General features: G+C 31.0%; 2 protein-coding genes and 2 long non-coding RNA genes across 6 annotated transcripts; 2 read left to right on the top strand and 2 right to left on the bottom strand.

Moving 5' to 3' along the window:
- Positions 1-10,428: 10,428 nt before the first annotated feature.
- On the top strand, positions 10,429-13,344 carry LOC139502693 (uncharacterized). The gene is made up of 3 exons (XR_011658912.1): positions 10,429-10,619; positions 11,209-11,322; positions 13,261-13,344. It is a non-coding gene; the product is annotated as an uncharacterized lncRNA (long non-coding RNA).
- A 1,023-nt stretch (positions 13,345-14,367) lies between these two features.
- LOC139502694 (caspase-7-like) lies at positions 14,368-22,693 on the top strand. 3 transcript variants are annotated; one of them, XM_071292235.1, is made up of 6 exons: positions 14,368-15,404; positions 16,495-16,529; positions 17,809-18,064; positions 19,038-19,279; positions 20,515-20,866; positions 22,177-22,693. In XM_071292235.1, exons 1-6 carry the CDS (start codon positions 15,383-15,385, stop codon positions 22,428-22,430), a joined length of 1,161 nt encoding a protein of 386 aa, XP_071148336.1. In that variant the 5' UTR covers positions 14,368-15,382; the 3' UTR covers positions 22,431-22,693. The 3 variants fall into 3 exon arrangements, with proteins under 3 accessions (XP_071148336.1, XP_071148335.1, XP_071148337.1); XM_071292234.1 differs by lacking the exon at positions 14,368-15,404 and adding an exon at positions 15,558-15,743; XM_071292236.1 differs by lacking the exon at positions 14,368-15,404 and adding an exon at positions 15,561-15,743 and having other exon boundaries at positions 19,053-19,279; positions 22,177-22,686.
- Positions 22,694-38,628: 15,935 nt separating this feature from the next.
- LOC139503730 (uncharacterized) lies at positions 38,629-42,024 on the bottom strand. Its single transcript, XR_011659179.1, has 2 exons — positions 41,886-42,024; positions 38,629-38,829 (listed from the first exon to the last, which is right to left on the bottom strand). It is a non-coding gene; the product is annotated as an uncharacterized lncRNA (long non-coding RNA).
- A 370-nt stretch (positions 42,025-42,394) lies between these two features.
- On the bottom strand, positions 42,395-53,422 carry LOC139504323 (26S proteasome non-ATPase regulatory subunit 10-like). The gene is made up of 6 exons (XM_071294392.1): positions 53,304-53,422; positions 51,483-51,573; positions 49,705-49,790; positions 48,520-48,654; positions 45,893-46,046; positions 42,395-42,493 (listed from the first exon to the last, which is right to left on the bottom strand). The coding sequence occupies exons 1-6, from the start codon at positions 53,420-53,422 to the stop codon at positions 42,395-42,397; spliced, it is 684 nt and encodes a 227-aa protein (XP_071150493.1).
- Positions 53,423-72,089: the final 18,667 nt, after the last annotated feature.

Consider the following 72,089-nt stretch of genomic DNA (forward strand, 5'->3'; position numbering starts at 1 on the left):
TAGATAGGGGACATTTCGACCATCCGAAAAGAGGATAGGGAAATCTTTTTAAAAAGTGCTGCCTCATTTACTAATTGCCGGTATTTGAGCAATATTGTAATGAGGGTTTTGGCAGATAATGTCTTGTCCTTTTTCTCAAAAAGCTCATAAGAAAGTATCAAGACATAGAAGATAGTTATTAACTTTCCACTATACAAATTACAAGTTGGTTTTATGTTTTTTTTTTAATATTTATTAGTTATTTACAATTTTCCTCTTTATTCATGTTATTTGTCTCTGTTCTATTTTCTTTTTGGTGTGATGCGGTATTTGTTCATTCTGCTATCGGATTTTTGCTTTGGTCATTCCTAGTGCAGGTGGGAGCCGAGGTGCGATTACGATGCATAAGGTTTTTATGGTATTTTATTTTTTTTCTTTATTTTTTTTTTTCAATTTGTACTTTATCAGAAAAATTTGTTGTAATTCATTCCTATTTTATCAATTACATCAAATACCAAGGCTTTTCATGTTGACGTCTTTTGTTTTGGATGTACTATCCACTAAAAAATCATATCTATTTGCATCTTTGTAATTTTATTTGTAGGTTTGTTTGAATATTCAAGTCTGTTTTGTTGTATTTCTGTGGTAACTGTCTTCAGGTTTTGGCTCCCAATTATTGTCACAATAATCAATAATGTCGATTTATGTAGCTCATCCAATTTTATAACAAAACTATAAACAATTCACACATAAGGAGGACGTTTAACTAGCTATAAAATCAGGTTACACCAACCATTTTTTCCAAAATGCTTAATCCCAGTGAGGAACATGACAGTTAATTTCTATTTTTTGCCGTTTGTTGATTTAGTGGAACGTTTAATTTTGTTAATGTTTATGGCCTTTAGAATTAACCTTCAAGATACGAGTTATGTTAATAAATGACAGTCGCCATTACAATTAGAGGATGCAATGTAAGAACAGTATTTCATTTTTCAACAAACACGCACTAGGCTTAAACTGCAGCAGATCGATGAAATTTCATCTAGCATGCTTTGATATTTATGCAAAATTTAATTACTATTTTGTTTAGGTAAGTAATACAACTTAAGCTATTGTTTTGTACAAGATCTAAGAAATGATAATTGGTACACAATTTGAGATAATACATATAAAGTGTATGTAATTTTATAATGAATACGAGCATACAAAGAACAACATGTTATGTTTTATCTTTTCAGGTTTCAATATCCGAATAATCAAACTGTTACATATATGTTTGAAAGTGTTGTACAAACAAATAGACCACTAGCTATAACATTTGATTCCACAAATAGGCATCTATACTGGACAGAAGATAGTCCTCATAAAACGATATTTAGATGTAATTCAGATGGATCTAACAAAACTCTTATTCGTAGTGCAAGTCCAAACTATCCTTCTTCTCTGACACTAGACATATATAATAGGTTGGTTCCAATACTTATATTTTATTTTACTATTTAAATATCATGTTGGTATTGTACATGAATAATTCATTACATATGGTATGCTTATCTAACATTATATTTAAAACAAATATGCGATGTAATAACAGGAGACCTAAACACGTTCTTGACCGAGAGATGAATTTTTTTTTCAGTAAAGGACCTAAATATCGTCCCTCTTCAATTATCAATTCAAACAAGTGTCGTAACATCATCCACGATTCACTTCGTCCTTACTGCTCAAAATTGATAAAACGAGAAAAAAATGACAAAAATCATTAGATCCTTATATTAAATCAATAATGAACATACATTTGTACTTGATATACGTATTCAACATATTAAAGATCCTTTTCCTCCTAACAACAACCATAATAGCCCAATTTCTCGAATTTAACTTAAGCTAAAGGAACTCGCCCAGGAATGTGTTCTTGTCCCAGCTGATAAGGCTTCTAAAAATAGCATCATTGTTTTACTTAAGTTTTACATCAAGGTTCTACAAAAGGAAATCACGAATTCACCAACATTCAAACTGACTTCATTTTCGGAAAATGACATCTGTGACAAAAATAAACTTTCAGCTACATCCTTACAAGAAGAACCGATTACAATGAAAGTCCCATCTATATACTGGCTTCCGAAGTTACAAAAAACTCCTTACAAATACACACTTATTTCGACTTCAAGCCATGGACCAATACTAAGCTATCTATTTTACTTTCTAGCACACTTGGTTCAATCAAAAACCTGGTAATAAATTGTTCAAAAAAGGCCTGTGAAAATAGTGGAACTAATTACTTTTGGAGTGTTAAAATTCATTGGAGGTTCTTGATAAATTGCATGCTTATAGTGGTGATTTTGAATCTGTTCAAAGTTTTAATTTCTCTACCCTATATACCACTTAACCTCATAATCTTTAAAAAAAAAAAAACCTGATTAAATGAGCATGTAAAAAGTCGGAAAGGGAATATATATGTTCAAACTCCTCTAGGTCATTTATTAGTAACAATAAACAAAAGAACTATTTCAATTGAAACTTCTTTGATACTATAATTGCTTGATATTTTTTGCTAGATAACATTTGTCTTCGCTATGGAGATTCCGAATATCGTCAGATTATTGCGGACATGTTTCTGTATTGTTATGCATTACAATTTATGCAATTTAAAATCAGCAAAGACCTATAAAGAAACATCTGATTAAAAAAATAATTTCACTTTTAGATACCTAGATTCAATATTTGCTATCAATTATGACGACCCAAAGAGATTTATCTTGCATAACTGTCGTTAGATAAAGCTAATTCTATCAATGTCATTCCCTGGACCTTGGTATCTATATCTTCAACGGGAAAATTAATACCAAAATGTATAACAGAGCTTATTTTCTTATTTCCTATTGTTAATTATCCATTTTTAGATGGTGACGTTCCTTGTCACCATCTTATGCATGTTATGGTGACTATATATCTCAATTGTTCGATTCGCGCGTGTAAGTAACCACTTATTTGATTTCAATGATAGAAATCTCTGTATTACCCGGGTTTTCGATATCAAAACTAGCGAAAACATTAACTAAATTTTATCATCGGTACAAGAACACTATTCGTAAATATAAATCAACATGCATACATGTTATACGTTCAGGTATATCACATCCAATATTTTATGGTAATATTCTTTCCTAAGCTAAAAAATAGAAAGAATATATTTCCGATACTGGTGTCAGGTCATTAAGGACTGCATTTTTGAGTATAAATATTTATTCACTCACAGGCTCCTTGTATCGGAAATAAACGCATTTATTCCTCAACCAGTTGTTGGCATGATACGGGTTATGCATGTTATGTTCTTCTCATATATAGTATGATGGTACGATACTAAACCCTTAACGGGAGGGATTGTACTTGATGTTGGTTGAGGTATGGAGATGGTATGTCCCCTGTATGCTAACATTACCTATGTAAATTTTAAAATTGTTTGTATGCACATTGAACGATAAATCTATGTGACGTATAAAATGTTCTGACGTCAGACACACAAATCAATGAAGGTGTTTGTAGATAGATGTTTTTGTGTTCTGTTAAATTGTTCCTTTTAAAATTGTTATACGATGATGACTGATGTACCCATATTCTGACTATTGTATTTATTGTGTCTGTTTAGTTAACGCATCAAAGTAAATATAACGGAAATTGACGAGACTGTCATCATAGTGAGAGGGTTAGCGCTATAAAACCAGGTTTAATCCACCATTTTCTACATTTCAAAATGCCTGTACCAAGTCAGGAATATGACAGTTCTTGTCCATTCGTTTTTGATGCGTATTGTTATTTGATTTTGCCATGTGATCATGGACTTTCCGAATTATTTTTCCTCTAAGTTCAGTATTTTTGTGATTTTACTTTTCAGTCACTGCTTGCATTCCTTTGTTCATTTATGTAATACTGTCATTTTGCTTAATTTCTTTTGTTACCTATTTTGATATCGGACTCGGACTTCCTTTTAACTGAGTTTCATTGTGCGTATTACATTTTGTATTATGTGTTTCTTTATTCTGCATTGACTAGAGGTATAGGGGGAGGGTTGAGATCGAACAAAACATGTTTAACCCCACTGCATCGTTTTGTGTCTGTCCTTAGTCAGGATCATCTGGTCTTTGTTAGCCTTGTATGTGTTTGAATTTCAATTCATTTTCATGTTTTGGAGTTTAGTGTGACGTTCATTCTAACTGAACTAGTACATAATGTTATTTAGGCCAGCTGATGTCAATCTCCGGGTGCGGGATTTTCTTGCTGCGTTATATATCCATTAGTCGTCTTCGGCTGTTATCTGCTCTTTGGCTAGGTTGTTGTCTCTTTGACGTATTCCCGATTTCCATTCTCAATCTTATTGTATACAACATGTATAAATTCAAGGACAATGAACAATGGCTACAAAACCATGATCTAATGTCCAAAGTGGAATCACAAACAATTGTGAAATATTCACCCTCACAAATTGAAAGCATGTTTAAATAGTGAGATGACATATGACAAAACTAGTCGAAACGGTTAATATGACATGGTTCATACCGGATCAATTTTTGTTCGCCACCTCTTTCCCCAAAACAATATAATTTTTTTTATTTGTTTCGCCAAGTAACATATATATATATATATTTATATCGTTTAAAATTTTCCTTCTTTCTGTCCTTTTCCCAAAAAAAACAAGAAAAAGAAATAAAGATGAGTTTTTCTCAAAAAAAAAATATTCATGATTATTCTATCAAACTTCCGTAGCACAGTGGTTAGTTAATAAATCCTTTAATTTATGTGAAATGTGGCGGACCCTATTTTACCATATTATTTTGTCAACAATCAACACCTTTATTTATTAGTCCTTTGTTGTCTACAGGTATAAAATGCAATCAGCTCATTATTGATTTTTTGTTTAAAAAAATCTTAACGAGTTCAAGGTGAATTCCGAGTATTGTCTGATCAGGTAAAGTCCAAGAAACACGACAAAAAATTAAAAAGATGAATGAAACTAAATCGTTAAATATATTTCTTTCGCCAAATTTATTCGCAAATGATTAATTTTAATCGCAACAATTATTTCTTTTTTTCGCAAAATGCGAAAATGGCGCTTGCGGAAACCCTGATTTTGTCTATCATAATCCTATAAGAACATTTAAAGTGTGTTTGTTATCTTCATTTTCATTCGGATGTATAGTATATTGAAGAACAGATTAAAATTATTGATATAATAAAATTTATTTGAAGCAGACGTATTGCATGCTGTCTATCATGTACATAGACAAACCTCAAATCTATTATTGAGGTCTTTATTGGTTGTTGTTCGAGGAAGCAGCAGTAATATGACACGTTCAAGAAAATTCTATTAACTTTTTGCATACACATTTAGATGGATTTACTTTGGTGAAGAATTATATAACGGAAAGATATACAGACTGACATTTGACGGAACAGAATTAACAGTTATAATTAAGGACCCGACAACATATGTGTACGGTATAGAGCTAGGTATGTTATCTTTGAAAAGCAAAACATCCTAAATAGAATTATTAAAATTATGAGCATGACATTGTTTCATGTATGACATAAATATTATGAAACACTTGCACCAAGCATATTTTCTCAGACATGTTTAAAAGTAACACCAATATGTGAAATAAGTTAAATGTTGTTTATAACAATAATATGAGTATAGCATTTTGAGAAGTTATCACTTCGTAATCTTGACATTAAATATTATCAATCGATTTACACGTGTTTCAATATTTGCACATCGATAAGCTTTTGTTGTCTCTTACTTCTCTGATTATAGGGAAATTTACTTTTACTTGCGATATTGCTTTCATTGCTACAATGATAATGTGAACACACTGTGGTATTATGTTAAAACTTCGATGTAAAGCTGCATGTATCACTGTATTTGAATGTACTAAACGTTGCAAAGTTTCAAAGTGGCTGAAGATACAATTTGATGTACATAAACTGAGTTCATTTCTGTTTTTCATGCTTTCTGCCCTGTATTTCTGCATCATGTGATATGTATCGCCATACATGTTCTTGTCATTTGGTGAAGAAAATCCGATTTTCATCATATAGATAACAAAAAACAAAGATGAATCTATTCACATACATTGTGTTCTTATGGCATTATTGCAGACGTAGATGGAGATCGAATTTATTGGATGGATTGTATCAGGGGTCACATGAAATCTGCATTGTATAATGGATCTGACATCAAAACAGTATACAAAACCAATTCAAGTTTTAATTGGGACATTGCTCTCAATGATGATTTCATCTTCAGCGCAAGCTATAATCAAATTCTTAAAATAAACAAATCTCCAGGACAAAATGCTACAGTTGTACATACAGATGCAAATAGGATAAATGGTATTTTGTTTTTTGAAGGTAAGACTGTACGAAATAAATTTACTAGTTGCATATTTAAATAAAAGAGGTAATAAAATTATGTGTCTATGGACATTACCCATTATTACCAACATAACATGACTTTTCACAATAAAACATTTTAATATGAGACAAATTTAATTAAATTTTTGTATAACTGTTGCAGACATGATGATTTATGTTTTGTATTTCGTTAAAAAGATTTTAATGTTGAATAGATATTTCGAACAGATACAGTAGTAGCAATAGTAGTTATAGTAAATTGCTTGAGTTTTTGGGTGTTTATTATATTGAATTCTATTGATTGTTAATTGTTTAGAATAATTGTAGGACATAACTTTTTGTTTGTTTTATTATTCTATACAATAAAATACTTCATTTACTTACTGATAGCTTAAGTATATCCATATATCTAAAAGTGACGATTGTGTTTAAATTACATGTAGTATTTCAGTAACATCTTTTCGTAATAACAGCTTCTAAGCGTATATCATATTTATCAAATCGCTAGTTGCATCAAGGAATGCTTTTCTAGAATTCTCTGTCATGTGATTGGTTAATTCATTTATCACGATCACATTTATTCATCAATTGAATTTCAATTTATTTATGATATACACATTATAATCTGCGTTCTCTTTAAAAGTCTTTATTGATATATGTTAATTTCAATTTTAATAGCATAATTGGGCGCATATGCTATATTGTGCAACTATATATTTGTTCGAATATATGATATTCGATTATTACTTAGAAAAGTTTATCATGTTGTATAAAGGAATATATCCGTAAGAACATTTAATCTTTATTCTATTTATTCAATTTAAACTTCATCACATGGAGGATAAATGATAACTAAATAAGCTATAGAATGCTTTAATCATATATGGCTCAATAATGAATATTTTGTATATTTACAGAGAGATAAAGTGACTATCATGTGATTCGCCTTTTCAAACAGAAGGCAATTGGATTAAAATGAATAAGATAGCAACACACAACAATGTGTTTAAATGTATAAAAAATAAGTTTTGGATATAACAAACTAAATAATTAATATGAATCTTATGTTCTGTTATCTTTTATTATATGAACATGTCACAAAACAAGGCTAGAAATATTATAAGAAGACAAAAAGTTTACACCATTGCAAAAAAGCAAGAAAACAAGTTAATACTAAGCTAAGACGGACAACTAAAGGGTGTGCAACACGATCCCTTAACAAAAGGGCGAACTTGGTTACATTGGAAGGGTAAAAATCATTTGGTTCAAATATTGGAACCTTAGTGTTGCTAATATTAGTATCCGAGTAGTTAGTAGTTTCTGAGCATTGAATTAGGATGTACACAATTAATGTTTCAACCTGCATATTGAATAGCCATTTATTTTGGAGTCTTCAACTTTCATATATCAATTGAGAGCATGTACTATCCTTTCTCTTGAGAAATCTCTCAAATATGAGTGAACGAATATAGAAATATTTAAAAACACGTAGGAAAGAAGTCATTATGATATATCTTCATTTATCATGTATCTCATGAAGATGCGTCCTTTTTTATGAATAAGGTTATAGAATTTCGTTGGTGATGCCCAGAAATATGGAGTAAAGAAGTCAAATCTACTAAATCAAAACGAAAACAAAGTAAGTATATATTGTACCGGTGTGATAACATGTCGTTATAATAGAACGTTGCGGGCCTATGAAATTTCACCTTCCAATCTGATACAAGTGGGATGTTTAGCTAGCTACAAAACAAGGTGTAATCCCAAGTTTTCTTGTTTTGCTAGTACCAAGTCAGAAATATGGCATTTGATTTTCACTTTTTATGTTTGAGTGATAGCGTTTGATTTTGTCAGCTTTTATGGACTCCCTCTTTTTGAATTAGCCTAGGAGTTAGGTATTTGTGTTATAATTTTGTAGTTAATATCTATTAAGCTCTGTCAGAAAAAGAGAGATCTGTATGCAGTAAAATAACTGTCTGCATTAAACTTGTAAGAAATACTAAGCATGTTTTGCATTTGGAACAAGAAACATACTAGTTTGCCAATGACGATGACAGTTTGTTTTGCTCTTTTTCAGTTCAACCATACTTTTCAAGTTCTTTATCCGACACGACACGATTTTTATATCTTACGTAACGGACCTTCATGGACTTAGTCTCGATAAGTTGCACATATTAAAAGCTGTCGTATGCATTGAAGTTGATAATTGCATTGGTGTTTTAACATTTCACGGCATAAGAACATTGCGGGTCTGTGATGACATTTTTCTGCAAATCTTACATTATTACTTTTTGGCAACTATATTGAGATTTATAAATTATACTGATGAATTATAGCAGTATTGAACTTTGTATCAAATTATCACCCCTATTAAATAGACTGCATATTGATTAATTGACATATTTTGTTATATTTGTCATCGTGTTGATGTCATTTTGATATACAAACTTGTTTTTAAACTTCATCGTTTGATAACATTAACTAGATCTTTGAGATCTATGGCAAACACTTATATACGCTTTAATAGCGCTTACGTTCTTGAAAAAAATAATCTGTTTTAATGGTTACTCGGTTTAGGTCATATGTTCAAATACACTTATGGCAGATTTCTATATCTCAAATGTATTTTTAGTATACGTGTTACTCATTACATATACCCGAAGACAAGATACAGTTTTATCAATCAAAACTAGTGTTATTTGTTTTGAGCAACAAAAACAATGTAAGGGATAGGATTTTTTTCCCTCAATATTTTTTTATTCAAAGTTACGTTTTTTCACGGCTTATGAGACCAAACAGATAGAAGTTTATTGATGATTTGAAATATCAACGAAAGCATATTTATTGAAACAAAGGAAACAAGTTATTGTACATCTTAAAGAGAATGAAAACTCCATAAACACTGAAATAGGAATAGTCAAGACAAGTAACTAAACATAATACAAGTGTACACCACATTGTTTGTTAAGCAAAACGATTCACATTATTCGATGCAAGAAAAACGATCGTAACAAAATTTTGGTGAATTGATGTATTACAACAATCACTCATTTGTTTTTGCCTGTAATACATTGTAATGTCACTGGTAGTAACTCACAAAAAGGTTTTACCTTTTATATATTTATAGAAAATTAATAGAAATTGTAACATCTTTAAAGATAAATTATTCCATGAGAAGTAACATAAAAAACATGTAATCTAAGAATAATATACAATTACTTGTATTTGTTTGTTTTCTTCATAGTACATTTCACACAATGTTTTGTTATGCTCGGTAATTGTAAAATATCCGGAAAAATACCTTCCAATAGTCATGGATGCTGCCTTTTTAGAAAAGTTGTTTCAGATATAGTTAGTATCATTTTAGTCATTACAGTAAAATCTGTAAAAACTTAAAGCAATGCTGTTTTTAAGTTGTAATGTTATCGTATGTCAATTTATTAATCCCTTTAAATGCACTGTTTAATTGTTTTGCATCAACCTTCCAACGGTTTTTATTCGACTGTACCAAAGAGTCTTTTATGACGTGAGGCACATCATCTGACGTTAATAAAAACCGTGTGGCTATGCTTCTTGGCAACAGTTTTGTGGTGTTCGAGTTGCTTAATCTTAAGTGTTAGTGATAATACTGTTTCATTGTTCCTAGGTATTTAAAAAAAATCAAACCTTGCTTAAATAATTTCGACATACAAAAACAGATCACGACATATATCTGTTGGAAACTGATATAGAGTTATAATTCGGAAAAGGCTGTAGAATGTGATTTCGTTCTTAAAATATAACACCTACTGCCGAATTCCGGGAAAGATAATTACTCATGGGTTCCAAAAAAATAAACATTTATTACTGAGTCCCGATAAGGGTAAATAAAGAAATAAAGGTACATAATTTAACAAGTTTTTAATTGTTTCACGGCTTAAAAAGTGTTGAAAAAAATAAATAAACCTTAGCCTTGAAGCTCAATTTTCCAAATACTAGTAACGAAACACAAAACGGTATTATTCATAGGTTTTTGAATAATTATTTTGTATAGATCATTTGGGATTGCATTTCATACAAAAAATTATTAACATGGGATTTGTGTTTATCTTTTAGACCAGAAGGTGTGTATACCAATTGAAACAACTTTTTGAATCGGCGGATTAAATAGTCATCTGTAAGAATCACTAAGCGACATAAATGCGTAAAAACTATTTCTACGACATTGGGTACGCAGTGTTACTATAAGGGTATGTAAAAAGTCTTACAAATGTCATATTCCTGGCTTGGTACAGGCATTTTCTTATTTAAAAAATGATGAATTGAACCTGGTTTTATAGCTGATAAACCTCTTACTAGTATGACAGTCGTATCAAAGTCCATTGTTTTGACAAGGATGTGTGAATAAAACAAAACGAACAAAGATAACAGGAAAAAATGTCAAAAATAGGGATACAAAGTCAACATTGTGTCATAATCTTAATCACTATACAAAACAATTGTGACAAAGAAGCAAAAAGAAGCATATGTCAAATTTCACAACCTCTTTCTATGCTTTTTATTATACGATTTTATTTATCGACGACGAATTCACCCATTAGGGGTTGAATGATTTTAAGTACTGGGGTCGAAACCTTACCATGGCAGGCACATGGCTAGGTAATAATCATCACTTTTATTTTTTTCCTTTGAAGAGAAATGTTATAGTTTTATTTAGATAATCGTATATGGTTATAAATCTCCATCACATTCAATAACAAATTACCAATGTTAAAATTCTCAAAAATGTAACAAGTCCCTTTTTATAACTGTGAAAAAAAAGTTATTTTATACTTTCAGTCACAGTTTCGAAGAATACTCAAACTACTAAGTGAAATACTAAATCACGGAAACAGAATTAGCTGGAGAAATAGATACCATAAATCGGCCTGCTACTAAAATGAACCACCTGCGGTAAGATTTCTTTCTTCAAAATAACCTTTATATTATGGAAAGTTCAAGTGAGAATATTAAATATTTTGGTAGGACTATAACCACTTGTCTTAAATTTTACGATTAATAGTATTAACAAGGAGATAAGAAAAAATATATTAGATTTCTTTTACTTACTTTTGTAGGCATTTTTACTTTTTTTATTTGAGCGTTACCAACGTACATGACGTAACTGATACGTTTTTGTTGTCAATGGTCTGGTGCACAAAATGTGAACCCTGATGTACAAGTAGATGACGTGGTTGATATATTTCTTGAGTTCTCAAACTTAATAAAGTTAAGTGTAAATTAATTCTGTCCTCGACAGGTTGACCAAGTTATCAAGTACCATCTATTACAACTGAGTCATGATACTATTACTGTAACAATACTTTTTCATAAAACACACCAGGGTTTCCGCGAAAAAATAAGAATTGTGGCGATAAAAAATTGTCATTTGCGAAAGAATTTGGCGAAAGAAATATTTATAACGATTTATTTCCTGCATCTTGTTTATTTACTTTTTTTTCCCGAGTTTCTCGGACTTTACCCGATCAGACAATACTCGGAATTCACCTTGACCTCATTAAGATTTGGACAGAAAATCAATAATCAGCTGATTGCATTTTTTAGCTATCGACAACAAAGGACTAATTAATAAAGGTGTTGATTGAATTGTTTGAAAAAATGATATGGTTAAATGGCTTCCGCTAAATGTCACATACATAATTTATTCACACTTTGCGACGCACGTGTTTGAAGCTAACTTTTTGACGTCTCCTCTCCTTTTAACGATAGTTTAGAAAAGAAAGCTGTTGTTGTGACGAAAAATGTTCAAAAGCAAGACAAATCTCTGATTTAAAACTTTAATTATCCTTTGACTTTAATATAGGTAATTACTTAGGGAGTCTACTGTAAAGTCGTTTGAGTGACACACGTGTTTCAAGCATAAAATTACGTCTCGACTTTTTCATTTACGATGGTCAAGAAAAGAAAACTGTCCAAAAGGTTGGAAACCATCCCTCGAATAAGAGTAACCCTTCAATGTAATGACTACACATGAAATGAGAAATCAATTTCATGTGATGAAAGCTTTTGTTTTGTTGTAAAATCCACTTCTTAGCTAGTACAAAAGGGCACATCAGTATTTTTCTTTTAAAGAAACTTTCCCAACGAACTATACCGGTATTATATGATCAAAAGATGTCCATGAATTTTGTTATATTCCAGGACTTATATCTTCTTAATCATTAAAAGTATAGTGGCCCCCCTCATTTAGAATAGCTGTTTAAAATACTATGAATATTTTCCCCTTTTAAGTTAAAAAAATCTGTTGTTTTAAAGTAAATGTTTAGTGTTTATTCATTAAAATGTAGACTCTAAAATAAGTTTGAGAGAATAATCATAGATACAATGGCGCGAAATCATCTTATTTAAGGGAAGTAGGGGGGGGGGGGTAAAAAAAAGGTAAATTTTAAACGAAAAATATATTTATGTCACTTGGCGAAAAAAATAATCAAGTGGCGAAAAATATATTGTTTTGGCGAAAGAGGTGGCGAAAAAAATAATTGACCCAGGGGAAACCCTGAAACACACATTGCATTGAACTTAAATTGCTTTACAAAAAGAGTAGCTAGCTTTACAGCACAATTAAATGTCAATTTTAAAACGAACATGCACTTGCTTTACTATCAGATTTTCCATATTATGAGAGTATGAAGATGTGACATGGTAGCAAAGGCAATAACTCTCCATTAAAAAAAAAAAAAAATGAGGTAAAATATTAGCCTTCAAAAACTCTGACATCATTTTATAATAAAAGCTATATTGCATGAATATTTAATTTGATTGGTATGGAACTACATACTCTAATGATAGTCAGTTTCTGTCATAAATAAAATGTTTTGTATTTCGTTTCAGAACTAGGGAGCAGAGTCATCCAGAGGATAATAGAACAAACTATTTATAAAAATAATCAAATATAAATAAAATAACTCAAACACTTCTGCTTTGTTATATCAATGATTATATAATGTATATAATATTGATATGCCTTGTCCTGTTGACCTGTATATATTTGACGACCGTGTTAGATCATCGTTGGTAGTCAAGGTCGTGGAACACCCCCTTAATAGTAAACTTACATATGACATTATTTTCTGAAGTCTTTTTGATATACTACTTTTATGAATGAGATGTCATGAACGTTGGTGATATATTGAAGGGTTGAATCTACGTGACGACACATCAAATTGTTGAGGTAATATTTATGAATATATAACAGTATTAATGATGTAAAGATAGCATAAATGAGTAAAGAGGCTACAAACACCAATTCCTAAGTTAAAAACACACTAGAAATGCCGTAGCTCGAGAAAAAAAAATTAAAAAAAATAAAATTAAAAGACAAATACTAATATACAAAAAACGAATCAAAATATTAAGACTGAGAAACAGCAACTGTACCTATACCAATGATGATGTCAGGTGTTCGAGTTGCGTACGAACATAGTTATCAAATGTACCAGGCTAATAACTAAATACGCGAGACGTGTGTTTCGTCTACATAAGACGCATCAGTGACGCTCAGATCAAAAGAGTTATAATGTAAAACAAGTACAAAGTTGAAGAGCATTGAGGATCCAAAATTTCAAAACGTTGTGCCAAATACGGCTCAAAATTTCCGAAAGGGTTGATGAATTTAGTTTCTATGGGTCATAGCATTAGCATTTGTTTTATGATAAAGAAGGATCTCACTTATAAGCTTCAAGAAGCGTAAAAAACGAAAACAGCAGTATATAAATTGCATTCGTCCGATGCGCTTTTCTAGGATAACCTTCATTAGGATAGATATAAGCCGAATATTTAAAAACCAAAGAAGTATAAGAAGCGAGACAGTTGAAGAGCTATTGGACACAATAGACATAACAAATAGTCAAACCATATTAGGTTTTGAGTGAGTTTAGTTTCTTTATTATGTAAAAAGTTATAAACTCACAGTGTAGCTATAAAATCAGCCAATAAGCGAAACATGCGAAAACAATACCGATTTAATTTGCAACAAGAAAACTAGTTAAGAGACATGAAAACTGAAAACTAATTACTTCGAATAATTATTTGCCTAAGACATATTTTGGAATATTATGCGGCTGTCATACAAGTGAGATTGTTGAGCCAGCTATAAAACAAGGTTTTATCCACCATTTTATGCATACTAAATCAGGAATATGACATTTGTAATCCATTCGTATGATGGGTTTGACCTTTAAATTTGCGATTAGATTAGTGACTTTCCGTTTTGAAATTTCCTCAGAGCTCGGTATTTTTGTTATTTTACTTTTTGGGAAGTCTTGCTTATTTTTAAATATAAGGAGTTAGTTTACTTATGATCAGGAAGGGAATCATTTAAAGAAAATGCAAGCCTTGAACTAGGACCAACCAATCCATATACAGATGATGATGGTATGTTATTACTTTGAACAAAGAAATAGAAAGTTTCCAATTGAGAATCTGCAATCATCTCCTTTTTCGTAAAGTTTGTTCTAAGCCGACTCAACTGTGAATTTAAAGATATAATTCATATATGAGGCAGAAATATCTGTATCTCGTGAAGCCTTTCATTCAAATTTGATGGTATAGATATCCTCCTCATAGTCACCAATTTTGAATTATTTTATATAGAGTGGAAAGTGAAGTCAACACATAATCCAAGGTTGTTCATTTTCCTAGGAAGTCCTTTTGTAAAGCCAGCCTCTATTGAATAAAGGAACAAGTAGGCAATTTACTAAGTCCCTAACAATAAAATTTGAAAAAAACGCAGAAAAAAATCTATCTTTTGATCTTGACACTGCTATGTCATTTTTTAAAAGAAATCATGAAAACTGTTCATCAATGATTTTTTTTTACCAGGAATAAACCCTATTGTTGGCGCCGACGGGTACGGCTTTTAATAGTGATTACAAATTCCCTCAATTAAAACATGGTTTGATAATGACAAACAATCTTTACAAACATAAATCCACATAGAAGCCAAAAGTAGTGGATGACATCTGGGACACATTTATGTAAATATTTGTAGAAAGCACATGAGGATGTTGCTACTATAGCTTATCTCAACATTATGAACATTGGTCTCAAATAGAAATATGAACGCATGTCACTGTTTGTTTGCATGTACTACATCGGCAACAGATAAAAAGCTGGTACGTTATTTCACCTGATATAAATATTTTATCTTATCACCAATGCAACGTTCGAAGTAAATTTTTCCGCGAATATCAATCATCCTGTTTACCTGGAAAACATTATATGGAGATTATAACACTATAAATATTATCCCGTGAAGAAATATTAGGGTATTGCTTTCTTCACAATGGCGTCTATGGTTCACATAGGAAAGGAAGGTATGTAACAGCTCTTGGACATTTTTTAATCAATAACACATTTTTAAATACAGATTGAAGTTACCGACACTTGATAATAAAAAAAAACACGGCAAAAGTGGGACGATGCAGAAACCAACATGTCCACAAAACAAAATATAAACCTGAGGACTCAGTACTGCAGACCCAGCAAAAACAGAAAGTCATTGTACTTGATATTACTGACTAAAGATCTACCCCCAAAGCGTTAACAACTAATTAAATATACAATAGTACTATACGCAAAAGAGCGGCGTAATATACTCAAACTCAAAAGTAAAAAAATCAAACTGACAATGCCATAATGAATGTAAGTAGAAAATAAAAATGAATAGAAAAGTTAAAACACGTGTGTTACTTTACAAATATTTTGGCCTCAAGCATCATTGAAACGTTATTGATTGTCGAAATGCGCATCTAGTGCAGAATATCTTTTATCGCTTATGTTTTTAAAATGACCCCAACTTATAATTAAAGAAAAAAGCTAGTTCAAAGACAAGGATATCAAGTATCCATATACTTTGTTTATAATAACTTAATTGTTCGGCTGAAATAGTGGTCGTCATAATTAGTTAATTCTTTTTTTGTCTTTTTTTTTTGTCGGGGGCAAACAAATCACTGCAAAAGGTTGGCAAAGATACCATATGATTATGACAACATGATAATGAAATTGAGCAAGAGAAACTATGTAAAATATTTGAACGTTACGAGCCAATTATTATTCCTATTTTAGTTCTCAGTGAGAAAGATGTTGAAGACATATTTGACAGATAAATATTTGAGGAGTAAAATGGCTAACTCTCATATTATTCGTCTTCGATTAAATACAAGTTCAGTTGAGGATGCATCATCGTCATCATGATATTTCAACAGTTGTGTCATGGAGTATAATTGGAATAACAATTTCGTCATTCTGACTTTAACATGTAAATAACATAAAATAATGATTTCCAATATAATTGTGTTGATTAAATAACAAAATGTTTATAGCTTGAAAAAAAAAAAAAGAATTGTGATTAAAATTAAGAACCAAGAGAGAAAAATATATTGTGCGCAGATTATGTAAAATAAGTAACTTGTTATCAAGGAAAAGTCCATGATAAATTCTAACATGACGTTCTTTAAACGCTTTGAGTACACACCCGTGGTAAAATATGAATATCATGTTTGGGTCGTTTAAATCATTCTCCCACGTCATATGCTCCTTTTATCTAAGAATGAGATATCTGACGTCAATGAACGATGACGTATGAATATTAACATTTTACGGAAAAATATACGTCAGTGAAACTGAAAATCATCACGACAAGGAAACGTACAAACAAACTATGCTTAGATGTGTTAAGCTATTTGTTTTTACATATAAGTAAAATTATCATTTAAATTTATTCAAATATATCTTATTACTTTAAGTAAAGAGTTTAAATATATCAGTGATTCAGTTTGCTCCGTTTTTCACGTCGATGAAATAGTGCGTTTTTCACGGGAATGACAGATATGTGTCTTCATCTAAAGCGATTCCATCCAAAAGAATTGCTGTGTTTGTCCTTTTAGAATAGAAAATATTTATCGGGGCTTTCACTCGTGGTAAAATCTGTAAAAGTACAAATCCCAATAAATTTTTTCGCAATTAAACAATTTTATGTTTTGCTTTCTTTTAACCAAGATGACTGTTTTTGGTTTTGTTAACACAAGATGTACAGGTTGTTATTGTGCTGGTTTTGTTACATCATTGATTTATTGTTACTATGGGTAAAACTAGGATTAGTATCGATTTATATTTTCGATACCAGTAAACCATAATTTTATGTTTTATTTCCATACTCTCAGATTACTTTCTTTATTTCAAAAGGTCGTGTTTTACTACAGTTTATAACACACGAAAATGCGGAGCAGATATAAGAGAAGAGAAAATAATCCTATTGATTTTTTAAGGCTGTTTCACGCTTTCTTCTATATCAATTGTAGATGCGATTTTGTCTTCTATACAATATTATGAGGACGGATGCAATTTATCTATTTAATCAATTGTATAACTTTATAATTAAGCGTCCTGAGTTCAGCTTCTTCAAAATTGAAACCTACAACACCATCAAATGAAGACGAGTATGATTGCAGGAATAGATACAGAGGCTTAGCCTTAATAATTTGTAATGAAAACTTCAAAACAGAAAAGCATAGAAGAGATTACTGTGACGACGAAATAAAGCTAATGAAGGAAACATTTGGAAAACATTTAAACTTCACAGTTTTGATTTTCAAGGATTTGACGGCAGAGCAAATAAATTGGGTCATACATAGAGGTCAGTGGTACAGTTTAACCTTACTATGTTATATTCCTGTATGAAGTGATTTTCTATCATGAAAACATATCACTCGTTGGACAAAAAAACCTGGAGTCTTGGCCGATACCAATTTTTAATGAAACATGTTATAAGGTATAGAATTATAACCTGAGTCAGGTCATCATTCAATATGATTCAAATGCAAAGTACAGAGTATTTAAACGTTTAATTCGTATGTCGTTGAAGATTGGTGGCTTTATGTACAATTTTCTGTCTTGGAACATTTTTTAGTGTTAAGGTAGGAACGATCGTTTCGTCTGTTGATTTTTACTCTGTAAAATGACCAAAAAAATCCTTACGAGAGAAATTAATTATTCTGAAAAAAATGTTAAAAATAAGTTATTTTCCTTTCCGCTTTTATCGACAAACATGAACAAACATTGGTAACCCTTTTATCATGTTTATATAGGTTAAATAATAAATTACTTACACAAAGTAACATGTACTTTTTATACATCTTGAAAATATATTTACCTATTTCTTCGTGCAATTATTGTATCATTTTGTAACTGAACAGAGATTTTCTATCAAGATTTCACATTAATTTTTCCAACATTAACGTGACCATCAAATTGTTTGGTATAACATCTATAACTATAAATATGCACATAGTATAGCTGATACGTATAAGATGATCAGACAATACTTACTATAGACACATTTAAATAGAAGATAACACAATAGCTGAATATGCGGTATTTGATTTGCTCAATGTGAAAGGCCTATAGTTGTTAATTTCTGTGTCATTTAGTCTCTCATTGGCAATCATACCACATCTTCTTTTTCATAATAACTGTAGTGTTTGTTTAAATTTATCTATACAGATTACTTTGTTCTCAATCAGCGAAAACTATCTAATGATGAACAAATTGTTCAAAGAAAAAAGAAAAAGTTGATTATACATGTTCTAGATATTGAAATGTTATTATAGTTTTGTTTTATAAAGCCTGCAAACAACCTGGATTTCATCGCATGTCAGACTGTTTTGCATGTGTTCTTGCAAGTCATGGGGCAGAGAAAGCAAGATGTTCGAATGGTAAACCGACATCAGTGGATTTGAGAGACCATTGTTTATATGGAGTCGACCATAATACAATCACAACGAAAGCTATAATAAAAGAAATCAACGACGTTAAAGCATTAAAAGATAAACCGAAGCTTTTTTTCATTCAGGTTTGTATCATAAGATTGAAATATTCAAAATCTTGAAAAAATATGAACAATGATGTCATTTAATAATAACCCGAAAATTAAATGAGTGCATTATGTAATTGGTAAAGAAAGGCAACAGTAATATACCAGTGTTCAAAGGTCATAAATCGATCAAAAAATAACAAACCGGGTGATTTTACTTTTTACAAACTAGAACCGAGGGAAACACATCAACTAAAAGAGGAAAAAAAGAACAAGAGGATTACTGAAAAACAAGAACCATAAACATCAACTTCCATAGAAACGAACTTTTTGATAACAACTACCATATTCATGACTTGGTACATGGCGTTTTAAGAAAAACACAGGTGGGTTGAACCTGGCTTCATAGCTAGCCAAATAAAGGCAACTGTTACAGTAGTATACCGCTGTTTGAAATTCATAATTCAAGAGAAAAAAAACAAATCCGGGTACGTCATTTAAAATGGTCCTGGGAACACCTGATAAAATTGGTGTTTTGTGTCCTTTACCACATCCGCTTGACACCTTTTTATTCTGAGCGGCAGTTCATCCAGTATCAAAAAATATTCTACTAGTTTTCATGCTGTTAGGCTACCGGATTGGTAAAATCCTCGGAGACAGATTGTCCACCAGCAAAGATTCCGGTCCGGTGGTGATAAATAAAGGCAATGGTAGTATAATGCTGTTCGAAATTCATAAATCAATTCAGAAAAACAAAATCCGGGTACACCAAAACTACCGTTTATTTAAAATAATTCAATTTATAAACATGTATATCTAAAAAATGGAAAATAATTAACGCATCCATATCCGTAGATTTTTAAAAATTTATTAACGTTGTTTCTTTAATTTATCTAAAGTAATTTATAACGTTCATTCGGCAGCAACTGTATTCCCTAATTTTGTAGAATCAAAGGGTTAAAATTTGGTTTCAAGGACATAATTTTACTTTTACTTTCCTTATCTTATTTTTAAGGTTTTCTCTGTAAAGGTGATATGAAATGCTTCTAACCTTAAGTAGCACATCATGTGTCGACCACTTGATACGGGATCAGGATTTAAAAATAATAAAACAGATTTTAGACTACATCTCACTTATTTCATGGTAACGTCAAATTGTCGTACACATAGTATGTCCATTTTATTGTCCCCAGTTATGCATGTATAACGATTTGAGAGTAGTACTTGTTTGATATGCATATACATCAGCTTTACATTTATGCTTATGATTATAGGCTTGTCGCTCACGCACACAAATGAATATTACATCATCCGGTATAGAACATGGGCATACAATTGACTTCAATAGTGCTTCACATGGAAATTGTCCAACTGATTTCACTGATGAATTTTATAAGCAGTCATTTCCTGAATGTCCAACACAAAACGAACCTTCCCTGAAGGCAAACAATGGCATTATATCAGAAAAGAAGGATAACACAGAAGCAAGTATCTTCCACAAACTCGGTGAATTGTTTGGTTTAAACAAAAATGATGCAGAGGAGATAATTGAACCAGAGGATATGATATCTATTCTAGACCAGTCATGTACTGATGATACCCTTGTCGTTTATTCAACAGCTTCAGGTAACATAAAATGGACAATTTATTTCACATGTAATTATCTACTCAACTAGAATTGTTTAACTCATTTGTTTTTTACGAAAAATCCTGTTGTGATTTTATAAAGAAAAGTGAAAATAGATTCCTTAATTATTCACGCAAACCGGTTTATATATGGACGGAAGTATTGAGATTATGTGTTATTTTTTCAATAATTTGAATACTTCCTTGTAGGTTGCATTTCGTAAATACAGCTGTTTCTCAAAACACGCCTCTTTTGGGGAGATCTTTTTCACAGAGACTATGCATGTGCATATTGTTTACATTGAAATATGTGGTAACCATTCATTCGAGGTAGGGGAAGTCAAGAAAATTAGTGTTAGTTTAAACTCTGAGAAGTTCAGGGCATATAAACGTTGAAAATATGCCGCACAGTCCTATATTTTGACCTTTGAAAAAAATGATGGTGCATATGAACTTTCAATTCTAGGATAAGATTTTTTTCTAAACTTCATAGTGAAAGTGGTACATTTTTAGCCGTAAAAGGAGTTCCAATGGGAAAATGCATAGTCAATATTTATAGAAATGCAACCTGCAACTCTGTTAAAACAATTTGATACTATAAACATCATGCCGTCGGATTAAATATCAAGTTGTCAAATAGACAAAACGCATTTTGGGATATTAACATCTCTTTTTTTCTACTTCGAACTTAATTTTGCACTTTTTAAAACTATATTTTTGTTTTGGATCTTTTGGAGACAAAATGAGGGGGAGGACAGGGGTAAGGGAGACAGGGAGAAAGGGGGTAGGAGAAAGGAGAAAGGGGGTGGGAGAAAGGAGAAAGAGGGTAGGAGAAAGGAGAGGAAGGCTGGGAGAAAGGAAAAAAAGTAGGAGAAAGGAGAAAAAATTAAATATATCTCCATTTAAAATATTTTCTAATATTTCAAGAAAAAATATCTCAAAAGGAGATGTTTTATTCTATTGGGAGAAAGGAGAACGGGGTAGGAGAAAGGAGAAGAGGGGTGGGAGAAGGGAGAAGGGAAAAGGGTACCCCTCTGTCCTCCCCCTCCGAAATGGGCGACTGGCGTTTGAAATTTAGATGCTGATATCTATGGTGATTATGATTCTATTTTCTTTGTCTTTAACCTGTACAATACTGGTACATGACATCATTTTAATCTGATACATTTATTTAAAACCTTTCAAGTTGTAAAGACAGTACAAAACAGCGATACATCTTTAATTTTTGTTATCAGGTATCATGTTGATTTTAGGTACATTTGAAGATATTCGTTTTACATTAATTCATTTCTGTTTTTTTTTATTTTCAGAAAAGTATTCTTACGGAAGAGTGACATTAGGTGGTTGGATGCTTGTTTGTCTGAATAAAGCGGTAGACGAACAACTTCGTCAGTCAAACAGAAGATATCACATCGATTTACTGGACATTTTAATTGCCGTAACTAGTGCTGTGGCTAAGAATTTTGAGACACACCTATCAGAGGATAATTCCCGTCGTAAATGCACAGTTGTATTTGAACATTGTCTCTATAAAGAGTTGTATTTTAGTAGCAACTTGATTTAACTATTTTATCGTTTCAATTGCAATTGATATATACCTATATATTAAAAAATGAACATCATAGTAAACTCCAAAACTTATAAATGAACTAAATGTAAAACTAAACATGCAAGACCATCCACGGAAAGAGGCTGCTGACTTGGAAATACGATAAAATGAACCAAACAGTAGTATTGCAACAGAGACATACAAAATACCAATAATTGTTGAATAAAAACTGAAAATATTTTCCACCTTTGATAAGTGTTTAGTATGACGATAAATTTTCACTTCTGTTATTGTTTATTTTGTAACATATTACCGTACTCCATTGATTCCTAACATTTATTTACCTGGGTACATTATATTTTTGGTCGGCTTTTTATCCAACGTTCAGGTTGTCTTTCTGACATTGGTTTAAATCTAGACCTCTTATTTTTATTAATGTTGTATGAACATTGTGTCATTCATTAAATTTATCCGTTTAGTGTATGGATACAAGAAGATGTGGTATGAGTCCCAATGAGACAACTCTCCATCCATATCACAAAGTGTTTATTGTATAGAACATTATTTAATATGTACACATTACTTACAAATAACCCCCGTGGTTCACTTTTTAAAAAAAAATCTTGTATTAGGAGCTACGTTTTTTGGGGAATGACGGTTTATATACACACTTTGAGACAACCCAATATATAGATTGTCACAGTAAGTATAATCGTAATCATAATCGTAGGTGTATTAAAAGTTCTGCAAATGTCTAATAACATGCTAAAACACTTGCGCAATTCGTATGGCCCAGTGTTGTGAAGGTGAAGCACACCATCTTTAAAGGCAAATAAAGATTCAACGAGAATGACTTTATATGAAAAAAAATTTTAAAGACCTACTCAAACTTAGCGCTATAGAACCAGGTTTAATCCACCATTTTCTACATTTGAAAATGCCTGTACTAAGTCCGGAATATGACATTTCTTGTCCATTCGTTTTTGATGCGTTTTGTTATTTGATTTTGCCATGTGATTATGGACTTTCCGAATTGATTTTCCTCTAAGTTCAGTATTTTTGTGATTTTACTTTTTAATTTGTTCAATTCTAAATTAACACCTTAACATTTATAACCTGTATATAGATATTCAAGAAGCCTTGGCAGAAAAGAAAAAAGAAAAATCTATTTTTTTAAGATTTGATACTTACAATTAATTCCCTATTAACAGCAATACTGTTATCAACTGAGATACTATTCAGTTAATTTTGTGGGTACCAATGTTTGTGGAAAGAAGAAAGCTTGCATATTTGTAGGTATTTGATTTCAGTGTTATTCCAAAGTCTGCATACGAACCTATATAAAATGTGTCATTTGTTTCGCTTTAAAATTCCTGGTTCACCTGTTCCAACTAAAATTGGTACCCATTGATTGAAAATGAATTTACAGTACATAATAATAACCCTTAATCATGTTTCATATATCCTAGCTCCTCATACCGCCACCAGATACCGTGTAAACTAAATCATCCAAATATTTCCCTAAAGAGTTTGTTATTACTCAAACCGTCTTTTTTATCACAACTTCTGAAAGATAATTGTACAAAATTTGCTATGTTTTCAAACACTGAATATTTATCCTTCATAGAAAATTCTAAACATATCTTACAGTCAATGATTTCCCAGCTCCCGTCTAATTTAATCAGATTACCTAGCACGTAAAAGAACGGGGGATATCTTCACGAAAGAACCTGAAATAAAACTGCCATTTCACGATGAACGAACAATTAAAAATGTTTTGCACGTTGATCTTTTTACCGATTTCACGAAACACGATAAATAACGAACCTTTTTCACGGCTGCACGTGAAATAAAATGGCAAAACACGTTGCACGAAAATAACCCATTAGCACACTCATAAAACTATCTGATGAATATTGAATATGATCTCTCCCTGTGTCTGAATTACAAATTTCAGCTCATTCTGTATTTGTGCACAGTTGACTGGTACCAATTTCGATTTCTTACTTATAATGAGAATAATTAGGCACAATAATAGACAAAAACCGGACAAGAACAGAACCAAGAATTCTAATAATGGAATTTTTCATTTTCTTTCTCAATGCTGAATAGTCTTAGTCCATTCAAAAACAACTACAATAGTTTTGTTAACAATAAAGACTTTACCTCTAATCAGTTGCTTATAATTGTCAATTTGGAAACAATAATTAGGAACTAAATAAGATTTTCTAGACTAAAAGAAAAAAACAAACACAAAAGACATCAATATAAGCAATCGGAAGAACTCTCTAAACCAATAGTGCCATAGTTTGCTGTTTTTTTATGTTGAAGTACATGTCATTGAAGTAAATGCAGCGATTTGAACATTTGATTAACAATTCAATGAAACATGTTAGCAACTACTTATACAATATTGCTATGATATCATTTAAATGAAATAGTAGCATTTAACTCAACGTTAAAAATGCCAAAACTGATGCACGAACAGTAATAATTTCTCTGTCAAAACTGCCATCCCTTAATCCCTTAGGCATCACAATAATTCCGTCTAAATAAGAATAAGGGATAACTAGAATAAAGACACAACTCACATGTTTCTTTTTTTTCAAATCCAGTATTTAATTATTTTAAAACCAATACAATTAAAGGTACACAGAAAAACGTGCAAAGTCTAAACACTAATAAAACATAGACTTGTAAAAATAAGTAAACGAAAAAAGAAGAAAAAGATACAAAATGCAAGATGTCGTCGATGTATTATTATTAAATACATATAAAGAAGACGAAAATACTGAACTCCGAGGATAATTCAAAAAGGAAAGTCGACAATCAGATCTCTAAATCAAAAGCTCAAACACATGAAACACATCAAACGAATGGATAATATCTGCCATATGCCTGACTTGATACACACATTTTCTTATGAAGAAACATACAACATCTGAATATTATCTGCAAATTAATAACATCCTTTAAGCAGTAAATATCTTCCTAATTTGGTTATGATCACTGTCTGTAATCATTCAGAATAAAAACGGCTGATGAACAACGTTTTAAGAAAATTGAACCATCAGACAAAATCACCAGTGGATGAGATCTGGGACACAACGATGTAAATATTTGTAGACAGCACACGAAGATATCGCTGTTATATATTATCTTAATGTCTTGGACATTGGTCTCCAATAGAAATATGAACGCCTGTCACTGTTTTCTAGGATGCACTTCGTGCACTTCAGATAAAAGCTTATACTTTATATCACGTGATGTCAACCTTTTATCTTATCTTCAATGCAACGTAAGAAGTAATATTTTCCGCGTATATCAATCAACCTTTTTACCAGGAAAACATTACACGGAGATTATTGAACTACAAATATTATACCGGGAAGAACATTTAAGTTTTGCTTTCATCTTCAATGGCGTCTATGGTTCACACAGGGGATGATGGTAAGTACCAGTTATTCTACATATTTTAAAGATTGACTGTAATATTGTTATGTCTATGAAGAAATAACATAAAAAATAGGATACACACTGTATAACCGACATAGCGGGTTATTCTAAAGAGTGCTCTATTTCGAACAGACAAAATCATATTACAGTTATTCCTTATATTTTAATTCTAAATTCTGTCTTAAACGAAAGTAAATCATATAAACACGTTGATGACATCACATTCACGTGGAAAAATTATGTCTTAAGCTTATAGACACACCACTGTTCCCTAATCAGAAGACCCGTTACATTCAAAATTAAATTATTATTCGAAAACGTTTGTTTAAAAAGAGCTGGAAGTTACCAAGGAACAATCCCAATTGATAACCAAAAATACCATGACAGAGCAATGACAATGTAAACATCAGCAGACTCAGTAGCACGAATGTTACCAAAAATTTAAAGTGACAGCATTCAATATTGCCAAATAAAGACTTTTGAAGATACCGGAAATATAAATGAAAATCAAACGTAAAAGACAAACACTTCGTTTTTTTACAACGACAATGTTAAAAGGAAAAGTAAATCAAAGAGATTTGACGTAAGAAATTTATCTAATTAGATTAAATAAAGTAATCATGGTATTTATTTATCATAGTTCTGGTTTTATTACAATTACCAATTATGTGTACGTAAAGGGCAATATCTGTGATAAAAGATAGATGATAATTGATCTAATTAGCATTCTAATATGACGTGCTTCTTTTGCATTGTAAAAACAACACCGTGATAAAATTCTCGATATATCTATACTTAGCGCAGACTCAGAGATATACATAATAATGAATGTTAAAATTTACCACCCACGTAAATCCACCTGTATTCGAACCTATTTGCATACTCTTTGTCGATGTTATTGTTTTAAAAACTGAAATTCAAACAAGACAAAGAGCTTTTATGCCTATTCGGAAAAATCAAGAGAAATCAACAAAATCTAATTAAAATAAAATTCAGATAAAGTGTATTAGTGTTTTTAGCGTATTTAAGTCATTTCAAAACATGACGCCATACAAATGAAAACGCTACAGTTGAAGGTTTGCCGTTACGGGAACCTTCGAAATTCGTAAAATAATGTATTAAAATGGAATTTTGAGGTAGGTTTTGTTTTATTTTCAATATGTTGTTTTAAATAAACAAATGTTGGTATGTGTGTAGGACGATGATCTACGCTGGTATATCATGCTAAAATGGGATGCACCAAAAGGTCAAGATTCGAAGGATTTAAACATCAAGGTTAAAAAATAGGCTTTCTGCAAAAGCTAATATGCTACGGTATGACATATGTGATAGGCTTTATAATTTACCGCTGCAATTGTTTCTAAAATTAAAAGACAGAAAACGTAATAACTGCCAAGCTAAAAAGGTATATTATGTGCCGCAAAATATATGTGAAATGATTTTTTAGCAATTCGGAGCGTATTGCATATTTAGATAATAAGTGTAGATTACCATTCACACTAATGTTACAACCCCCCTTACAGTCGTGATTGTAGATAGCAAATACAAAAGTCGTTCATTGGCAGAATATGAACATTTATTAGTATAAGCTTTAATTTGAATGCGAGAGAAAGGCCGAGCTTTCTCCTTTTTCGTAGCGAGTACACATTCATTTTTTTATTTTCCTACACTGTACAGAACAAACTAATGTTTTAACAGATAATTTATGATTAACGCATGAAAACATGTATATCTATTTTACCGACGTTACTTACATTAAAATCGACGGCATTTCAACGGGGATCGCAAAGTAAACTGCCCCATAAACAATAATTCATGTTTCCGTTTGCTTCAAATAGAAGCAGAATAAGTATGCGTATAATATTTTGTATTTATATAGTAAAATGCTTGGCTGTAGGATACAAGTCCTTCTTCCAGCACTCGAAAAAGATAAACATTGTGCTTCAGTCGACAAAGAACGGTTAAGTTTAAATCAATTACTAGTAGGTCATGAACATTTCGTAGAAAAGTTGTTAATCGAATATTCCTAATCTATCTTTTTGCATGTTCAATTTTGGTTTATTTGAACGACTGTAAACGTCATTATGAAACAACGTTTCTAACGTCTATATTTTCGCGGAACATCGGACTTTAGCGTATGGAAGCATCGCACATTAGCGTAGACCATCGCACTTTAGCGTGACCATCGTACTTTAGCTTCCCCATCGCACTTTAAAGCCCTACATGTATATTTGCAAGGACTTTTTATACTAAAGTTTGGTTCAAGACTTTTAAATAATTCTATTTCAATTTAAGATATGTTTTTAATTGGTAACTTCATTTCAAGTATATATAAATTTCAAAGACTGCATTGTGTGAAAGATGTCCATGATGTCAGAAAAACAATAACCAACCACTCTGTTTTTAAAATAAAATCAATTGTACTTGATATATGTACCAATAAGCTGTATTGATTTTGAAAAAAAATATACATACTTACCTTTATTTAATTGCACTCAAAACAATATAGACAAACATGATGATAAAGTGTAATGGGTCATAACTAGTGACAAAATTATCATGTATAAATGTTGTGAATTTTTGTGGCTTTTTAAATAGGTGAAGTTTTAAGTTATGGTTAATTTACATATAGAATTGAGAAGACAAATATAACTGTTATATTAAACCTGTAGTCATTTACATTCATTCGAATAAATTATTTTGAAATTCATTGTATTATAATCAAATGTAATTATGATTACTTACCAATGTAATCAATAATTTAACCAGTTGCTGTGATAAATAATATAATTATTAATTTAATTCAAATGTACACACTTGACAAATAAATTTTCATTTCATGTAATCAGACCCATTTCTGCCTGTTATAAATCATGCGAATCAACACTATCAAATGTTTGATCGTTTAAAACTGAAATGACCAAACAAAGTACAGCTAAATCAAAATTGGTCAGTTTTGCTTCGGAGTAAGGGTGACTAAAATGTTTGTTAAGTACCTTAACCTTATTAAAAGAGTATGAAGTGGTGTTATTTTTAATCAACATCATTGTCTAATATTAGCTACTGATAAAGTTGAAATCTTTGATTTGTCGTGTTTACCCCATGACGGTTAACACATTGGACCTCGTACCCCTATTTTTGACATTTTTTACTCTTTGAGTATGTTTGTTTTGTTCATGCATCGTTGACAATGTAATGGAATTTGATACGACTGTCATACGAGTGAGAGGTTTAGCTAGCTATAAAACCAGGTTCAATCCACCATTTTCTACATTAGAGAATGTCTGTACCAAGTCAGGAATATGACAGTTGTTATCCATTCGTTTGATGTGTTTGGACTTTTGATTTTGCCTTTTGATTTTTGATTTTCCTTTTTGAATTTTCCTCGGAGTTCAGTATTTTTGTGTTTTTACTTTTTAGTATTATAGATATGATAAAAAAATTATGAAACCCTTTTTTTCTAAATTCCATTATCAATTCACATCAAAGTCAATATAAAGAACAAATATAAAAAAGAAAATGTGGTATTATTGCCAATGAAACAACTGTCCACAAGAGACCAAAATGACTCAGACATTACCAACTATAGGTCACCGTACGGCCTTCAACAATGGACAAAGCCCATACCGCATAGTCAGCTATAACAGGCCCCGAAAAGACAATGTAAAACAATTTAAAGGAGAAAACTAACGGCCTTATTTACATAAAAAAAATGAACGAAAAACAAATATGTAACACATTGACAAACGACAACCACTGAATTACAGGCTCCTGACTTGGGACAAACTCATACATAAATAATGTGGCGGGGTCAAACATGTTAGCGGGATCCCAACCCTCCCCTAACCTAGGATAGTGGTATAACAGTACAACATAAGAACGAACTATAAAAATCAGTTGAAAAAGGCTTAACTCATAAGATGGACAACAATACAAGTGGACGTGGCCGGGTATTTATACAGCCCGACACAAAAAGACACAAAAAGACGCAATGAACAGATCTAAGACTAAACTAAGACTAAACCAAGTTTGTACTTAACCTCGACTTATGTTTGTATATAAAAGGTAATTTTTGTTTATAACATTTTTTATCAGCCGGTAATCATTTAAATGTAATGTAAAAGTAATATGCATGATTACTGATAACATGTGATTACACTGCAAAATGTAATCGATTACAGTTGATAAGGATTACTGATTCTGATTACCCCATACCTGGTTTAGGTAAACTATATATTTTGATGAGCGCAATTCTATAAATTTAGGACAATTGCGTTGAGTGTTCAGATATTGTAGTCGTCAACTAAACCTGTCAGGGTTGAACACAGAAAACGTTACAAGATAATGCTGAACTTAATCGTGTAACCAGGTAATATTGGGCAAGTTATTCTTATTTTTATTTCAGTTCTGATTAAGAAGATTGTGGAAGACGTATTTGCCAGGTACATATTTTAAGAGTTAAATAGCTAACTCATATTTACCATAGATTACACTCAGGTAAAGATAAATCTGCGTTATCTATTAATTCCTTTAAAATGTTGTTTTAATCATCTAGATGACAGGTGATTTTTTTTGTGAAAGGATTCACGTACCGTGAGTAATACCAAAGAAACTGACTGGTAAATAAAAATAACATTTTGAATTTATTTAGTTATAAATAGGTCGAAAAAGAAACTTTCTTTGACACAACCAGTCGTTGAAACTGAAGGGAGGATTCAAGATACCACACATAGAACATGAAGAAGACATATGTAAAAATCTTCTTATTTAAAACAAAAATAAATGTCATTATTTTCTATTACACTAGCTGTACTTTTGCAAATATTTGTTACTCAATAATCATACACTTATTTGGTCTTTTCACTTTCGTGATTCGAGCGTCAGTGACGAGTATTAAGGGAATGATTGGCGAGTCTGACGTTCACAATTATAGGCCTTTTGGTTTAATTGTGTGTTTTTTTTTTGCTAAAGGGATTAATTGATATTGTATAATATAAGCTGTATTTGATATCATTATTCCATTGTTATTACACCATTGCTTTATTGTTGTACTTGTGATGAAATTTAATTGATTTTTACATTCATATATAAGGAACAGTCAAAGGTGTAGCAGGATCTGCTAACCCTTTTAAACCCACTACTCCAACTACTATCAACAAAGATTCATGTAAGGGTTCGTTGTGTTGTTCAGTCTGTGGATTTTCGTGTTGAGCTAATTCGCCGTTTCAGAATCTAATGCATGCTGGGTAATATTTTCAAAAGTGTACACCAAAACGTCGTGATTGGTTAACAATGTCATAAACAATGAAAATTTAACCAATGACGTGACGTTATTTTCATTTTGGGGTACAAATAATGAAATTACCCATGATTCTTTAGATTCTGAAACGGCTAATTGTTCTGTTATTTGTCTTCTATCATGGCATGGTCAGTTTGTTTGGGTAAATTTTGATATCTATTTGGCAATAACTGTTTTCATTTTCTTGTTTTCAGCGTCTATATGCTTTCACAGATTTACTTTCTTCCTTACAATCGTGTTTTTTTTTATGGTTGTTATTGCTTAATTTTAGAAGTGCAGTGACTAATAGTAGAGAACATAAATTATACAACTACTTTGTCTATTGTAAGATTAAATAACATAAAGATCACATTATTTCCTAAAGTAAGTGATTGAATTACTTCTTACATTCGTTTGAATACAATGAAATTTCAATATCAGTAGATAGATATAAGAAGATGAGAAACATTTGTTAACAGAATCCTCCATCTAAATGTATTTGTATTTCAGAATCTATAGTATATTATAAGGCAGTGATATATTTATCTATTTATCAAACTTAATAATCTAATAATTTTATGGTCCTGAATTCAGCATCATCTAAATCTAAATCTCACTTACCATCCAAGAACGAGTATGATAGCAGCAATAGATACAGAGGCATAGCTTTGATAATTTGCAATGAAAACTTTGAAACCTTATCGCAAAGGAAATACTGTGACAACGAAATTAGACTAATGGATGAAACATTGGGAAAGAATTTAAACTTCATAGTCTTGATTTTCAAGTATTTGAATGTAGAGCAAATAAATTGGGTCATACATACAGGCATGTTATACAACTATCTAACAGGGGAAGCTAAAATTACATCGTCATAATACCATGTCTACACATTATGAATATAGACAGTCAACTTGACCATGAAAACAACAATGTATAAATGTTATGCTTGTAAAGCGTTTGTTTTTTGAGAAATGTACCTTCGCAATGAATGGTAAAAGTTATATACATAGAATCAAAAGATGGTGCAAAGCCAAAACAGAAGTATAGCTACATGTATTCATTGTGTAACCAGAAAGAATAATTAAATCAATTTTATTCCAACTCCAGGAATAATTCAAAACGTAAACAAATGACAAAATCAAAAACTCAAACACATCAAACGAACGCGAAAATGACTGTCATATTTCTATACTAGATTAAGTATTTCATTGTGTATAAAATATTTTCTGAACTTCTCATTTGGCAGTCACATAGAATTCCATTATGTTGACAACAATGTGCGAGTAAAAGTAACAGAAATAATAATAAAAATTTAAAAAGGCTGGTGTTAAAGTTGAAGAGATATTGACATTGAATCATGAAATCTTTTGTTTATCAGCCTGCAAACAAGACGATTTTTTTCGACAATCAGACTGTTTTACATGTGTTTTGGCAAGCCATGGTGGAGAAGAAGACAACATGCTAAGATGTAGTATTATTGTCAATGAGAATTCTCGTAACAAGAGTTCAAATGACACATAAATTAAGATCTATAGGTCACCGTACGGTCTTCTACAATAGGCAATATGGATAAACAAAAGAAGTAACGAAAGTAATTTGACTACATTGTTGTTACCCTTAAGCAAAATCTTGTATATATATTCATGCTGGTATTTTAAGTCATGTCGATCAAGACAGAATTCGACATCAAAGGACGCTGGTAAAGACAAGGCGCATACATTACCGGTTCACAGTGCTTCACAGGGTTTCAATCTAAATCTGGGTATAGATTATGCGGAGGATACATATGCTGATTGTCCAACAGAAAGCAAGCCTGCCGTCAATGATTATCATGAAACAAAAACTGAAAAGGAGGATATCACAGAAGCAACTATCTTCCATAAACTTGGCAGAATGTTTGGCTTATACAGAAATGAACTAAAGGATATGATATCTATTTTTGATTCATCATGTACCGATGATACTATTGTTGTTTATTCAACAGCTTCTGGTATCTACAATTAAATAATTGATTTAATTACCACTCAACCATTAAAGCAAAACGTTCAATTATTATATTCGTCCAAAGTGCTTTTCTAGATTTACCTTCTCAAGGAAGGTTCAAAGCAGAATATTTAAAAGGCAATAACATTTAAGAACAGAAATAGAAGAAGCGCTATATGACACAACACAAATCTTAAATTTAGCCAAATCCATCTTAGTTTAACTTTTTCTGAGGAAATTTTAACCGTAGTTCCTTTAAAGTTTCTAAATTTATCAACGGTTTATTTTGGAAAAGTTTGTTTTGACTCATATCAGGACCGACGTTCTGACAACGGAGCTGATTATATCATCGGGTCCCACAGCAGAACTATTTCTACAATTTCAAACTTAATATGGCTTGTTTTATGTGTACCTTTTTTCGATTCTAGCTGCTGATGAGTCGCATGAATACGAAATGTGTGTCTAGCGTGTAAACTGTTAATACAATATTTATTAAGTGTCGATTTTCTTTCCTTTAGCTAACAAAATACCCGTATATGAAATCTTTTTTTAATAATTCTGTCATATATATATAATTCCTTTTAAGTTATACAGAAAGTAATGAACATCAATGCTGCCGACTATGCTTTTATCGGCTATTATATTTAATTTGAATATCCTAGAAGTTTCCTGCGAAATTTCGATACAATTTGGCATTTTACGAAAGAAAAACGTTTTTAAAATTTTGCGGGCAGTATAAAGAATGAGCATGTGCGAAAGCGTATAAGATACGGATCGATAACGGTCTCCAAATTTGGATAGTTTCTCTAAAAAAAAATCCGACTGTTTAAGAGGAGTTGCGGCTCTATGAAATCGGTCTCTTCCTTCAGTAGTATATATATTTAATGATTTTCTAATTCTCGTTCATTCATGTCCGTTCTTTATTTATTTTGTAAATGCTTCAACTATCTACCACAGTTTAAATGAATTGGATCCAAGCAGATATAGGCAGCTTTGCACAATGAGAAATTTTTATTTATACGGTATAGCAACTATAAAAGTCACGGACATGAAACATCTGAAACAATTCATGAAAAAATAAATATTAAAGATATGAACCAACACATCAATGAACTACAGGCTTGAGTGTGGATTGTGGCAGAGTTCAACATGTTTGAATGCGCCAATTCTCAATTAACCTTAGATATTGATGCAAGAACACATGTACAACTAAAGAAAATGACTGATTCGATTGAATACATTTTTAAAGGCATCATCCAAACTAGCAAACCAAAACTTTGTGTTGTTGAAAAGTCTTAAGTATCTAACAAAAACATTATTCCGTTTTGTTGAAATATCAATTGAATTGAAACTAGACGCGAGTCTTTACTGAGTTTGATCCTAAGCTGTGACCATAACAGTACAGGACCAAGTCTTCTATGAAAGGGGCACAATTGGTGACCCTAGAATTTGTAATACATTTAATAGATAAAGGCAGATGTGGTGTGAGTGCCAATGAGACAACTCTCCATCCAAATAACAATTTAAAAAGTAAACCATTATAGGTTAAAGTACGGCCTTCAACACGGAGCCTTGGCTCACACCGAACAACAAGCTATAAAGGGCCCCAAAATTACTAGTATAAAACCATTCAAACGGGAAAACCAACGGTCTAATCTATATAAACAAAACGAGAAACGAGAAACACGTATATATTACATAAACAAACGACAACTACTGTACATCAGATTCCTGACTTAGGACAGGTGCAAACCAAAGTATTTAAGTTATTCCATCTATTCATTTTTGTTTTTACTTTATTTTAGAAAAGTATTCTTATGGAAGAGTAAACTTAGGTGGTTGGATGCTTGTTTCTCTCAAAGAGGCGGTAGAAGAACAGCTTTGGCAGGCAAACGGAAGATATCGCATTGATCTTATGGAAGTTTTAAACGCTATAGCTAGTAACAATGCACATACTTTTGAGACACACTCTAAAAAGTACCCCAAATATCCACCATTTAAAAGAACAGTTGTGTGTTGAACATTGTTTCTATAAGGAGTTATATTTTTATAGCAACTGAAATTACCTATATTAGTTTTGACTACAATCTAAATTGAATAATTATGTACAATATTTATGCGTTATCTGTTCGATTACAGTATTTGAAACAATGTGTGATAATTCAAATCAACTATATGTAACTATACGACATGGAATGATACAACATCGCTCACGTTGAAATAAATAATACGTCTGTTTACATATAGATTCTTTCTGACTTGTATATATTTATGAATCCGAAAAAGCGACCTTCGTATCCATTGCTTAAAAAATAAATCATACACATTTGAGAGTTTTCATAAGACCTATTTGTTAAGTAATTTCTGATGTGTGTGATGCAGTTCATATCTTTTTAACTAATAAACCATCTGATATAAAACTAGACGAGTGTTGAATGATTAATGCAAATACTGTAAATTCACAATCATATAATCACAGAAGGATATGTAAACTCTAGTTTCAGAATTTGAATTAATTTATCGTAAGGACTTTTACAACACGCACTGTCTTACACTTTGTGGTGTTTGCTATAATAATTTCAATTTACGGCTTTTTTGCTTCTGAGAGAACCGACTTTACGGTATGATGCATACTTGATGTTGAATGTTGTACGTTGGTTTAAACAAGCCTTTGAGCAGTGGTTTACATAAGACGTATGAATAACACTGCAATATATACTATACAAATGAAAAACTTTATTGGACCATAGTTTTATGTAAGACGCTGATTTGCTATCAATTCTTTGCATGGTTCAGTCTTTGCGTTGGTATGTGTTCATCAGTCTCTGTTGTATTCTGTAAATATTTGTCAATGAAAGTTCACAATTTCTGCCTAAAATGGTCAGTTTGGAAATCTTGTCACATCAGTATCATTTCTAACCGTATATCTGAATCATTTGGCTAAAATATGAACTAGAAAAAAGTAAAATCACAAAAATACTGAACTTAGAGGAAAATCAATTCGGAAAGTCCATAATCACATGGCAAAATCAAATAACAAAACGCATCAAAAACGAATTGATTAGAACTGTCATATATAGAAGTGATTAAATGAAGTAATATTTTCAAATTCGTATGTTTGAAGTTTTTAGACTGATATATGAATTCATTAAAAGTTTTCAGGAACTGACGACTAACATCTGATCTTTGTATAACCTCCAAGCACAGTTATGTTTTCCTGTACAACAGATCTTTAAAGTAGTTAAATCATTGCATTGACTGGATAAATGTTCTATTGTTTTCCCAGGCGGTAGGCATTTTGCTCTGTTTTTGCCACCTAGACCTCAAATGTGCTCATTAGTTTTCTGTTTCTATGAATATGGAATATTTAAAAATAACTAGAAAAGAACACACTTTTGTTAGGTTTATTGAGGTATTTTAGTATTTCTAGTTTGTATTTTTTGATGCCGCGGTCACAAATAGCAAATATTTAGGTAATAATGTCTAACACTCGGTTTTTTTCGAGGACAAAAACACCCAACCAACAATATTTCATTAAGGATCTATAAGTTTCAACTACGAAGATTTGGTCAATATAAACTCCTTTGGCGGCTAAAACAATGCCACATTACTATGAAAACAAATGTCATATTCCTAACGTTGTACAGGCATTTTCAAATGTAGAAAACGGTTGATTAAACCTGGTTTTATAGCGCGAAACCTCTCACTTGTATAGCAGTCGCGTCACATTCCATTAAATTTACAACGATGTGTGAACAAAACACACATAATCAGTAAAATTATCAAAACAGGGGTACATCAGTGAACACTGTGTCACAATCTGAAAACAAACACATATTTAACAAAAAAGTACAAATAGACTCATCATAGATACCAGGACTAAATTTTGTATATACGCCAGCGCGTTTCGTCTACAAAAGACTCATCAGTGACGCTCAAAACCAAAAAAGTTAAAAAGGCAAAAAAAAGGTACGAAGTTGAAGAGCATTGAGAATCAAAATTCCTAAAAGTTTTGCCAAATACAGCTAAGGTAATCTATGCCTGAGGTAGATAAGCCTAAGTATTTCAAAAAAGCATCTTTCAAATTTAACAAGAACATTGATTACTTTAATATATATATTTTAAGGATGTCTGCTTGTCATGTTTTGGAATTTTTGTCAGATTTTCGGATTCCTCTGGTTTTATCCATTTGAATGCCCTAAAAAAAATTCTCCATCAATCCCCATTTTTCTTTCTATAAATCTTGTACATGTATAATCATAAGTCATTTGTGAAAGTCTTATAAAATTTTATTTATTTTTTAATAGTATTTGAGAACTTTAACTGGTCAATGATAAAGGTATGAAAAATCAAGAGAGAACATTTTCCCGCCAAAACTTCAATGGCTAATATCTCGAAAACAAGCACATTGACCCCTATATTTTTTTGCTGTTTTGATTCCTCAATTTAATCCCTATCAATACATACTAGTTTTATGAAAAGTTTTTTTTTTATACTGAGCAGCGAACATCCTTAAATCAACCCATAAAGGATTTAAATATTTAAAGTCATGTGACTGCATCCACATCAACTTTTTGTGTAGAGTCGCGTGTTTGACGTCAGAAAATGTATACGTAACATAGGAAGAAGTATGATATAATTTTGTCGTTCAAAGTATTTTCAAAATTATAATTTCACATGGGAAATGGTGGTATGTAGGGTTGAAAAGTTTTTGTTAGAACTGATTTCATAAAAAGACCGAGATTAAAAATTATCCAAAAGTTTTTAGAATGTTTAAGAATCCACATATGGTTTTATCCCGTTACAGGAGTACAATAATTTTGTTGTTCAAAATATTTTCATAATTATAATAGAACAATAATAATAGTGGCATTATATAATAGAACAATACCAAAATGGGGGATCTTTAAAAGAACAAAGCCATGTCGTATGTATCAACAACAAAAAAAACCCACAAAAGGTTATACGTACAAAACACACCAGCAAAAATGATATATAATACAAACCCATTAACGGGGTGAACTTATCGAAATATTATATTGCAAATGTTGCATCGATTACAATATACAGTTAATGCAAATCCAGAAAGGGTATATGTCAATATACACGTAAACATGTAGCTCTTACAATTCATGTTATTTGAGAAAAATGTTGTAGGGAAGCGCATTCTTCTGCCTCATCTACCCCAGTGTTTGGTTTTCTGCATTGCTAAAATGTCATTACTGTATGGAAAATATATTTAAACAAGCAAAATCTTGGAGCCTTAACAGTAACTATCTTTAAACTACAAAAAGCCTGAACAGCTTATACAAATTGATACAAAATTAAAGGAAAAGATATTAGCAAGAACTATAGGAATCCACATAAAAAAAAACACTCCTTAGAAAACGTTTAGGATGAATAATTTAATGTGTGGCCCTACAAAAATAAAACCATGCAGTTCGCTAGTTGGATATGAGAGTAAAAGTCAGATATCATACACAGAATCATGTGTTTAAAGTAATGCAGAACTGCTTTATTTCTAACATGTCTAACTCAGATGCTTAAAAACAAAATCTGGTGTCATTTGATTTCAATACGTTTATTTGGAATGTAAACGCAAGATACGTCAATTGATAAATCTAGTCTTATAACAGTTGCTTCATTTTGTCATCTCCATTCATGTTGGCTTCATCTAAAGGTGTCAAGTTGTATCTAAAAAAGCGTAAAATAAGTTAGTTTATTTAAGTGATGATTAATAATTATTGAAAACAAATATATAAGAAAAACAAAAACATGATTCAGGATCGTTACATAGTATTGATCAATCAGATCGATGTTGTTTTTACTTCTTTTATTCGAGTTCACGGATGAAATTTTTATAAACAAAACGTACGCCTGGCTTACAAAATTATAAGCCTGATATGTATGTTGAGTTTATTTTTTATTTTTTCCGACGTTTGTCTTTTTTTTTAAAACTTTTTTCTGAATACATGAATTAAATAAAGTCACAAGACACTCAAAAACCTTATGTTTTTCTAGTTTATCTTTTGAATATCAAACTTACAACTAACAAAATGAAAACAGAATTATAACATCCGAAGAAAACGTTTAATTATAATAGATTACATGTTTTTAAAATGTAAAATGATACAAAGAAATCAGAAGACAACAAAAAGTAAAATCACAAAAATACTGAACTCCGAGGAAAATTCAATCGGAAAGTCCCTTATCACATGGCAAAATCAAATGACAAAACACATCAAAAACTAATGGACAACAACTGTCATATTCTTGACTTGGTACAGGCATTTTCAAATGTAGAAAATGGTGGATTGAACCTGATTTTATAGCGCTAAACCTCTCACTTGTACGACAGTCTCATCAAATTCAGTTATACTTACAACGATGCGTGAACAAAACAGACATTATACATAATATAGTCAAAATATGGGTACAGCAGTTATTACTGTGTTACAATTTTAAAAGAAACAATTTTAGAAAAAAGCACAAAAGCATCTATCAAATTAGAAACACATGCATTTTTTCGTATGTCTGACGTCAGAAAATGTATACGTCACATAGGAAGTTTTGCCGTTCAATGTTATAACAAAAACTTTATAATTTCACATGGGGAATGTTGACATACAGGGTTAAAAAATCAGAAGCATGTTAGAATTAATTTGAGAAATAGACCGAGATTTAAAATTGTCCAGAAGTTCTTTAGAATTTCTAAGAATCCACAAAGGCACTAAGAGAATTATGGAAATCTGAGAAATACTAATAGATATGATCAAATCTATAGACAACGGTTTACAAAACGTTGAAAAGATTAATTAAGCTGGTTTGGTAAAATCTTTTGGAATTGTGGTTCCTTTATGCTTCTTAACTTCGTACTCCCTTTGTTGTTTTAATTGTTTTGATACGAGCGGTGTTATTGAATCGTTTTAGACGACATGCGCGTCAGGTATATAAAACGATATTTGATCAAAAGGTTTATTCCCGATTGTCCCACTTTTTAAAAATTAAGAGTTCTGATTGTCCCGAATGAAAAGTTCTGATTGTCCCACATTATTTTATGAAGTAAAATGTTCCTAGATAAACAAGGTAACTGTTGATTGTTTTGCTAAAGAAACAAGAATTAAATATTGCACATTAAATATTTAGTTCATAAAAGTATGAAAAAAAAAGTTTTTTAAATAATTAGCTATAGATTTATGAAATATATTAAGAATGTTATATTATTTATAAGAAAAAATATCAAAGCCCTAATTTTAATTAGAATTTCTCTTAAGAGTTTTTAAATAAATTTAGGAATAATGCTTGCTATTTAAATAAAAAATGAATAACCCATTTACATTCTACACTCTACATGAACTTGATAGAACATTCTCTGCACTATTGCATATAAAAAAGATGTCGTATATTTGCCAATGAGACAACCCTCCTAACCTGGGACAGTGGTGTAACACTACAACATAACAATGAACTATACAATCTGTTGAAAAAGGCTTAACTGATAAATCCCAACAACAAAATAGACACTTAGTACAGATCTGAGAGTACTTGCAGTTACTGACTGAAGACTGCTAACACCCAATTTCAGATACATCTTAACCCAACAACTATCTTTATTGTCAACGAAGCTATTGACTAGAAATCTGCAAGATTATCCTTTCCAAGAATGACTATTAAAGGTTGATTTTTTCGCAATATTCACAGTGTCTATACAATAAAGTGCAGTCAATAGGACTCGTCACCAAATATAAAGAAAAAACAGGCTTCCATAAAAACAAAAGTTGTCGTTTGATTGTCACTTAGACAACTCTCCACAAGAGACTAAATGGCACAGCAATTAACAACTATAGTCATCGTACAGCCTTCAACAAACCCCAAACCGCATAGTCAAATATAAAAGGCCCCCATAGGAAAAATGTTAAACAATTCAAACCACAAAAACTAACAACCTAGTTAATGTCTACAATAAAGAACGAAAAACAATATGTTACATAGCAACAAATGACAACCACTAAATTACAGGCTTATGACTTGGGACCGACACATGCAGAATGTGATGGGATTAAACTTATTTGAAAGCGCCAACACTCCCAATAACCCGGAGCAGTGTTGTAACAGTAAAACATCAGAATAAACTGAAAACCAGTTGAAAAGGTTGAAAAGGTCTTAACAGATGGGTACAAACAGAAAAAAAATCTAACAAAAAAAAACAAACAAACCCAGAGATACGTGGATGGCTACAAATGCATCCCCGAAACAAAAACACTAAGTACAGATATGAGAGAACTTGTAGCTGACAGCTAGTTCAAAGTCAGTCATAAGATATTAAAAAAATCATGCATCTTAGACTAAAATTTTATGACCTCATATTATATTCCATGGTGGATAATACTTCAATTGTAACTACCTACTATGTTCAAAATAGAATATGTAAATATCATTTTTTCATGTTTTTCTTTTTTATATTTTATAACTTACATTGATTAGTAACCCTTAATTTACTGCTACACAATATAAACACAAATTAATCACTTTCAAAACAATTCCCAATTGTCCCACCTTTAAACTTCCCAATTGTCCCACAAACATATTCCCGATTGTCCAACAAAATTTCATTACTTTTTTACCTGTAATTTCAAAAAGTGGGACAATCGGGAAGACACCGATTAAAAGTTTTATGTATAAGACTATAATAACAAGTTATTGCATCAAGTCCTAATCAAAATTGTCAGCAAACATAATGAACTTCTTACCTGTCTTTTGAATTTTTCTCTGCCCCTTGATTAAGGAGAAATTCCACCAAGTGAGTATGTCCCGCTGCTGCAGCCATATGTAATGCAGACCTTGAATCGTAGTCTAGTTGATTTACAATATTTGAATCTGTTTTTAAAAACCTGCAATTCCATAAAAAGCTTTGTCTTAAAATAAACAAATTCTATTCACATACATGTACACTCTCTTTTTATAAAACTTTCTTTCTTTAAAGTTAAGGTAACTATTGGAAGCCCATTTTCTTGTGAATGACTGGTTCTATAGTAAGATATTCTAAGATATTATTTGTTCATAAAAAAGCAATATTTGTTGAGACTGTGAAGAGGACATAAAAAATAAACGGAATTAGACGTTCTTGAAAGGTAAACAAAATCCTTCAGTTTCATGTGCATCGTTGATGTATAATGTTGATCGAATGGTCCTACTGCAAATAACTATGTACGTTTTCAATATTGAAATTTATATAACTTATTCTTATGTAACAAGTCAGTTACCTTCGAACTGCAAACATATCTCCATTGAATATTCTGTTATGAAACAGAAATATTTTTGCCTTCTCATCATGCTTTTCAAATGCATTATCCTTTTCCTATGAAATATAAGAACAAAATAATTAATTGTTAAAAACTTATAGTTGTGGCACCAAACTAAACAGGATAAGTTACATTTGTTCATAGTCCTTTTTAATCCTTTTAGTGTGCTTTACCTCATTTCTATTTAGTTTATGTTTAATTTGTATTTGATGAACACCTATCTCGTTGGCAATTACAACACATCATAATACACTTTAATTATTCTTAACTTTTGATTAGTGTAGTGTTGTACAATAATACGAAAGCGTATTAGCGCCACGCATTTTTTTTAATTTGTCTTCCTATGTTTGCGTTAAACGCAAACCTTTGCGTTTTAACGCAAATATCTTGATTTCAATTATTCATTAAGTTTTGTATATATGTCCGTCTGTCTTTCATTTCGGATGTGATTTACTAGTAGATAAAAAAAGAAACATACATACAAGGCCAAATCATTACAATAAATATGCATAGGAATAATGGAATAATTGAAGTGTAATTATACATAAATTAAGACTGATTTGTGCATCAGAGAAGTATATAATTTAACAAGAAAATAGATATAGTTTAGTATATAGTCATATTTAAAATAAAAGATCAAAAATAATGTCATACAATTGTGAAACCTCCAAGTCAAATAGACAAAATGATCCTTCTGCTTTAAGATGAATTATTAATAAGGAAACATTTTTTTTAAATCTCAGAATATGATCAAGATTCTTTGATAGAAGGTCATTGAATTTTCATTTCAATATAATGAAGTATTTTTTAGATGCTTGGGTAGCAATTTGAATAGAGAGAACATAATTTTATTAATAAAACATCGTCATTCTATACATTTTCTACCAAAGGGTAGCGTTTTTAAATCTAACCTACTTTACACAGTTCTCAAACGAGAGCTTGTTTTGGAAGTATATTCATATTCGGTTATAGCTATATTAGCAGGGTTGATTTTTTTCTTAGGAATAACCTCAATTTACTCAATTTTCTTTGTAATATATATACTAGTAGTAACATGGATATCGTTTTTGGGGACCTTTATAGTTTGTTGTACAGTGTGAGCCAATGCCCCGTGTTGAAGACCGCACTTTGGCCTATGATGGTTTACTTTAACGAATAGTGACTTAGATGGAGAGTTTTCTTATTGGCACTCATACCACATCTTCTTATATTATTCTGCTTATTATTAGTCATTGATATGATCTAATTATTCAAGCATTTTACTTTGCAACGACTACAAAGGTGATAATTTTTATATATACAGCCTCCTCCATTATTAACTACTGTTTCCTTTGAATCTTAAATAAGAAATAAGATAAAACAAAGGTTTGCGTTATAACGCAAACATAGGAAGAAAAATTTAAAAAAAATGTGTGGCGCTAATACGCTTCCGTACAATTACCCTCATTTCCCGTGGCAATCTAAATTTCTCAGACTTTAATCCCGGACGCCTCTATTACAGAACCTACCTATTGTATTCATTGGTAATTTTATTTATTTTTTAATATGCATGGAAAATATTCCACTGGACGTTAAGCATTCATCAATCAATCAATCATGACAGCAGCCACAATAAAATAAAGATATATATAAAAACAGATTTTTACATCCTTACATGATTCTCAGATTTATCAAATTAGAATTAGAAAAAGAATAAAAGATTAAAGAAATTAATAAAATCATAAAAATTGTTCTTCTTATTAGTGTATAAATGAATACCTCCTGCTTGGGGCAAACATATTAATCAGACCACACTTGGTCAGAGAGTATTAAATTCTAAGCAACATCCTGTACAACTTAAATCGCATGGCCTTTAGAATTCACTAGATAAGTAATACACGAGTTTAAGAAAAGAATGGTTTTCTTTTTACCTGTAAAACACACCAGTACTGACGTAATTAAATCTTATTAAGTGCTTTTTGTATGCCATGTCTTTTATTTTGACAGAAAGTAAATAAATTTATATGAAATAAATATTTTTTTTTCAAATTACTGCAACTTTGGAACACATTTCCTTTTTTAAAAGGTTATCAAGAATAATTGCAATTATAATGCTTTTATAAGTTCATGGTTTTATAAAACAAAGTTGTCATTTTTTAAAATGGTTAAGTTTCTTTATATACTATTTTACATGAATATGTATTTTATAAAAACAAAACATAAAATCACTGCCTTATTTACTTTACTCAACTGACAACCTAAATTTATACTAATTTTGGATCCTCATTGCTCTTCAACTTTCTACTTGTTTGGCTTTATAAATATTTTGATATGAGCGTGACTGATGAGTCTTATGCAGACGAAACGCGCGTCTGACGTACTTAATTATAATTCTGGTACCTTTGATAACTTATTATATTAGCTTCGAGTCAAGTTCCATAAAAAGACTGCCATGTAACATTTCTATATGGTTCCACTTACAAAAACTCCAGTGAGTGCCTTCCATTTTTTGTACCCTCTCGAATAACTTTTTGGTTGATCGATATACTGTATAGTATATATCCTTTATATGTTCATTATCTTATTGAAACGTGTTTTTTTTTTCTGTTGGCAAAGTTAATATAACGAACAGATTGATTTTGATATAAACAAACGATAAATTTAAAAAAACTTAATTTTGAAATTGCGTATTTCAATTAATTTTTGAGTAAAAATTACTGTTATTTGAATAGCCTTATAACGGCTTCATTATTTTTCCGTTATCGGATAACAGTATTAGAATTAGAAAGATGTTCTAACTGGTTGCATATTCTGTGGACATCATTGTTGTTTTTTAAATCTTATAATTTGAACTATGTAACGTTATGAAAGAGGGACAAAAGATATCAGAGGGACAGTCAATCTTATAGATAAAAAAAACTGACAACGCCATGGCTAAAAAATAAAAAGACAAACAGACAAAAAATAGTACACAAGACACAATATGGAGAACTAAAGACTACATTTACGAATGAAGTTATTCTGTTGATATCTTAGAAAGACAGGATAATGATACGATGAGTAATTTTCCAATAAAATGTTTTGAAATATATATATTCTTATTCTTATATTCTACATATAAAAAAGAAGATGTGGTATGATTCCCAATGAGACAACTATCCACAAGAGGCAAAAATGACACAGACACTAACAACTATAGATCACCGTATGGCCTTCAACAATGAGCAAAGCCCAAAGAATAGTCAGCTATAAAAAGCCCCGATATGACAATGTAAAACAATTCAAACGAGAAAACTAACGGCCTTACTTATATAAAAAAAATATCCTCATATTTTTATATCTTAAAATATAAATCTTCGGTTTTTATATTTTAACCAAGAAAACTATTAAAAAAGAAACTCAGCTTGTAAATAATATCATTTCTAAATATCAAATAAATTTAATCATGACTTTATGATATTGGACTCTTTACTTACTATTTCAATGGTTTTAGCATCAGACATTGCCTTTTGTAATCGATCTTTTATTTCTGTAAGGTTGTTTCCAATTCTTCCGTCATGTTTATCGTTTCTGTTCTCTCCCATAAACGTAAGTTTGTCTACCACCAATTCAAGTGGTGTTTTTCGAGAGCTAATTGTAGTAAAAATAATAAAATCAGCTTGCAATTATAAAATCATAATCAAAGATATCACACGTATACATGTTATAATCTATATTGAAAGACATTATATCAAGATTAACAAAAATGAAATATAAAAGGATTATTTGGGTGATGTAGTTATCAGTGCTAAAATGCCAAGGGTTAGAAAATCAAAACATTTATTGTAAAATGGGTACATAAATCCGGCGTTTTATTGTTATTCACTCAATGTGCACATAATACGAAGTCGAAATTCGGAATTTGAAAGATTGCATAGACATGGCTGTGTTTTGCCGGATTAGAAGATCATTTGCAACTAGTCCTGTTATAATAGACAGTTTTTACCAAATAAATGTATAATAACTAAAACAGGGGACAACTGGTTAAAATCAACGGGACTGAAGTCAAGGATTGTAATCAATCGTCCTATATTATCTGATCGACATTAACGACTGTGTACGACACCACTGTTAGCGCAATATGGTTTGAGCTTGAGGACCTGGCGCAGGATTCATTGGTCGAACGAGTGAAGGTTTTTTCCCGTTTCAAACATATTGTGTAAGGAAAGTTTGGAGACAGAAAAAACGACCCATAATACAAAAATACATTCAAATGACCCTCATGGTAGAGTCGATGTTATGGTATAAGGTGCAATTTTCGTGATTGCAAGTTGAAATGAGCGACCATAAAAGGAAACTTAACAAGTGATCAATACATCAGAGAAGCCATTCAGACAGTTTGTCTCCCTCTTTTGACTACCACCCACTAGCTACAAGACATGTGCTTAAAGATGACAACGCCAGGTCGCATAGTGCCGTAAATGTCTTCCCTTAAGGTTGAGATATGGCTCTTGTTCTATGGGTAGCCACGCATCCGATAGATCATGTAATGTTAGGCCATCGTCTACTGTTGAGAGTCGTAAAACAGTTACGTTAGTTGGAAGCAGCATTACCAGAAATGGCTTCAGCTACCACAGCAAAAAATCCGATGACTGACTAGAAGGATGAAACAAAGGGTTGAAAACGTCTTATCATTTCGTGGTGGCTTCACTCAATATTGTACTTTAAATGTAGACGTTACGCGCGTCTGACGTAAATACAAACTTTAATCCTGGTATCTATAGTAAGGATTGTATAGATGTCTTTAAGTAACTTAACATTGACTTTTCAAATTGAAACTAACTCAGAAGGTCAATACAGTTAATGAACATGTTTATAGTGTTATAAATTACTTTGTGATATTGTGATAATCTATTCATTTTGTTGTTTTAAAAGTAATACAATGTCCAAACAGGACACACTTGTATTATTTTGATTATTATGTCCGTAATTTTATATAAAAAAAGAAAAGCAATTGTCTATTTCAAAACAATTGAAGAATCATTACTATTTCCATTGTGGACAATTTGTGCTTAACAGCTGGTTTCTAAGTCATAGGACGTGAAATGCAACGCAATATAAAATTGGCGATATGGGTTTGTAAGTGTTGATCTTTAAGCAGATACACCATATTTGTCCTTTACCTTCAAGAACATTTATCTTAATTTATAAAACATTCTGATTTGCCCTGTATCATTTCCCTGATTTGATAACTGTGAGTCTTGTAAGTAAGTGCAATATACAAATTACAGAAATCAAAAATGTTAGTGACCCCAAGCAATCAGTCAAGAGAAAAAAATTGCCTAAACAATGACACAAATCTCAAAATAAGCATTCCATTTTATTGACACATGTTTCTTTATTGAAAAAAAAACCAACTGTTTTAATCAAATTAAAAGCGAGTATAAAAAATTCAGCTAAAAAATAAACATTTGTTTTTTCATTACAAATTTCTTACACTCTTAGTTATTTGTTTATAATATGGTACAAAAATCGCCCAGACAAATCGATTTTATTTGGCCACAGATGACTTTAAAAATGTTTATACCATTGAAAAAGCTCCAAATTATCTCCCTTTGATGCAAAATGTCATTTTTTTACGTTTGAATTGAAATATCTTTTTTTAACTCATCCATTCATCGGTGACCTATATTTTTTTTATCATTGTTTTCAAACAATCTGTACATTTACTAAACAGTTGTAAAGTTTAAGCGATTTCTGTAATTTAATTCTTTTTCTATTTCATTATTACCAATATTTCTCCTATTAGTTCAAAAGAAAAAAAAAGGACATTAACAACAATGTATGCTTCTTTCGGAGACAGATTGTGAGCTTAAATGAAGGGTGACCCCATATATCTATTTTATATTTCTATTAGGTATAAGATAAAGTTTAATCATAGAAAAAATAGCAAAATCCTATATTAGAAAAAAAGTTGATTGAGACCCGCGAGACCCCTTAAAAGAGAAAATATCGTCTTTAGAGAATTTTTATTTCAAATTAAGTTGATATTTATTCTACATTTTAATGTTCTGTGTAAGTGTTCCTGCAAACCAAAAATGTTCCTTTAATTTAAGCTACGTACTTGTTTCGAACAAACGGTGAAGCTTTTCCTTTATTCAAGAGATATTTCACATCTTCCGATTTTCCGTTACAAGCAGCAACATGTAATGGAGTGTTTCCAAGGTAATCACAAGTATCCATTTTGAAGTAACGGTACCTGTCAGAAAAATAAGATGGATTATTCAGACAAGTGTTTTTATTTCTCTCGCGTATGGTTCTTTGCTTACGCCATGCAGTTGGTGGTTCATAGCGGGTATAAATTGCTATATCTTAGTTGTTTGGAACATAATATGAAAACATACAAAACAAAAAATTTATGTGTTTTTGGAATTTCTTACCGGTTATAAAGAAATACATTCATATAATATGCAAAACAGTGGAGATAACAACTGTACAACCTATTTAGACAAAAGATATTTCAACAATTATTTCATTTTTTCCCGTTAGACCAGTGTTTACATAGATTAAAATCTATAGTATATCAAAAGTGTTACTTCTATCTATCAAACATTATTTTCAGGACACGCATATGTCGGTTATCTTGAATTGCAGAAATTGTATGATTCATTTTAAACTGGCAAGATGACCAAACAAAAATCTCACTTGATGCGAGTTGGAAATATTCAGCACATTCATATACCACCAAAAAAAATAACATCAAATGTGTTATGTATATAGACAATCATTGAATTATTGAAAAGTTGTTACTTGCATGTTCTCTTCCCTTTCATGAATATGACCTACCGAATTAGACTATTTACCGGATTTGTAATCACTTAAGCAACACGACGGGTGCCACATGTGGAGCAGGATCTGCTTACCCTTCCGGAGCACCTGAGATCACCCCTAGTTTTTGGTGGGGTTCGTGTTGTTTATTCTTTAGTTTTCTATGTTGTGTGGTGTGTACTATTGTTTTTCTGTTTGTCTTTTTTATTTTTAGCCATGGCGTTGTCAGTTTGTTTTAGATTTATGAGTTTGACTGTCCCTTTGGTATCTTTCGTCCCTCTTTTCTCTTTATTTGTGTGTCCACAAACTATCTGAAAATTTCTTAAATTCATATTGGCCTTCAAACGACGATGCTACTGTAGCTACAGTATCCTCACAGATCGAAAACTAAATCTTATGGTTTTTAATTGGTTTTACCCCATCTTATAAAACTAAGTAAATGATTCTCTCCAATTCGATGAAAAGGTAACAATCTATTTACCGTAAATCAGTTTGTTTGTGTAGTATCCCCTTTGATGAAGCCTGCATCACTTGTATCAACGTATCTTCTGTAGCCGACATCTTCGTCTAATTTTAGGAATGTAAAAAAACAATACAACCAAAAAACATAATGACCAAAATATTAAACAAGAAAAAGACAATCGTTTTTCTGAAAACAATGCACACAGTCAATAAAGCAAAAACGTACTATACCATCAACGGCCATCAACTCGTGTCCAACTAAACGTTCAGTTGTTTCTTCTTTACAAGTGACATCAGTTGTGTTTTCTTGGTATAATAGTTTGTTGAGTTATATTTGATGATAAGGAATTTGTATAGAGGACTTCATTTGTTTTCCCACTTAATTCCATTAATAAAGTAATGAGTTCTTGAACATTATTTAACATTGATTAGAAAGCCGATGGGGATAATTAACACTCTGTTGAAGTAATGTCAATATGATTTACATATAACCCGAGTTCAAAACAAAATCTGTGTAATTCCTTATGTACAAGGAATGAAAATGACAGAGCACCAAACTACTATTTCAATATAATAAATAGTGTAACGTCAACACTCTTTTCAAGATCATTCAAATCACTTTAATCAAAACTGCCGGACTTATTGTGGATATAAATACAGACAACAGTGGTATACCGGTGTTTTAAAGTCCTAAATTAATCGAGAGAAAACGCATCAGGGTAACAAACTATAACCAGAAACACATCCACTATGAGAGGAAAACAGAGGAGCAACTGAAACACTGATGTGCAACAAAACTTAATATAGTGTATAATATACTAGCAAGAATTGTACATATTGTAAACGTGAGAGCGCTTACAAAATTGATAGGAAGACCATACGGATAGGGATAAAAATACCACCAGAGATAAACCTAAACTGAATTCAATTGTGATGAGCCACCAAGCCAAACAATATAAAAAAAATATTTAAAATTATAGGATAAAGTCAGAATTCCTATTTTTATCTTACATTAAGGCATACGATATAGTACACATATCAGATGATAATTATCCAAATTTAACCCTATGTTTGTCGTGAAAGCCAGTAAATTCCTACTGCGGGCATAAAATGACTAATTTTACTTTTCATCAACTAGCATTGTTTCTTTTTAAATTTTTTTAATTATTTTTTTCAAAAATTTATACTTATGACAGATGGTATAACAATGAACAAATGAAAAAAAATCAAAATATATTGAAAAAACCATAGGACGTTGTAAACAAACAAAGGACATTAAAAACAATCAAAGGACATCCAATACAGCCAACGGAACATTAAAAACAAACAAACTAAAGGATAATAGATAACTTAAACAGAAGAATAATATAACATAAATAAACGAGAACACATTTTAGAAAATTATCTGAACTATCATTCAATCAGCTATTGTCACATAAGCATGAACTTTTGTTATAGTTTAGTTCATGAGTTCACACAAAAATCTACATAACATGCAGCTTTGTCAAACAAAACTACATTTAAAACAGAAAACCTGAAACATGAAAGATTATATTATTACCATCACAAAAGTTCAGAATAAAAAAAACTGGTAGTTCTTTTGTTGTTTAATTTTGTTTCCGTTTCCTTGATATTAAATTAATGAATAGTTGTATCCTAGCAAAGTAATATTTGTACATTAGAATAACAATACCATGACAATAATACACATACAGTGATACAGATAGCTGATTGAGATGTACTAGTATCTTTTGGGCTTTAAATTTGTAATGACATTTTAAAGAATGTACATTTTACCTCAGTTATTTCATTTCTGCTAATCTGACATTGTTCCATTTTGGTTTTAATTTCAACACTTGTCTTTTCATCCGCTGGGAGTCGATTCCATCTAAAAGATTAAAAGTATCAAAATTGTTGCTCAAAGTATGGTGTCTTTGTTCTTATTACAAATGTTTTACTACATACATAAAATCAACAGCAATTTTCTTGAAAAAGGTGGTTTTGAAAACACTGTATTATTATCTTCAATTGTGAACTTTCCATTTCTAAGTAGCAACATTCCAGCAGCACCTGAATACGGGCTATATATCTCCGAATGGATACAATATTCCCGTGCTTGCATTTCCTGTCATGATTTTCTGTATATAAGGTTGCTGCTAACAAGGAAGCTATTTAAACCAAGAGTTCCAAATGGTGAAGTTGAAATCATTCCTTCGTAAGTTTTATGGACACCATCACGAATAAATTAACCGTTAATGTAACCTACCGCATAAGATAATTTACAGGATTTGTTATAACATAAGCAACACGACGGTAGACACATGTGGAGCAGGATCTGTTTACCCTCCCAGAGCACCTGAGATCACCCCTAGTTTTTTAGTGGAGTTCCTGTTGCTTATTCTTTAGTTTTCTATGTTGTCTCATGTGTTCTATTGTTTGTCTATTGGTCTTCTTTTATTTTAAGCCATGGCGTTGTCAGTTTATTTTTGATTTCTAGTTTGACTGATCCTCTGGTATCTTTCGTCCCTCTTCTCCAATAAACATGCAGCGAATTCGGGTGTTGCAATTATTTCTATTGTTCCAATGTTTTTTTAATTTGGTAATAACGTCAGTTCTTTCTCTAAATTTTGGCACAAAATTCCGAGGGTAACTGATTACATGTATGTAATAGGACAAATAAACAGGATAACGGAATGTTGAATTTGTCAATTATATCAAATTGAGTTTACCATACACTATTTTTCGTAACAATACAAAAACTTGTAAGAAAGTTGAGCACCGCAGTTGGTTCCCATAAGATAACCACTTAACTGTCAAAAGATCTCATTTTTAGATTGTACTATTTGGATCATGATGTCAAGGAAAAAATTTATAGCTTAACAGAATCTTTTCATCAAACGGCAAGTTAGTAAGTTATTACCATGTTTACCTTTTAAATTACAGAAGTTTTTTTTATCAATTGATGTAAGTTTATACATGTTATTTTAAGTTAAATACGAGAAATTTTATTTAATAAGATTGTGTAGCGAATTTAAAGAGAGAGGCGAATGATACCTTAGGAACAGTTAATCTCATAAATAAAAAATAAACTGACAACGTCATGGCTAAAAATAAGACAAAAAGACAAATAATAATTCACAATCAAACTGTCAACCAAATAACAACATCGTCTAAAGAACTTCAAAATAAGACAACTCCATGTGCATCACAGTGAACGACAATACTTTTAAGTTATTAGGTAGAAGTTTAGAAACTTTGTAAAAGATGATAGATAACTTAATTAAGTTAAAAGTTGTTTGCGTAGGTTATGTTACCAATGCAAAATTTCAACCTTAGGTAAGTTGTGATCACGATATATAGATATAGAAAGGTGTGGTGTGAGTGCCAATGAGACAACTCTCCACCCAAATAATAATTTATAAAAGTAAACCATTATAGGTGAATGTACGGCCAAATGATATGCTTGTTTACTATTTGTATGTGTGGCGAACGAACCTGAATGTAGAAGAATGAACAATAGAAAATTAAAGCTAAAAAAGATGGACATTCTAAAAAAAGCTGTGTTTTTTCAATTTATTCAGAAACAAATATAAGAGAATGTTATTCGAAATTGTTTACCTGTCTGGAATTGAAATGTCCACTTTTGCTTCATCTATGAGAAACTCTACAACTTGAAAATGATTATTGCACGTTGCAAGATGTAAAGCAGTTCTGCCACCATGGTCTCTCTGATTCATGTCAATTTTCTCTTCGACCAAACTTAAAAGGAAAGAATATTTCAAAAACCAAAATCAATCATGCATTGAAAAAGAGACGAAAGACACCAGAGGGACAGTCAAATTATGTGTGGAATATACGATTATATACAAAGTTAATTTTAATAGATCAAAGAAGGGAAAACGTGTTTGCATCTACTGTTATCGGTCTGTAATAAAGAACACTAAATTTAGATTTGTAATAGATATTGTTTTGCATAAATTTGACATTCTCATTTTATTAAGATTAGACAAGTGTAAAAAATTAATATACAATCAGAAGAGTATATTCAACTGGATAATCGCATGATATAAAAATATTATATCTATGGTTTATTTAAATGACTGTAATAGTTATCAAAAGTACCAGGATTATAATTTAAACGCCAGACGCGCGTTTCGTCTACATAAGACTCATCAGTGACGCTCAGATCAAAATAGTAAAAAAGCCAAACAAATACAAAGTTGAAGAGCATTGAGGACCCAAAATTCCAAGGCGTACAGTTATCCAGTTGTTTTAGATTGAAGTATTAAATAATTGAAAAGACTTTAGTCTTAAGTTGATTATCGTTTCCGAATCAACTATTTCCTATTGTTTTTCTAGAAAAACGACCGTCTGTTAAACGTTTTGACAATGAACCAACGTCATTTCATACAGACAATTTCGTATTTGTCTACATGGTCTATTTTATGCTCTACTTACTGAAATGATTATATCCACACGGTTCACAACTATCTGTAGACTTTTTTTGACAAGTTAACATAAGTTTAATATAACGTAAATATGTGTTAGCTCACCAAGTTTAAAACCAAATTTCATATTTGATATTAACATCTTTCATTTAGTGTTTAATCATTACAAATTATTTAAATTATATACATTTCTGTATATTCATGAAAAAAGTAAAATAAAAAAATGAACTCCGAAGAAAATTCAAAAAGGAAAGTTCTTATCAAATCGCAACATTAAAAGCTCCAACACATAAATAAAATGGATAACAACTGTCATATTCTTGACTTGGTACAGACATATTCTGATGTAGAAAATGGTGAATTAAACATGGTTATACCTGTTGTTTCTAAACCCTGCTGACGCCTTTGTTATTATTTATTTTCTATCAAATAGAAAACAATAAACTTGTGGAAAAGATGTTATACCACAAACATGAGGTGTAAAAATGTGTACTCCATATCCAGATTTCAACAATTCTGTCTCTTCAGCGATTTTAGGAATTTTAGTTTGTTTTACTTTATAACCACCAGACTTTTTGTTTGTTTTGTGTTATATATTTTTAGAATAAATCTTGTCATTACTTGCATAATAGTTATCAAAGGTATGCATAAGTGTCGTTTCAATGCTATTCAATTTCGTACTTTATTTTGCCTTTTGAACTTTATTTTTATTTTGAGCGTCACTGAGGAGTTTTTTTGTAGACGAAACGCGCGTCTTGCGCAACTACAAAATTCAAATCCAGGTATTTATGAAGAATTTATTTTTAACAGACGAAATTAAGAACAAAAATCACTCAATACAACTGACTACCTGTCAAAAATACCTTTCAATTACAGCAAGATTCCCTTCCGCAGCTGCATTTAGTAATTTACATGTTTTAATGTCAACATTTTCTTCTTCTGCCAAATCCTATGAAAACAAAATATATTTATTATTGCTTTACAGACTGTAAACAAAACAATAAGGTTTACCTCGTATACTTGCTCCGGTGATAGTCATTTGTTATTAAACTGAATGTTATACTTATGCGGTTACCACATAACAAGACAAAACTCTATATGTACATGTATTCAAGACACACAATTCATTTTATTTACACGAGAACACCAAAAGCAAAATATTAATGAGGTGTTATGGCATTGAAAAGCAGGATACCCTCAGTTGTTAATTCAAAATTGAATTTCTTCAGGGGTTAAATCTTATATGACTGAATTTTCCTTGAATAGTTAGTATCACTTTTATTTAACAGTTACTTTTAAGATATAAGGGTTGTTGCTGTGTTGAGAAAACATAGGTTTAACATTTTAGTGATGAAAATGTTTTTATTCTTACGTATATATAATCAATAATCGTTTTTTAAACAGGAACCCAACAGCCGTTTACCACTTCGGAAAATAATTAGTGGATTGTTATTGACAGTCAGCTAATTTTTTTAAATCAATTAATTATGCCCGATTTGAACAGTTCTTTTGGTTTTCAACATGTGCTTAAAAATTTAAAAGGAAAATCATGTGTAACTGTCACATTTGAAATTTGAGTGAAGTTGATCTCTAGAAAAGTGGTACTTACTGGGCAATTTTCAAGAAATGTGTAATACACACTTTGCAGTGATGAATTTTTCGCGGCTTCCCATGGAGTCATATTCCATCTAAAAAAAAAGGTTATCATGATTGATATTCAGCTTCAATGATGTAAAAAATAGTGTTTTATACGTCACAAATTATATATTAACTAGGTAACAGAGAGTTTTTTTGATCTGGTGACCAATATTGTTTGATTTTGATATCTTGATATATAACTCGGTTTTTCATTGCATGCAGTGGTTCACATTCTTCCCGTTGCATTTTGGTATATATATTGTCACAATGAAAATCATCTTCACTTTTCCTATGTTCGGTATGTGCATGCTTACTTCATTTAAGAATAGAAAATAAAATGAAGCCGAAAGTGACATTCATTTGTTTACCAAAGAAAAAAAGTTAAATCACATTACTATAAAACGTGTCCTGGTACTTATCTATCCAAAATTCATGTATTTGGTTTTGATGTTATATTTGTTATTCTCATTGGATTTTGTCTAATGCTTAGTCCGTTTCTGTGTGTGTTACATTTTAATGTTGTGTCGTTGTTCTCCTCTTATATTTAATGCGTTTCCCTCACTTTTAGTTTGCTACCCCGATTTTGTTTTTTGTCCATGGATATATGAGTTTTGAACAGCGGTATACTTCTGTTGCCTTTATTTAAAAACATATCATATGTTAACGAGAGTTTGTAAACGTTTCGTTATTAATATCAATCTAGCATATTGCTCAATACCTAAAACGGGTTCTTTTTTCATTTTACTTGTTTTTTCTATGATAAGAGAGGGTTTCGAATGTTTATGGATACAACATATCCTGAGATCAGGGAGTCTTATAACTAAGTGGACGACCACAGCCTCATCAAAAACAACATCAATCTAAATTCATCATACCTCATAAAGTAAATGTCACTATTTATAGAAAATGATAGTGTATTGACTCGACATATCAACAATATAAGGATGACAACTTAGAAACGTGAAATTGTCAGACTCTTACGACCTTTCCCCCCAATCCGGGTCGATTATACACTATTATTTTCTTTATAATGCAATTTAGAATGAAAATTTAAATTGATGTTTATTGTGTTATTGTTATTTTTTTATATGAATATTGTTGAAAAGTTCCCTTTTAAAAACCGTCATATTTGGCGGAGTAAATTTTTAACACAATGAAATGTGATCTGTTTAAAGCAAGTCGATGATGAACGAATTCGTATGGGTATGGACTATAATATCAACAATAAATGAAAAAACATAATTATTGATAAATAAACAAAAAAATATGTCAAGTGAAATAAGTTTAACCAATAATTTTGAAAGAAAGAAGTTTGGATCTTTCTACCCTTAGTTGTTTACATTGAAAATGAAGAGAGGTTGAATTTGTTGTGAAGTTTTAAAATTGTGTATACTTCAAGTCCTATTAAATTTTAAAATGTGAGAAAAAAAATTGTCCATAGGGTATCAATCTTCTGATATATAAATATTTATTTACAGGTTATGTCTTAATAGCATTCACAATTCAAACACGAAGTGCATGCTAACGTGAACTAATATGTTTTTGTGTACACCCTTATAAATTTTCAATGTTTTGAATTTTTTTATTAGTTGTTTTACTCACCTGTCTTTACAATTTTGAGCCATTTCACTTTGGTTACATTCTTTAAGTAGAAATACGACAATATGTTCTTGGTTTTCCCTTACTGCAATATGAAGTGCTGTTTGGAGATCATAGTTTTGGACTTTCATATCGTATCCAGAATTTTTGAATCTGTAACGCAAAATATATCATGAAGCTATCAATATATGAACATAGTATAAAGATATAAATTCGAAATCATTAGATTAATTTTCTTCTATGTTAAATGCATCTGAAATATCCATAACTAAAAATTCAGATCAGGTCAAGTTATTGTAGTTATAGAAAAAAGAAATATAGCATACTGATTTGATTTTTGTGGTTATATTGTATTTACTCTTATTTATCAAGATTACTTTCGTACAAGAATTCCTTTGCTGATATGCGGATCTTTAGATTAATTGGGCATACCATTCTTAATGTTGGATCAGCAATGCTTTCATTATTGTACGGTATTTGGACTTATTTTTTTTTATCGTCATGTGGTCAAGATTATAATTCTGATAGTTCTCAGTGGTATAAAAAACAGGAATTTCTGTTGGACTGACATAAATATTTTCTGTACATTTTCTGTTTGTGTGCATTGTAAACAATCCCAGTCACAGCTCACCAAAATCAGATAACAAATTGTTTGGTCTCATTGTAATTCAATATAAAAAGAAAATGTGGTATAATTCCCAATGCGACAACTCTCTATAAAAGACCAATTGACACAGAAATTAACAACTATAGGTCACCGTACGGCCTTTGAGAATGTGCAAAGCCCATACCGTATAGTCAGCGATTAAATGCTAAAGTCGTTTTATATATCAATTATGATACTTTTGAATAGGATACTCAAGTTAGGCATACTAAACTATGCGTAAATTGATGTGAAGGAGCAATTTGAAATTTGAAATTTTAAGATTAACTTATCTGTAGATCTCAACAAGATGTCATGTTCTGATAATGTTTATTTGAAGAAAAAAAGATTAGTTTAACTGTATCAAGAATTGACATTCTTCTATTAGTATGCATAATGTCACAGAGGGGGCTGTCATTAAAATGTTGAATTTACTCCTTTTGTTTTTATAATTTACCATTAAACGATTAGAAGCTTCGGAGATTCGGATGACTGTATATGAATATATTTATAAATACATATATTTTATGCTCATTATTGAGATATCTTCCGCACCTTAAACCCTTAAGACCAAATATAACAGCACTCCCTACATCCAACAAAATTTGAATGTAGTTTAAATGGTATTCGTTTTATTAATTACGTATAATATATCTACACAATTTGCTATGGTATAAACATTTACCGATTCATTTGTTGAAGGTCTCCTCTTGATGCACAGTTCAGGAGCTGCACGGTCATCACATCAATTGATGGGAGTCGAACCTTTTTAACAAAAACAATTCGTTTAAGAAGGAGGAGGACGATAGGGAAATTCGTTCCTAATTCATTTATATTGACAACAATGGATGAACAAAACAAACAGACATAAAAGGTAAAAATGGCAAAATTAGACGAACAACAATCAACATTGTGTTATAATTTTAATAACAATAAATTCAAATAACTTTGTCAACATAGAAAATCATAATGCGGTAAAGACAATCTTAAGACAAAGCAAAAAAGATAAAGAAAAATTAAAAAAAAATGCTATAACAAAATAACACTATGGTGGGGTATATAAATACAGAGGAGCGCCAAAAGAATATGTCCAACACTTGATCAAACAATAAAATTTAAATATTACATCTAGTTGCGGTTCTACCTTTCACACATCTTGAGATTTAAGTCCCTACGAAACATTTTGTTGTAATATAGTGACATGAAAATAACTAAGGTTTGTAGTCCGTGAGATATTATATGTTATTGCTACTTAATTCACAGATAGAGAAATTAAAAGCAGTGGAAAAGGAGAAACTGACTTACATGAGTTTGGACACCATTGTCTGTAATGTGGATATTCAATGATTGTAACATGTAGTTTTGTAATTTTTTTATAATCAGTTCCTTCTGTTCTTGTTCTCCTTCCCTTGCAATGTCAATAGGGCGCTTGTCACTGAAATGAACAAAAGTAATATATTAATCATACATTGATTTTTTAGCTATGCAATAATAGCCTATTCCAATTCATGCAATTTCAAAATCGCTTATCAAATTAAACAATGGTATATGCTCATCGTATATAACTGTCTGTTTACAAAAATTAAAAAAAAAATGTCAGGAAAAATGAAAGATGAATATAATCTAGAGAAATTAGAATCAAAAGTGATAATCATTACAATATTATGTTCAACAAAATTACATACAGCCAAACGATTGATTATTTAAAGCTATATCAAAGCAGTTGAAAGAGTTAATTATTTAAAGAGCAGTTTTCAACAAATATTTATTAACATCCTCTTTAATATGTTGAAAATATCTCTTTAATCAGAGTAATTACTGTGGTTTCATTTATTTTCGTGGGTACTAATTTTCGTGGATTAGGGAAAACTAACATGTTCTTGGATATCTAACTTCGTTGTTTTGTTGTCACAGTCTACAAACAAGCCTATAGAATTTTGGAAATCTGTTGAAAATTTAATTTCGTGGTTTATCTGTCCCCCTGAAATTCACGAAAATTGGTATCCAACGAATAATAAGGAATCCATAGTATATATATATATGTTGTAATTATATATTTTACCTCCATCGTATAAAAGGTGAAACCTTGCATTCGTCTATCAAATAGTCCACAATCTCTTTCATTCCATTATCAACAGCGGCATGTAAAGCTGTTTGACCCATTGAATTTGATAAATTCATATCAGTTTTTTTCACATGTAATCTTTAAAAAAATACAATGTTAATAAAAAGTAAAAAAGGAAAACTTTGACGTAATTTTGGTCTGTGTAAGAAGAATGTCTCAATACAAATCATACTACATTTTGTTGATTCTATAAATTTGCAGAATCTTTTATATTTTCATATACAGGGTTGAACATGGTAAACATATTGCTATAGAACCAACAAATGGTTAAGTTCTAAACCCGAAAAAAATATGCAGCTTATAAGAAGACATGTCATTGCTTTGCAGACGATGCATCTAAAGGTACGTAATAAGGATTGCTTTGAAACTTAAATTTTTAATTAGAATATACAAACTGACATTAATATTTTCACATACTTTATGTATGTTAACTTTTTATTGAATATGAAGGGATATTCGTATACTATGAACACTCAGATTTCCAATTCTTCATAACGATGTATATGAAATTAACAAAATGATTAACTTGAAATGTATACCCTTTTATGTACTGCAATATTTTCTACAAGAGAAAATAGTTTAATGCACAAATAAAGACAACTTACCGTTTGATTGTACGATCATCACCCGTCCCAGCTGCTGTTATCAGTTCCATGGCTTTTTTTTCTTTAAAGTAATTCTTCATTATGTAAAATCAAATTGATGTTTTTTTTTAATATTACAGAATCAACATCAAATGCATAAAAAGTAAAATAACAAAAATATCGAACCCCCGGGAAAAGTTCCTGGACAATTGTCGACAATATTGCTACATGTTTAACATGAGTCAAACATTTTAGTGATTGAAGTACTTCTAGTAAATGGATAGTGTAAAAAAAACGGACCAATTATGCTTGACCTATAAGCCAGTATGCAAGACATTTCTTTGTTTAAATAAAAGTCATTATGGGCGCCTGATTCAAAATTACTGAAAGGTGAAATCCAAAGTGACTCACTAAAATCGAAAGTTACGTAACATTCTTCTTATGCAGCTATGGCAATGATATCAACATAAGTGTCAACTATTAAGCATGTGATACCTCATTCACGATCCGAACGCCAACAACCTATGGCATTGTGAGCCAGAACTTGTAAAAACTTATAAACAGTTCAAGGCTTAAAATGTGATACGCCAGAAGCGCGTTTATACATTACTATCCATTTCAAGGAATTTCAAACTATTTTGGAAATAACTCACGTGGAAGTGTTGAAGTTTAATCTCATGTTACACTATGTTATATGACATCCTTGTGAATGAATTCACTCAGTAGCAACTTGAATTGTATTTTTTTTTAATATTCTTGCGGTACTTAATGAATCATAAATAACATTTTCGAAGTATGTTTTACTTATCGTCATTAAATAAACTGAAATGTAAAAAAATGTTGTATATATTACCTTTCCTTGACTTTTGGTCTGTTTGCTTCTATACGATTTCAATAGTTCTAGGGTCTTTTCATACTTTTGAAACGGTATTTTTCTCTTGTGAAATTTCATGTCATCTTCAGCTGACCGATTGTTCCTGTGAAACGAAAGGTTAGATTTATCAGTTTATGGGTGAAATGCGGAGTATTTATTGATGAGAAAGATATTTTCAGATAAGTCAATGTCTTATTTTTCAATAGTTAAAAATTGAGATGCCAAACCTTCTAGTCATCAGATATTTACTTAATAATTTAGGTGTTTTGTACATGGTTCATTTATTGTATCAACAAGTATTGAATGCACATTAATATTTTTCATTTAACATTGTCAACTACATAAACTGATGTATGTGTCAATTTTCGAAAATATTGTTTGAAAATCAGCTATCAGTTCTCAATACAAAACACAATTTTATTAGATTTTGATTTTACTACGGATCTGAAAAATAACTGTTAGGCGAATCTGTTAAATATTGGTCGGCTACAAACTATTTGAATGTGAGGCCTAACTCTATAACACCATCTTCAGTAAACAAATGACAAAATTAATAATAATTTATATCAAAAGATTTTTTAACTGAGCACAAGTTGACTCTGGGCTATTAAGTGCAAGTAAATGATTGTGTATATATGTTTGAAATTTAGTTATATTGGATACTTTTTGGTATCTGTCCAAAATTTATTGTGTTAAAGAGGGGCAAAAGATACCAGGGGACATTTAAACTAATAGATCGAAAACAAACCATTTAAATTTATTGAGTAATAGAGGTTTCCCGATTAGCTACGGTACCAACCGTAGTATGAACTGGGAGCCGTCATTGAACTTTTGAAATTAATTTATAAATGTTCCTAATGTAAATGTATGTTTCATAAATCCTTATTAAACGTATTTAGACGATTTTGAGCTACAACTTAGTATAAATTTCATGTAGATATGTTACCTATTCATAACAAACAATATTGCGTGTATTCGATTATGCTTTCAACAAACCGTTGTAAATAACAGTTGAAACGATCGGTTGTAATTAAGATTTATATCCCCTATAATTGCATCGACGAAAAGAAGCAAAACAAAAAGCACATTCATGTCATCAAAGTGATAGGTTAAGCGCTTTAAAACCAGGTTTAATCCACCATTTTTTACATTTGAAAATGCCTGTACCAAGTCAGGAACATGACAGTTCTTGTCCATTCGTTTTTTATGTGTTTTGTCATTTGATTTCCCCATGTGATTATGAACTTTCCGACTGGATTTTCCTCCGGGTTTGGTATTTTTGTGATTTTACTTTTTATCTTATGTTTGCCTGTTAAACTGATATAAAAGTATAAAATAGAAAAGTTAGCGTTTTTAGGGGTAGTTTTTTTAAAAAAGATATAAAAAAGAGCTATTTTGAATTTTAAAATTCACCTCATTGAAAATATATAATATTCAAGGTAAATATGAAAAACCTGTTATTTGATGTTGCTCTTTACACAGCATAATCATTTTTTTCAGTATAATATATGAACATAAACGCGACTAAGCAAGACTTTAGGTCCGAAAAGAAATGTAAGAATCTAAAATAGATCACATGAAGGGCAAATAAACTTATCATAGATACCAGGATTGAAATTTTATATTTACGACAGACGCGCGTTTCGTCTACAAAAGACTCATTGGTGACGCTCGAATCAAAAAATAAACTACAAGGATGAAGAGTATTGAGTACCAAAATTCATAAGTTTTGCCAAATACAGCTAAGGTAATCTATTCCTGAGGTAGAAAATCCTTATTATTTCAAAATTTCGAAGTTTTGTTAACAGTAAACTCATAAATATAAACATATCAATGATAACTTAAGTCAACACAGAAGTGCTGATAACTGTGTTGGTGCTACCCTCGGGGACATAAATCTCCACCGGCAGTGGCATCGACCCAGTGGTTGTAAATAAACTCATCATAGATACCAGGATTGAAATTTTATATTTAGGTTTTCGTTTCGTCTAAAAAAGAATCATCAGTGACGCTCGAATTAAAAATTGTTTTAAAAGGCCAAATAAAGTACAAGGTTGAAGAGCAGTGAGGACCAAAAAAATCATTCCACAACAACAAAATGCACAATATGATTTGAAAAAAATAAAAACAAAAACCTAGAATATTTCTATCATTATATGGTCAGGATTAGAGCCTAACACATCATGTGTCTTAACCATTACAACATTTCTCAATTATCAAATATCATTTATATATTTTGTTCACCTGGATCTCATATTTAAACACTGAATAATATCATTTCCTAGGCACATATTCAAGTTGGTAACTGCTCATTTGTGAACAGCCAGACATATGTTTTATCATTGGGGTAATCCTTTAAAATTAGTACAACAATTGTTTATCATATTCAATTATATTTTTTCTCTGTTTACTATGTAAAGGACAACTCGCTGTAAATTGGGTCTCATCTTCAATATATTTTGATCTATGTGATAAGCATGATAGCATATAAAATCGGAGATCAACTTACTTGTTTGTAATAAATAATCAGGAGGAATTCCTTGCATTCCATGATAGAATTTAGTATCAAAGATTTTTTTTAGTTGGTCAAATTCATTATCTTTAATACAATTCTTATATTTTCTGAAATTTGGCGAAAATCGTCATTCACACTATGAGAAATTTTACTAACGCTAAAAGTACGAATATCAAAAAAGGTACACTAAACAGTCCCAAGATAGAAGCCTTTTGTTAGTCTTGTATGTATTTTTTTTAAATTTTAGTTCATTTATATGTTTTGGAGTATATTTATAGTATGACTTCCATTTTCACTGAACTAGTACATATTTTTGTTTGGGATCTAGCTGAAGTCTACCTTCAAGGAGCGGGATTTTCATACTGCATTGGAGCCTCATTGGTGACTTTCGGCTGCTATCTGCTCTTTGGTCGGATTGGTTTTTTTTTCCATTTCTATTCTCAATTTTATTAATAAAGTATTCATTGGACTCAAGTGTCAATACAATTATAGTGTAGTATACACATATGAAATTTATTCAGGTCAATTACATCCAATGACTCAAGAAATTATGTTTTTCATTGGCAACCGAATAGTGAAAAGTGCTTTATTCTCCTCAGAAACTAACAAAACCTTTAAATAGACTTATTAAAAGGGGATATAGTTACGATACTGTTGTCAGGTCATTAAAAATTGCATATTTTGGCTTTAACATTGATTCACTGATAGGGTCTTTGCATCGGAACTAAACACATTTATTTCTAAAAAAACAGTTGTTGGCATGACACGGGTTATGTTCTTCTCATATATTTTATGATAGTATGATACTAAACCCCTAACGGGAGGGATTGTACCTGATATTCATATGATGAAGACATAATCTTTCAATCAGTTTAATTGAGGTCTGGAGCTGGCATGTCAGTTAACTGCTAGTAGTCTGTTGTTATTTATGTATTATTGTCATTTTATTAATTTTCTTTTGTTACATCTTTTGACATCAGACTCGGACTTCTCTTGAACTGAATTTTAATGTGCGTATTGTTATCTTTTACTTTTCTACATTGGCTAGATGTATAGGGGGAGGGTTGAGATCTCATAAACATGTTTAACCCCGCCGCAATTTTGCGCCTGTCCCAAGTCAGGAGCCTCTGGCCTTTGTTAGTCTTGTATGATTTTAATTTTTAGTTTCTTGTGTATAATTCGGAGTTTAGTATGACGTCCATTATCACTGTACTATTATGCATATTTTAGGGGCCAGCTGAAGGACACCTACGGGTGCGGGAATTCTCGCTACATTGAAGACCCATTGGTTGCCTTCGGCTGTTGTTTGCTCTATGGTCGGGTGGTTGTCGCTTTGACATATTCACCATTTCCTTTCTCAATTTTATTTATCATTTTTTTTTTGTCAATTTTACTTTATCGGAGAATTTCATTTTATCACTCAATATGAAATCTCCGCTCCTTTATTCTATTTAAAAAAAAATCTTCTGCTGCAAAAATCAAACTGATAAAAAAAAATATCAAAATCATGCAAGAACTAATTATAATACGAAAACTACGCAAATTTTACACGTTAACAAATATAACCAACAACAGTATCATGTGTTTTAAAAAGTAATCTATAGTTATTATCTTAATTAATCCAATATTCTCACTCTGTAAGAAAACAATCTTTATTTTTCTGACTATATCAATAAAAAAGAGACACGCATTTTATATTTAGAATCTATAAAGGCCCTTTTGTTAAAAGGTCTGTTTGATTCATGCAATTGTGCATAACTAAGTCATCCCATAAACAAAGTGTTCTTGAAACGTTGAAATCGTTATCAATTAAATAGTTGAGGTAGTTTTTGAGAAGATACGCATAATATAAATAGTTTCATGCTTAAAATGATATCTCCAAAATAGCACAAACGGTTGAGTTACGTACCAACCGTACCTGATACGTAGCAAATCGGGAAACCTCAAATAAACGTTTAATTTCATTGGATTGGTAAAATCGGAAAAACGACTAAAAGTAAAATCAATAATCATACAGTGTTTTTAATAAAACTTCCGATTTAGCGCATAGTCATGCCATGACTGTTTTAATTAATACAGACTTGTGTCTCAGTTGTTTCTGTGATTTAAATGCAAATCACTTTTTTAATGTCTTTAAAACACAATTAAGTATCAACTTTTTGGTATTTGTACTTTTTTATACTTTGCAGTTTAAATATCAATTATTATATCATTAAATATTTACCTATCTTTCGCTTCTAGAGAACATAAATTATGAAGTAGAATAAATGCCAATACTACGTTTTGACCTTCACATGCTGCTAAATGAAGTGCAGAGCGGCCATGTAGGTCAACATCATCCATGTCAATGTAATCTTCAAAATACAACCTATATCAAAATATGTAATATAATTAAGCTTATTCAAAAACTGTATTGTCGATGTAAGATGCTTCATACTTTAACTTCAATTTGAACCCAAACTAACACTTCACGTTTGGTCTCAAACTTTTATTTGATATCATGACAGATAGAGAAATGGTATTGTTGCTTTTAAAAGTCTGAGTTTTTGCGATCATATTTTAATCTTTAAATCATTTCAACTTATATTGACAATGTTGAATTTTTGTATAACTACCTTTTGCACTAAATTTGTTTTTGTTTTTGGCTAAAAATGTATTTGAAAAAAATAATTAACGATGGAAAAGTTGTGGAGAAGGATTATTAACTAACCTTGTTATTTCCTTTAAATCACCGTTTTTAGCTGCTTTTAGGAGCCAATATACTCTTTTATCATACTCCTCATTATACACTTCTGGATCCTGTGTTGTATAATGCAGCGTTTATTTAATTAGGTTAAAATTGATAGTCATGGTTGTTCTCATCATTTTGACCGAAATTAATTAATTTGTCTGCGAAATTTACAAATCGATTTCTCTTCTAAGACTCTTCTTTATTATTTTGCTCCTAAGGAGTAATATGTCAATTAAAAAAAATGTTTCATAATGATGTTTAACTGAGATAAGTCGATACACACCTCAGTGGGTATATTTACGTAAAAATGATGCAATGAAATAACACATAACATGTGAAACGGAATACTTACAGTAATCATACGATGAACAGACAGGGAAAAACCCAAATGACAGGTTGTGCCTAAAATATATCATCAGAAATTCAAAATGAATACACATATATGTACGGTTTTACGTGTTGGTCATGTGAGTTGATCTAATAATTCCTGTTCAACCGTTTAAGAACCTTTTTTTTTTAACTGTTTTGTTAATTTAGTAGGTCCATTCCCACTAATGTTATTATTTCCGTCAATGTGATGATCTGGTTTTTTTCAGGGAAAAAGAGGGGAGGTTAAATTCAGAAATAATTTACTTTTCCAATTCTATTACTATCGACAGAGCTAGGTACCCGTAAATACCGTCACATTTAAACCCCTAGAATCAAATTTATTTGTTAAGTCTTTAAGTGCAGTCGGGACAAAAAGATAATGTTCACTCTTTGATAAATCATGAATTTTATTTTGATCTTAAGACAAAATTTAAAACTATTATACATTTTGAACAAGTAATCAAATCATCTTTGCAGAACGATTGAATTATAAAAATGCAAAACTACGTACAAAACTCAGATACATTACCGTTTTAAATGGCTGGTTATTGAAATGACGTGTGTTAGACAAAATAAACAAAAATAAAAGCACATGTATATAGAGTACAATATAAAAGCACATCATTAGTCATTTTGTATGTAAGATGATGAAAATTGCACTTGTGTAGCATTAAAAAAATGTAAATGACTGTTGCTGTATTATATACTTACACAAGAGAACGAAAACAATAAAGGTGAAAACATATGCTAAAATTCTTTTTTCATTACGGAATGCCATGCAAATTCCTAAAACAATAATACAAATAATAATAATTAGATTTAAATAACTGTCGTCGACCAATTTTATACTTGATTTATATTATATAATTGTTTTGTATATTTATAAGCTTAAATCGACTTAATGGTTCAGCTAGCTTACAAATACTAGCTAACCAAAGATTGTGTTTAAACCTACACACTCAATGCATATGGCTGCAACAACAAAAACACAAGCCTAGGTATGATGAGAATCCATATCAGGAGACGAAACCACAAGCTCGATAGTAGAAACGAATTGAACGAATATTTTACATGAGTAAAAGTAAATATATAGTAAGTAACAATAACTATTCTCTTTGTAAATTCCTTTAAATAAAGGCAAATTTATGTATAACAACTTTTTAATTTAATTGAAACATTGGCATTTTATAGTACAAAATCATTGCAAGACAAAATAGTAGTCAATACTCCATCACCATAAATAATTCGGTAAATATGGAATGTGTAATGTTTGGGATATGTATCTGTCTCTATAAAAAAAAATATTATATAGAGGGTCAGTAATTTATAGCTAACATTATGTCCTAAAAATGCTCTCATAAATAAACTAGGAAGCAGTAAAATAACCATAGGTTATACACATAGGCGTTCATGTCCAATCAGACTAATGTAATTTCATTAAAAAAAACAGTCGGAGACATGTACATGTACAGATGTGTTAACATGGTTGATCATATACTTAGACTAAATAACATATGATTTTTACTGTATGATAATAGCATAAAATTAACGTAAATTTCATATTTTTCGAATCGGTGCTTAGCGGGCTGATATGAAAAGTTTATCACATGCTTCGAACGTTATCACATGCCTTTCCTTAACGTTATCGCATGGCATTCCGGTGATACTCAGCAAATTCCGGAAAATACACCTCAATGCTACGTTTTCAGTGAAAAACATCACAAAGTAGTGTACAAAACAATTATTTGGATAGTGGAAAGTATATTGTGTAAAAAACCCAAAATAAATGCATATTTAAAAGTTTCAAACATAATTTAGAAAGCAACTTTTATAAAATTTGACTTTTCCAAACAGTGTTCATTGTGTAGATTGATAAATTATTTTTTTTTGTCGATTCGTCCATATTAAAATGTTTTTCTTCTCTTTTGATGCATATGATAGAAAGATTGCATATCGAATGTACTAAATTTGGGGTCCGACGTTCGTGAACGTTCACTCTTTGAACTTCTATTTGGGAACCACATGCAAGGGTCTGTATTCAATATATGAATCTGTTATGTTTCTCTATTGTTGAAACATATGATAAAAAGATCATAACATGTCATTTTTCATATCGCATGTATTATCAGCCCTCGGTCAATATCAGCCCTCGAGCCATTCGGCACTTGGGCTAATATTGAACCTAGGGCTGATAATACATGCGATATGAAAAATGCCATGTAATAATCTGATATTATTTACCTATTCTGATTTCCCTTCGACCAATATATTATCACGACAAGTACTGAGTAAACAATATGATTAGTTAATTCCTGGTTATCTGAAGTTTTCAGTCGGTTCTCATGTTTTGCTTGCACACCACTGTCCTTTGTGAAGTTAGTGGTTTAATTTTCATATAGATTTTGAAACCCGCCAAAAAGATATGTGCCTAATTCACAAATATATAAGATGGTTAAATCTTATGAATCAATTTAAGACGACCAATTTAGAAACATTTAAATACACAGAAAAAATAGCAAAATATCAAGAGAGCCAGTTAAACAACTTTCACCTTCACGTTAGACATGTATAATTTAAGGGTTATGGTTGGTTGTTTATATCTTCTTATGTTTTTTTAATACTCAGGTCGTTAATTGTTCTTCTTGTTATTGATATATAATCATACAACATATATAAAAAAAGAATTTGTAAAATGATATGATTGTCAATAAGACTCTCAACAAGAGATAAAATGACACAGAAAGTATCACTTATAGGTCACCGTACGGCCTTCTACAATCAGCAAAGCTCATACCGAATAGTCAGCTACAAAAAACACAAAATTGCAATAGTTGAACAATTCAAACGATAAAACTTACTGACAAATTAATGTACAAAACAGTAACAAAAACAAATCCGTAATACAGCACCAAACGACTACCACTGTATTACAGACTCCTAACGTTGGACAGGCACATACGTACATACAGAATGTGGCGGGTTAAACATATTATCGGGATCTCGCAACCTCCCTGTAACCTGGAACAGCGGGTTAACAGTCCAACATATATATGAACAGTATAAATCAGTTGAAAAAGGCTTAGCGCATCAAATGGATACAAAGATAAATACAAATATAAAAACTTAAAGAGGAGGTGACGGGGTACTTGTACATCCCATCAACAAAACTACACTAAGTACAGATCTATCTGAAAGTACTGAAAGCTAGTGCAAAACCAAAAGCAACTTATAAAAAATAATGCATTTTAGACTAAATTATCAATCATTCTGCAGCCAGCATTACAAGGATTTAAGGTAAAGACGTCATAAAGTGCATCTGTATACAATAATAGTATTTTGTTTCCTTTAAACTGGCACTAGCTGTCAAATGCATGTTCACCGATTTCACCCCAATCCTCATTTTTTGATTTATAACCATTTCAAACATTTATCCAAATTGTAAAAAGTCTAGAGTAATCAATTAACAGGGCATGAGGACGATAAAAACGAAGCTTTGTTATGTTTGTATTTTAGTCTTGTCGTCATCTCATTATCTATCGAGTTGACCTCCGAAGGCCTCAGATGATCAATATTGATATATACATAGAGATATAAATAGAAATCAAAAATCGACCAAATAAATTTCCGGGCACGATAAACAACATCTCCGTGTATCCCGTTTGAAATAAGTTTTCTATGTGTACAACCGAACTTCGAATCCAAATTGTTTTATCATTTGAAAAAAGTTATTTATGGTAACGAAATCACTGACTTAATAATTTTCTAGTAATACACAGATGACGTTCGTTAAAATATAAAACGTAACAACGGACATGTGCATATCGAACGTGTTGTGAAATATAAACATCGTAAGACGGTGCCAAAGGAACATAACTATCCAAAAAAGGGAAATTATCAATAGGGAACTCAAAATCGTCTCTTATTGTGCCCATCGAAATTCCTTCAATTAGTCTCTAAACTTTGTTGCAGAAACATACATCAATATTATCAAGTCAATAAGAAAATGTAAACCTTCTATCATCTAATCACTTCTCAAGTAAGTATATCTAGCATATTTACCTGTTTCGTTGGAGAAGAAGGCTTAACATGAGTTGCAGATTGCACTAAACATGGTTGCATTCCGATTTACAAAACGACAATGCAATTAGATATTATCACTTATGCTTGATAATATTGTGTAGAAGTGCAATGATAAGTTATAAATAAAATCACTGAAAGATTAGTTGAAGAACACTTACAAGCGGTCGAGATGGAACAAATTTGTTGGATTTTTTTGGTGCAATTTAGGTAATTAATGAATGGAAGGGTCATTTAAATGTTCAAAAAAGTCCTTAAGCTGTGGTGTAATGATATATTTGTTATCTTTATGACTCTATGTGATACACACATACTTGAATGTAGATGAATTTAAAATGTCATTCTCAAAAACGTCTGTGTAGTATTTACGGCATACCACCACCACCACAGTGATTGCTGCTTTGTCTTCCGGTACAAACACAAACCGCTTTATTTCTAATTCTGGAAATACGCGTATTGTGTTCTCTTTTATTTAAATCGGGAGGTAGACAGTAGAATAGTAGAGTCATTAAATATACTAGATACGTTGATAAAATCAATACCTCTGTTAATATATATTTAATTTTCCGAAAGCGACGTTTATGGTGGTGTCATTGTATTTCAATTTATGAGTATGTCACTCTGGTATCATTTTCCCTTTTCAAAAGCGGGGTGCGGCTGAAAAGAAAATACGAGCTCCTTAGGGTAAAATTAAAGTTATATATTTGAAAGTTTTAACTAAATGGTGGACCAATTGAAAATCTGTACAAAAAATGACTTTAGATGCAGTCAGCTATTATATTTCTTTTTATCGTATTTATC

Source organism: Mytilus edulis, chromosome 14, assembly GCF_963676685.1.
Source record: "Mytilus edulis chromosome 14, xbMytEdul2.2, whole genome shotgun sequence".
Taxonomy (NCBI): domain Eukaryota; kingdom Metazoa; phylum Mollusca; class Bivalvia; order Mytilida; family Mytilidae; genus Mytilus; species Mytilus edulis.

Excerpts from the sequence above, each read along its gene's own strand:
- LOC139502694 (XM_071292234.1), top strand. The coding sequence starts at position 15,713 with ATGGCGTCTATGGTTCACATAGGAAAGGAAG. Across the intron at positions 16,530-17,808 it reads ATGTTGAAGACATATTTGAC|AGCGTCCTGAGTTCAGCTTC; the intron begins AGATAAATATTT and ends ACTTTATAATTA. Across the intron at positions 19,280-20,514 it reads CGAAGCTTTTTTTCATTCAG|GCTTGTCGCTCACGCACACA; the intron begins GTTTGTATCATA and ends TTATGATTATAG.
- LOC139504323 (XM_071294392.1), bottom strand. The coding sequence starts at position 53,422 with ATGAATCAGAGAGACCATGGTGGCAGAACTGCTTTACATCTTGCAACG. Across the intron at positions 49,791-51,482 it reads GCAGAAATGAAATAACTGAG|ACGAAGATGTCGGCTACAGA; the intron begins GTAAAATGTACA and ends TCCTAAAATTAG. Across the intron at positions 48,655-49,704 it reads CACAAACAAACTGATTTACG|GTACCGTTACTTCAAAATGG; the intron begins GTAAATAGATTG and ends TTTTTCTGACAG.